The sequence below is a fragment of the Colobus angolensis genome, unplaced genomic scaffold, assembly GCF_000951035.1.
Source record: "Colobus angolensis palliatus isolate OR3802 unplaced genomic scaffold, Cang.pa_1.0 Scaffold10, whole genome shotgun sequence".
Taxonomy (NCBI): domain Eukaryota; kingdom Metazoa; phylum Chordata; class Mammalia; order Primates; family Cercopithecidae; genus Colobus; species Colobus angolensis.
In genome coordinates, this window is record NW_012110919.1 from 17,034,346 (window position 1) to 17,106,434 (window position 72,089).

Sequence of the window (72,089 nt, forward strand, 5' to 3'; positions counted from 1 at the left end):
GGAAGGGGTCCAGTTTCAATTTTCTGCATATGGCTGATCAGTTTTCCCAGCACCATTTGTTACATAGAGAATCTTTCCCCACTGTTCATTTTTATCAGGTTTGTCAAAGATCAGGTGGTTGTAGATGTGTGGTCTTATTCCTGAGATCTCTATTCTGTTCCATTGGTCTATGTATCTGTTTCTATATCAGTACCATGCTGTTTTGGTTACCATAGCCTTGTAGTATAGTTTGAACTCAAGTAGCGTGATGCCTCCAGCTTTTTTTTTTTTTAGTTTTGCATAGGATCATCTTGGCTATATGGGCTCTTTTTTGGTTCCGTGTGAATTTTAAAGTAGTTTTTTTCTAATTCATGTCATATGAGAATGCATGGACACAGGAAGGGGAACAACACACACTGTGGCCTGGCCAGAGGGACTGAGGGAGGGAGAGCATGAGGATAAATAGCTAATGCATGCTAGGCTTAATATCTAGGTGATGGGTTGATAGGTGCAGCAAAACACCATAGCACACATTTACCTATGTAACAAAACTGCACTTCCTGCACATGTATCCTGGAACTTAAAATTTAATTTAATTTAATAATAATAATAATAGCATCAGAATTCTTGATGTATGCTTAGCAAAGTACCCAGGTCATATTGGGTGCTGAGAAGGTATTCATTAAATGAATATTCATCAACAAGTTGACCTGTTTTTTACTGAACCCAGTGGAATCTGCTAAGCTAACCATCATAAGAAATAGTGCAGGAGGTATAGGGTTCATTTCAGATCTTTAGATTTTTATGGCTGATTCATTCATTCATTTGTGGAATGAAATTATTTAAAATGAAAAAAAAGAACTTGTAGAATGTTAGTCTCCTTACAAAAGATTTTTAAGGACATTATTCTCATTTCTTTCCCCCAGAGCCCTATGAAGCAAATAATATCTACCCCTCCCCCTGCCACCCCACTTCACGGATGAGAAAACTAAGGCCTGGAGAGATTGAAGCAACTCAGTTAGGTTCACATATCCAGTAAATGATAGAACAAGAACTTGAACATAAACCTACTAATGCCAAGTCTTCTACATGTTCTGCTCCATTATAGCTTCTCTGATTCAGAGGAAGAGGACTGTGACTTCTAAGTTTCCTTTGCAATGTAGATGTTTTAAAAATATGCTTTTTGTAAAAACATAAAATGTATTACTCAATATCAATGCAAGTCTTCAGCCTAGAATCCAGACTGTTAAGTGTGCAGCAGCACAGTGTACTTTGAAAGAGGCCTCATAAAAACACAAAGTTGAAATTGTCTCTAAGGATTTTAGCTAAGTAGACCGAATCTAGTGGGGAAAATAAAATCTTTTCCCAGAGCTTTGCAGAAGTGGAAAGTGAAAGATTGAGAGCTTGTGAGAAATAACAGATACTTTAAAAAATGTTGAATCGAAATAGAAGAATGGTAGAACTAGAAGGATTTTTTAAATGAATAAATAAAAATGGTACACCATTTAGAATATTTTTTAGAATCATATAATTTTAGGACTGAAAGGGACCAGTAAAAGCATCTAAGGCTCTCCTTTTGTAAAAAGAAACATTTTGAGTCACAACCAGGACCAACTATATAATTAGTGCAAAATGAAATTGTGGGGCCGCTTGTTTAAAAAAAAAAAATACTAAGATTTCAAGATGATGATAGTACATCATTCAACCAAGGGTGGAACCCTCGTAAGTGCAGGGCCCTATGTCACTACACAGTTCACACGCCAATGAAGCCAGCCTTGGTCACAATATTATTAACACCAGCATTTTATATTTGCATGTCACTTCAGCTTACCTAGCATTTTCACAGGTAATCTAATTTGAGTTTTATAATAGCTCAGTAGAGTAGAGCAAGAATTGTTTTCATTGTTAAACATGTCCACACAAGAATACATTTATCAACCATGACATTCTGGTTGACTAAAATGACCCCACGCCCCTTGCACCATTTATGTTTTGCATCGTGATATTAGCAGTTTCTATTAGAATAAAAGGGAAGCAGTTAAGTTAATTGGCTCATGGACAGTCATTCAACAAACTCTTTAGCATCTGCCATGTGCGGAGTACTTTGGTAAGCACTTCAGACATTGAATTGCAATTTTGCAATAACTTAGTGAAGAAGGTGAATTACCATGTCCAATGTTCTGATGAGCACACTAAAAATCAGAGACGCCAGTTAGAGTTAGACAGTCAAGGTCGCAGATTAGCTACTGAAATAATTAGGATTAGAATGTAGGTCCCCAGACTATTCTGTGATGCTCTTTTAAAAAGTATTAACATCTCTAAAATGAGATAAAATGTGAAATTAATTTGTCTGCCAAGGAAATTAAAGCCAAATCAAAGAATAAATGACTATTCTCCCTTTTATACCTCTCCTTCTGCTACAGTTTCTAGCTTAGAAAATAAGAAATATAAATATGAAAATTTCATACATTTTAGGAGACTGCCTTGTAATTGAATTAAAAGTAAATTAATTTACCTGAGCCTTGTCCTCGAGGCCAAGACACTGATTGCTCATTGAATATGCATGCACTCACCCACTTCACCACTGCCTTCCAAGTCAGTCGAAGCCATATGACTCTTTCTGGCCAGTGGACTATAAACAAAAGTAACGAGGTATCATTTCCAGGCTGAGGGAGTGAGAAGCTCCTTTATAATTCTTTGGCTGTATCTTTCCTAAACTCAATGATCTTAGGAGCCATGTGTTAAGCTACTGGAATCACAAGATAAAAGCATATTGGCTCCCTGAACCACCACCTGGAAAGGAGTTTCCTTGGAGAGTCATGAGACTTGGCAAAGAACTTTATGTAACCAAAATAAATCTTCATGTGAAAGTCACTGCAATCTGGGAGTGTGTTACTGCAGCGTAACTTAACATCACCCTGACTACTAGACTCATACCTACAATATTTTTCTCCTTCTGTTTTGGTTCTTCCCTGTCTTTTGACCTTCAGTGACTGTAAATAACATCCATAAAAGCTTTCAAAGCCCTGGCTTAAGCTGCTTTTTGTTTCTCCTGAAACCTCCAACAACCCTGCCAGACTGCTATTTTCAAAGGCTGAGGCCTCAAGTCTGATTTTACATCAAAGATATGCAAGCATGACTCAAAAGATGAAAAGACTTAAGAACATCCAAGAGTCAGGGGCTTCGCTAATCACTGAGCTTTGCTAATATAAACAAATTTAGGAAAACAGGTGATGAGCACTGAAATGATAAGCAGATGATTGTCCATCTTACTAACCCAGATAGTTGTTTTCAGGAGAATTTTAAATGGGAAAATGTTTCAGCTACTTGTATTTTGTTTTGTTTCGTTTTCTTTGTTTTTTAGCCAGAACAGCGAAGGAAAAACTGAGAACCACCCTGCATGACCATACATCTCACATTTAAATAGCAATTTAAACAGTTATTTTTGAAAACAAGATGACATGAGGTGTGATTATCACATAAGTAATGAAACTGACTTATCCCCAAAACATATAGACAGCATGGATTTTCATAAGGAAAGTGGTCCTTTTCAGAGGCTGAGAACTCTGGTCAAAGAAGTTCCTCCAAATAGTTAGCATCTATGATAAGTGCTGTCACTCCTGGATCTGTGTATTAATTGTAGCAAATTTGGGGTGGTGTCTTAGCTCAGGCTGCTGTAGCCAAATACCACAGACTGGGTGACTTAAACAACACTTATTTTTTCACAGTTCTGGAGGCTGGAAGTCCATGATCAGGGTGCTGGAAGTCCATGATCTGTGAGCCAGCATGATCAGGTTCTGGTGAGGGCTCCCTTCTTGGTTTGTAGATGGCTGCCATTGTGCTGTGTACTCACATGACCCGTTCTTTGTGTGTGCATGCAGACAGAGAACAAATAAGCTCTCTGGTGTCTCTTCTTGCAAAGGCACTAATCCCATCGTAAGGATTCCACCCTCATGACCTCATCTAAGCTTAATTACTTCCCAGAAGTCCCATCTCCAAATATCACATTGGGGGTTAGGGCTTCAACATAAAAATCATGAATTTGGGGTGGGGAGAGGGACACGGTTGAGTCCATCGCAGGTGGGAAACATGGACTTAAGGATCAGAATTGCCTCTTGCTAGCAAAACCTTCCCAAGAGCAAGTAAGCTCACTTCCGTGAGCAGACAGAGGCTCCTGAAATAACACAGGTGAAAGGTAAGTGGTCCTGAATTGGGATGATGACAGTAAAAGAGGAGATGGGTTTGAGATGGAATATTCATGGCTTGCGGACAAAGTGAAAAACGTTTAGCATGACCACCCAGGTTGGAAGCCTGGTGCCTGGGAGAAGGTTGGTGCCTGGCTGGAAAACCAGGAGAAAGAAGCAGTTTGGGCAGAAGGAGGAAAAGGACTTTGGCAACATGCCCACCTTGGGATCATCTTGAGTTTGTGTGGGAATGTTCCAATGTAAGAGAAATATAAAAATGCCACTTATAAGGAAGACTGCGGCCAGGTGTGATAATTTATGCTTGTAATCTCAACACTTTGGGAGGCCAAGGCAGGAAGATCACTTGAGCCTAGGAGTTTGAGACCAGCCTGGGCAACATAGAGAGACCTCATCTCTATCTAAAAAAAAAAAAAAAAATTCCAGCCTGGGCGACAGAGCGAGACTCCTTCTCAAAAAAAAAAAAGAATTAAAAAAAATTTAAAAAGAAAAATATAGAGAAAAAGAAGACTGTGTCAGCCAGGCTTGGGGAGGATGGGTAGAAATAGAGTCTGCACGTGACTAATTTCATGAGTGGTCGCTTCACCACTAAGCTAAAATTCCCTATGGGTGGACAAAATTCTTATATCAGCAATGATTTCTAGGCATTAAAGCTTTGTGATACTTACAACAACTAGATGCTTGCAGGCACAGTTGGCTAATTGCCCTTCCATGGCAAAGACAGCTGGAGCAGAACTTCTTTACAGCATCACTTGGACACACAATTACTAATGACCATAATTTTTCCACGTACATTGAGTACCCAGGCAAGAAAATGTACCTGTGGGAGGATTAGGGGAAATACACTGGAAACTTGGCCCAAAAAAGAAGGAAAATAGAAGGAAAGAAGTAAGAGGTACAAGCAAGAGGCTGTAACTAGATTTCTGAAAGAAGTGAGAAAGAGGGGAAAACAGAAGTGAATCAACAATGGTTGAACTCTTTCCTTGTTCCAGGGCAAGTGCTGAAAAGACAGTCCCTCAACTCTGTCTAGTGGAGAAAAAGTCTAGTCCAGAAATGAGTGCAAGAAGGCATGCTGGTTCTGCCAGGCCAGTGGCTGACGCCTGTAATCACAGCGGTTTGGGAGGCTGAGGCGGGTGAATCACCTGAGGTCAGGAGTTCAAGAGCAGCCTGGCTAACATGGTGAAACCTCGTCTCTACTAAAAATACAAAAATTAGCTGGGCATGGTGGTGCACACCTGTAATCCCTGCTACTAGGGTGGCTGAGGCAGCAGAATCATTTGACTCCAGTAGGTGGAGACTGCAGTGAGCTGAGATCATGCCATTGCACTACAGCCTGAGTGACAGAGTGAGACTCTGCAAAAAAAAAAAGAAAAAAAAAAAAAAAGGCAAAGACATGCTGGTTCTTACAGGAGAGGGAAGCATGTTTTGTTGGGGGCACACCCCATTTAGATGAGCATAAGATGAGTCCATTTTTAGGTGAAAACTGAGGCTCCAAACAGTTAAATGAGTTGCCTGAAGAAACACAATGTGATCACTAGGGCTTTATTGGTTGCATGTGACAGAAGCCAAGTTCAAACAAGTTCAAGAATGACAGAAACCAAAAAAAAAAAAAAAAAAGTGACTCATATGATAAAAAACTACAGCATGCAGAGGTTAATCCAGCTCCTTTCCTGGACCCAGGTGCCCCATCTGTGCCCTGTCTTTAATGTGGCTTTGTTCTGTGTTGCTGCACCTTCTAGAAGCCTTCCCTCCATTGGGAGGAAAGATGGCCCCACAAGCCACAGGCTGCCATGGTCCTTCCACCTTGCAGCTTAAGAAGAATCCTGATTGGCTCAGCTTGATTGCCTTGGGCCAATGAGCACAACAGGTGGAATCAGAATCGTGAACTCCAATCACATACCTGCTGCTGTGGCAAGGCAAGTGCAGCAGCCGCATGATTGATATCCCCGCCAGAATCACCCACAGTAGGCAGGAATATTTCTACAAAGAAGTATATGGGCACCATCCCCTTAAAAAGGGGACAAACACAATCCATGTCCTCTATTCACATTTTAGAAATTTGCAGAGTTGAGCTGCAAGCCCAGGCTGCATTCTGAAGTTTGTGTCTTTCTACCTTGCAAAGTGCCTCTCCCATGTACCTCTGACAAATGAGAACAGAAAGAAGATTTAATGGCAGTGCAAATGAAAGGAAAGGCAGAAATCATTCTGGGAGGCCAAAACACCAAAGAAGAAATAAGAAGAGGAAGCAAGAGAAGCAGGATGAGAGAGGCTGTGGAAAAAAAATAAAACCAGGGTTGGGAAAAAAGCACCAAGGCCTATCCTGCAGCCTTCAATCCCTCCTCTGGAATCCCTGCCAGAAGCTGTTGGTGTTTTTCAGAAAGCTTTTTCCCTTCCTCCTTGTTAAGAAGCTGAGAGCCAAATGCCCCATTAATCTTTCAAACGGCCACTTTGGCTTCTTGGGGCAGAGCCATGCACGTTTGGCTTGCCTCCCTCATGTTCATTTTCCTTCCCCAAAGCAGGGGGACTTGGCAGGCCAACCCAGCTACCCTTTTAGGATCATAGGGACCACAGGCTGTTACCACTGTGGCGTAGTCTTACCTGGGAAGATAGTGGTCATCCCTACACCTCAAGGATTCTCCTCCCATCTGTTTAGTTAGGCTCCACTTGACCACATTCCATTTCTCAGGCCCATTTGCCGTGTGAGAAACTCAGTAAACAAAAATAAACCCAGAGCTCCATGTGCCACCACCCCATTGGGCAGCTGCTGTACACCTGGTACAATGCAGGGTGTAGTTGGGGATACTAGGAAGTTCTTTCTCCTAGCAGAGCTACAGTTGGGGTGAGTAGGCGAAAAAGAGACAAACGGACTAAAGAGTAACATGGCACAACAGTGTTGTAACCAAAACAAACAAAATAATGTAAGACATGTCACTTAAGAGACCCTTTTGTCTTCCTGAGAGCCTTCCATGAGCCAAGTGCTGCACTTGGCCGTGAGGGCATAAGCTCGAATCAGATGTGGACTGTTGGTAGGGACACATGTCTTCCCCACATCACGGGGAACTTTCCCCATGATGTTTCCTCCATGTGGAAGGAGTTCCGCTGATGGGAAAAAGCTGGCATCTCTTCACCCCTTTACTCCCAGAGGTTGAGTGATAGGTGAATGGTCCATTTGGAATAAGTGATGTGTGAATAGTCCACTTGCAAAGACTGTAACGGGGCACGCTTATCTCAGCTCCACGTGTTTTGTTCTTTGCAGCTGCTTTGCCAGGGGAGAAGTCTACTGTTGTGAGCTGAATTATGTCTCCTCCTCCCTTGCAAATTTCTAAGCTCAGTATTAATCCCCCAAGTGACTTAATATGTAACTGTATTTGGAGAGAGGGCCTTTAAAGGAGTAAATAAGGTTAAATAAGGTCATTGGAATAGGCTTTAGTCTAATATAAGCGGTGTCCTTATAAGAAGAGGAGATTAGGATACAGACACATGCAGAGGGAAGACCACATAAAGATACAAATAGAAGAAGATGACCATCTACAAGCCAAGCAGAGAGGCTTCCGAAGAAACCACCTGTGGTGACACCTTGATGCTAGACTTTTAGCCTCCGGAATTGTAAGAACAGAAAACTTTGTTGTTTAAGCCACACAGTCTGCGGTATTTATGATGGCCACCCTAGAAAAATAATAATATACTACTGTAGCTGGAGTTGGAACCTATGCCCAGATAAACCTTTAAGACTTGGCTGAGCAGGTCTGCCTCCGACTCCATCCCTCACTACCCCTACACTCTTCACGGGGATCTCTGCTTCAGTCCAGTGTTGTCTGGATTAAGTTAATAATAAAGCTAAGAGTTTGGCCTCCATCTGTCTTTCTTTTTGTCTTATTTCTTATTTTGTTCAGTTGTTGGGTGAAGAAGTAGGGATACTTCTTACTGGTTTCCTTGAAAACTCCAGATTAGATTATAGCAGTCAGAAGAAAAGTTATGGCAGTAGCAAATAACTGCCAAATCTCAGTGGCTTAACAAGGCAGCACCTGATTCCTTGCTCACATTCTGTTATCAGTCCATCACGGTGGAACTTAGATCCTACCCATCCAACACAACTCGGCAGGAGACTCTGCTCTCCCCAGCCACTCAGGCACACAGAGGCAGTCTCATGACAAGGATCCATGACTGCTGTGGCGGCAGGAACAGGAGATGGTGAATTACACACTGGCTCTGAAGCCTCTCCCTAGAAATGACACGCATCACTTCCCATTGTATTTCATTGGCCAAGTAAGTTATATGATCACTGCTAGCATCAAAACGGTAGGAAACTGTCATCTTATTCTATGTCCAGAAGGAAGAGATCTGGGAATAGTTGTGAACAGCTCAAATGACCATCACATGCCTGAGAAAGTGACAGCTTAGAGAAGGAGAATGAGTAATTGCCCAAAGACTGTCATTCTTATGTGAGGAAATTGCTCTATTTGTGGGTGTGCATGACCCACCTGAAGGTGCTCAGATAAGCAAGTTGCTCCCCTAAGGAGTGAGGCCTCGGAAATGATGACCCCTGCTCCTGCTCACTCAGTAAACAAATATTTGTTAAGCACCTGTGAACATGTCAGGCACTGTTTGAATCCTGCAGGGCATGGGGTATCCCTGACCTCCCACCACCCTAATGCCAGCAGAATTCTCTAATCATTGTGACAACAAAAACTCTCCAAAGATTTTCAGCCTAAAGTAGGGTAGAATTATGGCAAAAATATCTGTTTTTGTTGTTGACATTTCACTTTTCATGATAGGAAAAAAACGCTATTTTGGGGTGGGGGGGCAGGAAGAAACATTCATTTTATAGCAAGTTAGATGAAAAAGCATTTGGGGACAAAGGAAAAGCAATAGGTTTCCACCTTGATGATCCAAAAGTGAGTCATGACAGGCTCAAGAATGATCATCATCAGAGTTCTTAGGAACCTCAGAAAAACAGGTACAAATCCCTGATTTTTTAGGCAAACAACAGGGACCTGATGATTGCAGATACTATTTTTTTTATTTTTATGGGCACAGAGTAGGTATATGTATTTATGGGATACATGAGATAGTTTAATACAGGCATACAATGCATAATAACCACATCAGGGTAAATAGGTATCCATCACCGAAAGCCTTTATCATTTCATTCCAATTATTCTTTTTGTTATTTTTAAAATGTACGATAAATTATTGTTGACTGTAGTCACCCTGTTGTACTATCAGATACAAAATCTTATTTATTTTATCTAACTATATTTTTGTACCCATTAATCATCGCTTTCGTTTCCCCACCACCACCCCGACTACCCTTCCCAGCCTCTGGTAACCATCATTCTACTCTTTACAGAGACTTTTTTTTTTTTTTTTTAAATTTAATCAGGACTTCAGATAGAGAAAGAGAAATCATCTTTCCTCTTCTTCACTGTGCAAATCACAACATCCTCTGTCTTAAGCAGCTCTGGCCACTATAGCAAAATACCATAGACTGAGTGGCTTATAAAAAAAACAGAAATTTATTTCTCACTGTCGTGGAGGCTGGAAGTCCAAGACCAAGGTGCTAGCATGGTTGAGTTCTGGTGAGAGCCCTCTTCTTGGTTGCAAAAGGGTACTTCTATGTTCTCACATGGTGGAAAGAAGGCAAGACAATTAGTTCTCTGGGACCTCTTTTGGAAGGGCACTAATCCCATTCATGAAGGATCCTCATGACCTAATCACTTCCCAAAGGCCCAGCTTAATACCATCACAATGGGGGTTTAGATTTAAACATATGAATTTCAGGAGAACACGAACATTCCTTCCATTGCATCCTTTCTCCAACACGGACTCCCACAACTCATACTGCACCTACTACTAAATCCACTACTTTGAATTTGGATAGGTGCTGGCAGGAGGGATTGACGGGGAGCGGAGTGCTAAAAGGGGGCATAAGGAAGAGGGAAACTGAGACAGTCAGTACTTGCAGAGCAGGCACTTCTCTTTTAGATGTGGAAATTCAAGCCACTGAAAAAACAATTAGAAGGGACCTGTAGAACAGTGGACTTCTGGGCTGAGCCAAGCACAGACTGTACACAACCAGACAATATGGAAAGCACCTGGCAGTCACTGTGGAGGAGGATCTCTGATGTAAATACCAAGCAGTAGCATTATTACTGTTAATATTTATAGTGTAGTTTCTAAAACCAGCAGCCAAAGAGTTGAGCGGAACTATTTGAGAACGAAGGCAGGAAATCAACTTGTAAGCATCATCAGAACTTTGTCGGTTTCCTCTTCCTCTTTTAGGCTGACAACATGGTTTTTGAAAGGATGAGAAAGCACTTAGTCGGAGTGGTTAGGTACTGCAGATGTTAGATCAGCTGCTCCAAGATTTCAGTTGAGACTTGCAAATTTGTTTCATCTAAATTTCTTAAGCTAGTTTCAAGCCTTGGTCCCTGAGGCAGAATCGAAAGCTATAAAAATAACTCCCGGTGCAACTCCCAGGCTGGAAGACAGATGCTGCAGGCAGAAGCGATTTCCATAGTTCGAACTGCTTCACTTTGGGGTGCCCCAGAATTTCCAGAAATGATTAAGGGGATCTGAGGGACCACAGAGATTCAGCAGGAGCAGTTTTTTCATTTCCCTGAAGTATGTTTTGGGTATGTTGGTGGATGATGGGAAGGGTTTGTGGGACAGTTGCCAATGGCAGCGGGAAGCAAGGCGCCAGCTCCCAAGTCAGTGCTGCCTAGTGTGAGAACACCCCATGGCTCCCTTCTGCACGGGCCGGGCTGGGGTTGAGTGGACAGGTGACTGGGAAACACCACAACTCCCTCTGCCCTGCCCTGCGAGCAGTCACACACCTGAAGCTTAGGAAAGAAGTCCAGTAAGTGTTTTCATGTTCCTTGGAGCGATGGGTGTTCATGTCCCATGTGCAGTTGTAATCTACAAGCATATCAAGTGGTATGTGTGTGTGTGTGAGAGAGTGTGTGTGTGTGTTGTGATGGGAGATATAGCTTCTATCATCTGAGAACATTTTGTTCCAACTTCGGCCTTACTTTGTCCTTGTGTCAAAATGTATTGTCTAAGATCCCAAAACACCACCTGGTGAAGATTTATCCCCTAACCTTAGGGACCTTCTGAAAAGTAGCATATCAGTAATTTGCAGAAAATATTGTGAGCCCTTGATCCAAAGAGAGCAGAAGTCCAACTCCTTCGTTGTCACCTAGCTCTCTCTCCTCCAGTAGCTTGCTGCCCATCCGCTGATGATGCTCACCTGCAGGACTCAGCCCACCCAATTTCTGCCTGGATCTTGTACCGGGGTGTGCGTACCCCCAGCAGGATTTCTTCCCCCAGGGGTCTGTGCTGAGGTACAAGATCACCAGACTTATCTAGGGCAAATGAAAGAAGTACAGCCAGGCAGGATCTGAACTGTATTGACCAGGGAAGTGAAAGTCAAAACTGTAGAAGTGGTTCCAAGCATCAAGTTTGGTGAAGGATGAGGTGAGATGCCAACAGCAAGATGCATCAGCAGAGCAGAAGGAAGACGGAAGCAGAACCCAAGGCAGCTTGAGGCAAGTTGACCAGAAGAGAGGACATGAAATGGATGGAGGTGTCAGAGGTCCATTTCTACTTGACAGAGACAAATCCTCAAGGAGGTAGGAGGGAGCAGGTGGCTGGTATACCAATTCCTTCCACAAGCAGCTGCATCAACAGCCTCCATCCTGCGGGGAGGTTTGAAGTTGTGGGGTTTGGAGTTGAATCAGGCTCGCAGTCCCAGAACTCAGGGGCATGACTGTGGACTGTTTCAGCTCCCATGAAGACCCTCCGACTCTCCTGGCTGCCAAGTAGATCGAGGACTTTTCTGCTGGAAGCATGCTCTGATATTCAAATCTTAGCTCTCCCAGTGCCTAAGTGGACCCAGGCCATAGGATGGTCTTCTGTCTAAACATTCCCTCTAATTGTGAGCCTTTGCACTTAGTGTCCAGAAACTCCAGCCAGCCTCAACAGGGCCCTCCTGTGATACTCAACTCCCCTATTCCCTGGGGACTGGATCCCCCATTCCCTGGGGACTGAATTATGCATTTGATGACCTGACTTCTGGGACATGTCTTTCTGTATAATTTCAGATTGAGAGTCTTTGGCTCTATCTCAATGACTCCTGAGTAAATGGCAAGAATTTCCTGCAACTGTTCCTCACTCTTCTGTTGGGCAGCTTCCAGAATGGGATAAAATCATTATATAGTCATCTGCAAGGCCTGAGTATCCTCTCAGGCTGGCTTTTAATTAGTAACCCCACCCATGCTGGATTTATTGAGTAGATTTTTTCCCCATTCTCCTCCATCCGCATGTTGCTGAAAGTTTTGGATGCTTTGGGTCCAAGCCCATCCAGGTGAAGTAATTTACAACCTACTTTCATCAACTTCGTTTTGTAAGCACAGGCTCCAAGCCTCCTGAGAGCTATATGTTTTTAATATTTCACAGATAGTAGAATGAGTAAAGTTCTAGCTGTCTGGGGTTTTTTCTGTGCGAAATCCAGCTATCCCCATTGTAGACTGTGGAGAGAGTATCAAGTTAGTTTAAATTTTAAGCAGTATCCACATGCTAGCACCTGGAGAGTGCCAGTAACTACAACTGAGAGAGTCCACACAAGGAGAACTTCCCAGCAGCTACTCTCTGCCTTAAAATGTACAGCCATCCTAGAAGGTTCATTATTCTACCTCCTTACTCAATGAGTCATTTCACAGGGCTCAGGAATCTATAGGAGGGTTAACACTCACTCCCTAAATCCAAAGAGCCCTATGGGAATCTCAAAAGGGGAAAATAGTCCATGGAATAAGGCAGGTATGTATCTGCTTCTGGCCTGTGTGTGTGGAGGATGGCAGTAGGCCCTGAATTTACCTTCCTGTGATGGACACCCCTTAGGTTCTTATGGTTCATAAATCCATACAATCTATTGTGGAAGAGTTTGAGGAATGGGTTGATGGAATAACTCCAACTGTAAACTTGCCTCTCTCTCTGCTCACTCAGTTATGTAGAAATAGACTATCAGCCAACCTCAACTGTTCAGAATATGACCCCAAACCAGGGACTACCACAAAGATAGATGTACAATCATTTTATAGGTATGGATTCCATTTCCTCAGTGAGTTTATTGTTTTTCTTTCCAGAATAGGTAAGAATCTTATTTTTATTTATTTCATCTAGAGACACATCTACCATGTTGCCCAATGCATGATTGGCAGGAAATAGAGATTTTTCTGCATGATAATAGCAGAGTTAAAACGCTTCTTTTGGTAATGTCCACCTATTAAAAAATGTCAGTAGTCCACTCACTGGAGCCAACCAGAAAAAGTTGTCCCCTTCTACAGAATAGCCTTTGCTTTTTAAAAGTAATGCTTTTTTTTTTTTTTTCTGCTTACAAACATTGTAATTTCCTTTGAAATATTTGAAAGCAGCAATCATGTGGACTTTAGAGTAAGATGGGCCAGGATGGAATCCCAGTCAGGCTTCTCTGTGACCTAGAGCTCCTGCAGCTCATTAGCCTTAATTTAATTTTCTTTAATGCTGGGATAACAATCAGAAAGCCATAGAGCTATTGAGAGGAGCTAACACAGGTAATCTGGCTCTAGGAAGACTCAAGGGTTACTTGTTGAATTTAAACAAAGTGAACCAGATCTTAATCCCAGTGTATTTTAATTCCAAGTTTGGTTTGTTTCCCCCTGAAGAGTTACCACCAACCCCAATCAGATTGACAGAAAGTGCTCTTTGATTACTTATTCTTCCAAATATCCTTTCCTTCTCTTTAAAAAATATAATAACACATCTGGGATCTATTATATGGTGGTATATATTTCAGCCTATGTGTCTGCTAATGCCTTAGTAAACAGAAACCGCATGAATGTTGACTGCTCAAATACAGTAGCCGCTAGTCAACCTCAAGTGGGGCTGAGTATGAAGTTAAACATTGCAAGACTAAAAATAAGTGGGTCAATCAAAAGTGGAACACTATCCCCAGTAGTATCTGAATCACTTTTTATAATTAAGATAATGCTCTTAAGCACCTCCTACTGCTTAGAATAAAGAAAGTTTTAAAAGTCTATAATGTTCTTATTTATATCAAAGGCGAGTATATTGGTTAGCAACACTTCTGGCTGTTAATATCAGTACATTTAACTGATAGTGGATTAAACAAGCAGAAGAATATTTTGTTGTTGTTTTCATATTTTCTTAAACAGAAACCTTGGTGGAGGGCCAGCATCTCTGTGATTTTCTTGGGCTTTCCCTCATGGTTGTAGAAAGCTGCCCTGGCACCATGCATCAAGTTCAAATCCAACTGAAGAGGCAGGAGTAAGGAGACAGGACCAGCCACGTGACACATGTTTTTTGTTTTTTGTCAGAAAAGCCAGACTCTTCCCAGAAACACCGAAAGGAGAGAAACACTAAACATCTCATGGCCAGAGCTATGTCACAGGGCCACCCCTATCTGCAAGGGAGACTCGAAAAGTAAGGTTTTATCTATTCCAGCCTCTGTAGTGGGAGAAGACAAGAGAGAAAGGGGTGGGCATGGGTGTTGGGTTAGCCAGTCTCTAGTATCTTCCATCGTGAGTCTTATAAAAGACTTTGAAGGATGAAGCCTATTGCAAATCTCCCTAAACTAACTCTGAAAAACAACAAAGGCATCCGGCTATGGAGGAAAGAAGAAGAACGTTGCAATAGACTCACAAAACTTTAAATCCTAGCTCAGTCATGTACTGAGTTGAATAGCCTTCTCTTTGAACCTCTGCTCCCTCACCTGTAATAATCTTGTCTCACAGGGTTATTGTGAAGATGGAAGAATACAAAAGCACCTCTTTTTTTATGCTGATTATCCCTCTGCCCATGTATACTATTATAGTAAAGATAATGGTGGAGGGTGGTGGTAGTGATGGCAAGGGGGTCATTCTGCTAGGTACCTAGGCTTTCAGACAATGTTCCAAGAAAATCACAAGAAATAAATAAGTCAAGGAGTAGTGTAAAAGCCAGTTCTGTCCTATTCAGAAAAACCAGGCCCAGCAGTCCATAATAACCTGGCCTTTTGTTCTTTGGTCCTTCTTTCATGTAGGTCATTATTTACAGCCAGCCACACACAACCTCACTGAGTCTCACTCACCTTTGAATCTCCAGCACGTGGTGCACAGTGGTAGATCCTCAGGGAATGTTTAATGAACGGGTGAATCCCCCAGAAGGGCAGATTAATTGGAAAAAAACAAAGGAAGTTGGAATTCAACCAAATATACTTAATAAAGACAAAGTTGTTTGGGGAATTATCCAGCAGCTATTTAGTAATAACTAGATAAAGAATTCTAAGAGGAATATTCTAAAAGGAATTTCAGAAGATCTAGAAAGTATGCAGTGGAAGCATACTTTCTAGATCTTCTGAAATTGTCACAGATCTACTAGGAATGAAAAACAAAACCCATGGACTGTATTTGCAAAAATCTAAGCAATAAGGCATACTTTCAAACTACAAAAATACAGTGGGTGAGAGGAAAATGCCAATAACCACAAGACCTGCATTGATTCTCTATCTGTGCTAAAGAAGCAAAGGAATCCACAGGATGACCAAGGACATGAGAACAGGAGAACCCCAGTCAGCCTATGGGTGTTCTCTGAGAAGCACAGAGGGGTAGTCTGGGAACAGCAGCTGACACCGACAGGGACTTGACCCATTGGAATAGGGGTGAATACAAGCGATCTACAGAAAGGACTGAAAATCCTGGGGTGGTCTACCCTCTATGAAATCTTGAAACTGGCAGCCAGTTCTCCCTTTCAGGACAGGGTCTCACACTGAGGAAAAAATGCTGGGAGTGAAATCAAATTTAGCAAGATCAAGACAAGAATGACAAGGTAAGGGAAATTTTAGATGAAAGTAGAGGAGAGGAAAAAAATCAAACAGAAAATTTCATAAATTTCATGTATCTTTATGTTTTCAATACCACATGAAAATTACAGAAGAGTGAGTTCTATAAAGTTAGGAATAGTATGTGAAGAGAACCACCTTCTAGAAATGAGCAGAACTCAATTTTGCTAATTTTCCACAGAAAATAATGGAGGTCAATTCAAAAAAAGTTATTTTAAGAGAAAAGGGAGTAAGACATATGCAACATCCCCATGGACAATGAAAATTTACCAGAAAGACATGCCACAGAGGAGATCAAAACTATGATCTATTATTTTAAAATTAGTAAAAGACATTAAGAAAAGTATATAAGACATGTAAGAATAAAATCAATCAGAATTAGAAAACCTCAAAACTCAAAAAATAATTCAAAATAAAATAAAATATTTTAGAAATGAGGACTAAACTATAAGAAACACACAACAAATAAACACCATATGATGCCTTCAGAGAAGGTAGGAAAAATGAGAAAGTTTTAAGAAATCAAAACCAAATGAAGAGCTGAAAAGTACTCCACAGAATGTAACAAACATTGAAGACAGGTAAAGAAGATCCAACAGCAGGAGTCCCCTATCAAGAAAACTAAAACCAGGGAACAGAACAAATTCCAAAAACTATAATTCAAGAAAACTTTTCTAAAATTAAATAACATTCAAAACTACATATTGAAAGAAAATCCTGTGTACCTGAGAATAACAACAGAGACTGAACTATAATGAGAAATATTCTAGTAAAATTGCTTCTTCCAGCAGCAGAGGACTTTTTCTTTGTATCAGAAATGAAACCTGGTCAAGGGAGAGTTTTCTGCTTGTCCCATGGTGTCAACTGATCATCACCATGCACTCCTGCAGGGTCCAGAGTGGATAAGCTGCTCCTAGCAATTCTGTGCTGCCTTTGATCGTTCATAAACCCTGCTCTTCTTCACCGTGGAGAAGCATGTTCTCAGGTCTCCTACCTTCTCCCATCTTTCTCATGAGTACTCTGTGGAGGCCCATGGAGAAGAGCTGTTGAGTACACACAGACTTCCCCTGTCTCTGGGACTCCCAGCACTTCTACACCATCACATTAGCCCACACTTACATTTAAGAAGTTGATACAATTTTGGTTGTTCTTATCTACTTTTATGCCTGCCTCCTCCTCCTCCCACATTCCGTCTAAGGTAAAACATTCTGGATGTCCCATTCCTTCTCAGAAGGAATAACCAGTCTTTGGAATCCAGTTTACCTTGTTGTGTTAAGACCTGAGATCTCTGTTGGACTAAAATAATAAGATTTGTAGATGCCATGACTTTGTTGTTGTTTTAAGGGTGGGAATGTATTCTTTTATGGCCTTCTCCATCTTAAATAAAAGTGAAACTCCAACTTTTTTTAGAAAAGCTATTTTTAGTAATTATAATTGGTAGTGGCAGTATGAGTGTTGTTATTCTGACTATAATGTGTAGTGTGGGATAAAGCAAGTGAGCAATAATGGGATATTTTCATTGTCTCCTTCACTGTGTCCTTGGGAACCAAGGTATTTGGCATGGAAAAAGCAGATACATATATGATATGGAAGGGATAATTAAAATCCTCCAGCTCTGAATTTCAATTGGAAAGACTACTACAAACTTATGATTGATACATTTAAATATGTTTATCAATTCTATTTACTAAAAACACCTAGAAACAATGACTAATCGAGTTACAATAAGCAACTGTAGTGTCCAAATTATGATCTTCAAATGTTATTTCCTACAATAAGAAACCACGGTTTTTTGGATAAATTGCTGATTCCAAGTCTGCAGCAAGAAATGTAATGACAACTGGCGATGTGTGTGTGTGTGTGTGTGTGTGTCTGCATGTGTGTAGCTGGGGGATGTGCACCTAGGACATTTTATCCTACCAAATAGAAAAGATGCTACTAAAGACTACTATGCTCAAGTCAAAACAGCTCAGCTGCCAACCTTAAGAGCTTTCCACTGGCCAAAGATGGGACACTTTGAGTTTAATAAAGATAAGAATGTACTGTATTTAAACTCTGTATGTTTAAAGTCATGGGTTCATAATGACACATTAAAAAAATCTAATTAGTCACTTTTAGAGGGTTATAGGGAAACAATCTGTTATCTTGAAAACAGGTAAGTAATGGGAAGGAATCAAGCATTTGTCCTAACTTTTATACATACACAACTGGGTAACAAAACAATAGATGAGGGAAGGATCTCTTTATACATTATTCCAGCTAAAAAGTAAAATGTGACATAGAATTAAATGTCACCATTTTTAAGCCTCAAGGGCTGTGATATCACAAAAAGAGAGACAGCCCGTCCTATGCCATCTAATGAAAGAACATGCTGCTTCCTGTGATCTTGTGACAATAACTGAGTCAATGTTTTGTTGGTCTCTGGATCCAGAGGCTGTGATCTGTAGGTAACACAGAGGACAGAGAAACATGTACTCATGGTGTACTCATGTGCGCCATGAATACACAATCCGCAAAATATAGATAGTGGGAAATTCTACAGATCAAACCATCAAGGATCTTGAACAAATAAATTACAAGCAAGAGCAAGAGACGGAGGGAAAATCAGTAGATTAAAAGGAAATTAAAAACAACCAATTTTTTAAAAGTGAATAAGAATACACAGTGCTAAGGATGTACACTTGAGTAAAAAAATATAAAGAAACATAAGGAAGTGATTATTATAATAGTCAGGATAGTGGTTATTTTTGGAGCGAGGGAGGTGACATGTTCTGGGATACTTCACAAACATCTATTTCTTTATCTGAATGGGTGTTAGTCTTATAATTCACTACCTGTTTGTTTTGTACAACTTTTTATGTCTGTTTTATTTTACAATAAAAGTTTTTAAAAACCTGTTTGACTTTAGCAAAACCTCTTGATCCCATCCCCAAAACGGTGAATTACACACATCCACGTGTAAAAATGAAATACAACATAAAATTGTTTTAAAAAAATAGGCAGGAAGTAAGAATATATTTTAGATTGAGTTATATTTCCCTAAGTGCCTTTATTAAAACCCATTTCATAAAATCTTTTCCTTCCTTTAAAAATCATTTCAGAAGATTCTACGTACCTTTATTCTAGACTTGGCAAGCTAAATAGCTAGAAAGTATTTCCTTTCCACAGTCCAAGGAACATGCAATCCTTTATATAATAAAAAAATATGTATTAAGGCTTCCAATTCTCCACTCTTTTCTTTCATTTGAGAGGGGAAAATATGTGTAGAAATGCACATATTCACATATTTATGAAAGCTCTGTGAACACTGTAATAGAAATGTGGAAGTGACATTAAAAGGGAAGCCTTCTTCATGCAACATGCAAAAGATAATGTCTTTTTCAGCAAGAGTTAGAGGGTAATAGAGTTCTACCAAAAGTTTAAACACATTAAAGGATTTCATTTGCCATCTGAGCTGAAATTTCAAAGCCAAAATGTGAACCCAATATAGGGATCTTTATCAGTGATTGAACTTGCTGACTTCTGAAAGGGGATCCCAGGCCTGCCTAAGTCTTTTGAAGTTCCATTTGGCTTTGTCTTCAAATGTCTTGACATAATCAGGCCATTGATGCCTTGTGCTGTCCTGTGAATGCAAGCATTTGCCCACAACTCCATTTCAGGACTGGAGACAAGAAGAGGTTCAGCTCCCTTTGACACTGGGTCAGCTGGTCAGGAAGTTCTCAAGTGTGCAGCAATGTGAACTTTTGGCAGAACAGTTGCCCAGTGGGATGCCAGTGCTTTCACTTCCCATCAGCTCAGGGCTTCAAAGGCTGGGGGCATCTGTACCCAGTGACCTGTGTGGCTGGCCTGGACACATCTCTTTCCCATGGGATTGGTGGGGGTAGAGAGGCCAGATTGACATGCCTCACATAACTTCATTTCTCAAACTTGAGAGCCAGAACATGTGCGAGACCCACCAAAATCAACAAGTTCACCCCTGGGTTGCACTGGTCACTGAAGGATCGCCTGCTTTTAGAAGCTTCACTTTCCATTCACACTGATGATGATGGTAATACTGGTACACACCATGTGTGCACATTGTTCCTTTAAATCATTTTAACAACTACATAGTAATCATTCTTTCCATATTACAGATGAGGACAATTCACCCAGGATCACACATATAATTCGTGCCAGCACTGGGATTTGAACTCAGACAGCTCAGGCAGCCTGGGTCTGTTTCTTTAACCACCAAGCTATAGCGCCCATGGCTGGAGAATATATACAGACATAGCCCTGTACAGGGTACTGCTGACTATAGCTACTACTTATTCAACTCCTCAATATATTGGGCACGAGACCAAGCTTTACAAACATTTCATTTAATATACAAAGTAGGTAGAGAGAGAGAGAGAGAGTTATGTGTAATACACTTGCAGATGCTGATAGAGATACAGATTCCAGTGTACATATATAGACAACAGCATAGATACATAAAGGCCTAATTATTACAGCCAGACGCTACTTAGACTCCCTAAATTTAATCCCAGCTCCACTCCAGCTGTTTGCCCTTGAGCAATTGATTTAGCAGCCCTGGTCCTCAGTCGACTCATCTAAAAACACCTCCCTTACAGGGATACAGTGAGGATTCAATGAAATAATACATGTAAAGCATATATAGTTCCTGACAAAGAATAGGCTTCCAATAAGTTAGACATTATTGTTATTATTATATACATATAATAATATAAAAGAGTATGTTATTCTTATTGATGTTAGATAGACAGATGATCTACTTTCTAAAACAATTCAGAAAGCTTGGTAAAGAAGAGAAGTGTTCTCCAAATTTATCAGGGTCAAAGGTTAAAAAAAATTGTGCTGAGCTGTTTAATCCCCCAAGCAGATCAATATTTTGGCAATAAAACACCAAAGTAAATTGATGAGGCTACAGCTGAAAATAAGCCTGAGACCCCTAGCCCCTCATGCTGCAAAAAGCACTGCTCTGAGCAGGACAGGTGCTAACACTCAGGGTAGTGAGCACTCAACTCACGGTACCGTAACAGGTGCTGTCTCTCTGAGGACACAAAAAAGCCTGGTGACCCACTCATCACAATGATCTTTCAGGCCCTGGATGCCAGTCCTTCTGCAGTCAAATCTATTTCTGTCCTTATGGGCCCTGCAAAAGGATTTAGTATCCAAATCCCATCTGGTGTTCAAATAATACATCCTCATGCAAGGTGGACTTGACGGAATGATAATACAAGCACCCGTAGATGGTTTTGAATCAGTGCTTTGGACAGGGTGCTGCATTAGACACCAGATGATCATAATGCACCAGCATTATGATTGCCTTGAGGTCCCATATCTACTGAGTAGCAGAGGAGTCCTCAAGCTCATCTGCTGCTAGGGCTCATGCTGTTACTTCCTGCATTCTACTCCATCCTTGTTCATTTCCAAAGTCTTGTACACTTTATTTCTCCCTTCACCACCAATCCTACTTAAGGAAAGTTATCAGTCTAAGCCAGTTGCTTCCATGGGAATTAATTACTAAAAAAATAACTTATGTATCAATTATTTCTCTCCTCTGTGTATCCATAGTTCTTGGTATACAGCTTCAGTATAGCAGGGAGCTGAACATGGTGTCTCTCCATCATTAGATAGTGACTCTTTGAAGGCAAGAGTCTTATTCATCTTTCTAACCCTAGCACTTAGCATGGTGCCTGGCATATAGGAGACCCTTAATACATATTTGCAGGCAGAATAAATGAATGAGTGGATAGTTGGATGCGTATGTGAATAAATTATTCAAGTGACCTCATTCTTTTTTGTTGAAAAGTCTGCACTGAGTCTCAGGTTCTTAAATACTGAGAAGCGATTGAGTTGCTGCAACAGTTAGCACAATATCTGATACACAGTTGGTGCCCAATATGTTTTATTGAATACAAAATATTTATACACAATTCAGTCATTAAGGCAGCACCAATCACCTGAAAGATCTATTCAAAAACAATTTGTTCTTCTAGTTCTGAAATCTCTCACTAATTAAACCAGGTTAGCAAGATGATGGGGGCCTGGGTTGCATCCAAAGAGGGCTCCACAGATTGGCTTTTATGGCAGGCTCTGCTGGGCTGGCGTCAGCCTATACTGAAGGAGGCTTCAGGCTGATGACATTTGCCATCATGTCCCCTGTCAGGCTGCTGTAGATGACCTCATTCATTACACATGGAGTTGAGGTCCTGTCTGATTTCAATATTAAAAATAGTTCTTCTGACAAACTGGTCAGTTTTTACGTCATATACTTGGTGAATTGTCTATACTTCCCTTATTCCCAGTTTGTAATGTAATATACTTGGTGAATTGTCTATATTTCCCTTTTTGTTTTGGCCACTAAAAAATGAAGTCGACTTTGTAGCCAGTCACAGCAAAGGAAAAGGCTTTTCGTTATATACTTTTCCAATGTCAGTCTTGGCTTTCTTTCATTTATGTACTCTAAATTCCTCTTTCCTTCCTTCCTTTTATCTTTTTCCTTCTTTCTCTCTTTCTTTTCTTTTCTTTTCCTTCTTCCTCTCTTTTCTTTCTTTCTTTCTTTCTTTCTTTTTCTTTCTTTCTTCTTTCCTTTTCTTTCTTTCTGCTACTAATAATTTTATGTCTCTTTATTATCTATGAATGATGGTAAGCCATCAGGGATCATCAATGAAACTAATGAAATTTAAAACAGTTTAGTTTATTGACTAACTACAGATGAAGCAAATGTATTCGGCAAATATATTGTTATTCAGATACACAGTGATTTTCACCTTCCCCTTGTGTATTTAATGTATTCAGGACTAGAACCCTCTCTGGAAGTCAACAGAGGATAAAGGCATAAAATATGATATTTTAACAAGTCTGCTAGTATCATTCCCTGTGTGTCCGGAGGTTGAATTATGGGATGATGATCTTAACTCTTTTTCTGGCTCATGGGAGGCAGTCACTAATTGTTCGTTGCAGGAGGAAAAGAAAAGGAGACAAGAAACACAAAGAAAGAGAAGAAAGGAGAGATGAGCAAAGGGCGGAATGGAGAGGGAGAGAAGGTCACTGGAGATGTAGGGATGGGGAAATAAAGGGAAATAAAGGTACAGAAAATGAACTAACAATTGAATTTACCTTATTAGCTAAGACCAATGTTTGGACCTCAGTTGTCTCTGAGAGGCTATCTGGCAGCCAGAAATAAGAGGGAAGGTCACAGTTGATATCACTGCACTTATGGTTTTTTGCTAAAGAAGATGATGTTTCTGTCCTACTCAATTTCAATACTGAGCTAAGTCCTAACCAAATTTTAGAACCACCAACTCATATCTCCTGCTTAGAATCAACCTTCTCATCCCATAATTTCCTGTCCTGAGAAATACAAGACAAAGCTTTTCTCTCCTATTTATACTTAAGTAAAAATCTGGCCAGGTTTTCCAAAAAGTAAACTTCAAATTAATAAAATAATTTTGAAAAACACTTTTGTTATATTTATTTTTTTCTTAGAATAATGGTAAACAAATTCATTGTAAAAATATGGAGGCAAAATTGTATTCAACTTATATAAAATTGTCTTTAATCATTGTTAGCATTGTCAGTTATTTTCATCCAGTCTCATTTATTTCCACATATATGGGGTAGACATATATAGTTATGTGTACACTCAGTCCTGCATCCTTTTTATGTTTTTAACTTTATATGGTCCTATTTCAAGAAAAGTTCTCAAAATTTGATTTTTTTTTTTTTTCCTGAGACAGAGTCTCACTCTGTTGCCCAGGCTGGAATGCAGTGGTGCGATCTTAGGTCACTGCAACCTGCACCTCCCAGATTCAAGTCATTCTCCTGCCTCAGCCTACCAAGTAACTGGAATTATAGGTGCCTGCCACCACACCTGGCTAATTTTGTATATTTTAGTAGAGACGGGGTTTCACCATGCTGGCCAGGCTGGTCTCAAACTCCTGACCTCAAGTGATCCGCCCTCCTCAGCCTCCCAAAGTGGTGAGATTGCAGGCATGTGCCACTGCACCTGACTCAAAATGTGACTTTTCTTAAATGTTTGCATCATATTACATTTATGGAAATTCCATTATGTACTTTATTTTGTTACTGAATCTTTAGATAGTTTCCAAAGGATGAATATTTTATACATTTTTTTCAGTTCCTCTAATTGCAAGGAACTCAAGTAATAAAGTTGTGGTATTAGTGTTAATCAAACATCAGGTGGGAATAAAAAAAAAAAAAAACAGGGACCACAGTATGGTTGGGATTTACATAGATCAGAATAGGATTCAGGACAGCTTTTGTGGTAGAGATTTTAGCTGTTCATATTATTTCTGGTTCTTTTCCTTCCAGGGACTTGGTGTAGCTTGTATTTCTGTACTTTTCCATCCTCTTGAGGTCAGACATGGCCATGTGACTTATTTTAGCCAATAGAATGTGAGAGGAAGTGAAATGAGCCACACCCATATGGAAATATTAATTTTTCCATGTTCACGATTCTCCCCCAGGAAGGATTGGCTGCTAGTAACTCACAGCTCTCCTCTTCTCCAGAGAATCACTTTAACCACCTCTCTCAGAGGAATTACATGATCTCCTCATTCTGAGGGACAGCCAGCTGTGAATGACTAACCCAGTAGTATAATTCATGTTCACAAGCTCCCTTTGGGAGCAGGCTGAAGCTAGTCTAAGAAGCATATCTTTGCTTAATTTGCCTTTACTGTACTAGCCCATCTGCCTCATTACCCTTCTCCAAAACGAATTCCCTCAATAAATCACTATCACAAGATTCCAGATCTCAGGCTCTGCTTCTAGGGACCCACCTAAATCTCCCTTTTGGGGGACGTGGTAATGTGATCCTGAAGTCTCAGTCAGAGGACAGCACTATGGAGTGTAGTCAGGACACTCTATGACAGTAAACCTTTGCATTATCAATACATGCAGACTTGGAGATCTATGAGTCTCTCATGACAAATAGAATATTGGAAGCAGGTCCCCCATAACAGGAGTTTCTAGATCTAGATTTGTATGTCTCACTTCACTCATGGCAAACCAGCTACCTCTTCCTTTTCTCTTCCCTTTACCTACTCTACACAATCAAATGCGTCTTAGATCCAGATTGGTTATGACTCCTTATGCTTTTTAGTCTACTTTCTGGATGCTATTTATTGCATCAGATTCAGTTTTATGGGCAACCCCATTTTCTCTGTGTTTTCCAGTTCAAATTCCCAAAAGTAAAAATCTGATTGGCTAATGTCATTTCTGGGCCTCAGGTGAGTCTATGTCCTGGCTACCTTTGGGTGGAGTTAGCCATAGCCTAAGTCATGAGGCACATGACACGGTTCCTTAGTGTTTTCCCAGATTTCCCTGAAGTGAAGATATTCTGACATGGGTCTATAACTTGAAATTGGGCCATGAATCCAATAGGAAGACTCAAATGGCTTTCAATCTTATGTGGAACACTTTTCTCTTTGGATTACTTCTTTGTCTTGGAAGTCATATTCAAATGGCAGATGTAGTCAGTGGGGTCTGGGGACTCCTCTTGTCACTGAAAGGGCTGCTTCCTACCACAAAAGGCCAAGTGGGAACCAGGCATATGAAAAGCCATAGCACACCCTGCTACAAACACGGGCATGTGTCTGTGTAAGCAAAAGAAGTCCTCGTAGCTTACATGATACAAAGAGCCCAGATAAAGGTTTAGCAATAATTCCCAAGCATCTAAAGTGTGCTTAGCTCATCTCTTCCTTGGGGACTGCATTGGCAATCGGTGTCTGAGAAAACACTCCATGGTTAGGGACCCTGCCCAGGTGCCTTTTACCAGAGATGTCAGTAACAATAGTTGTCATGTACATACATGTACCGGTCCATTTGTTCCATCATTCATTGCAAATATTTATTGAGCATCAACCACATGCCAGGTACCATTTGACTTCCTGGAGATATATCAATTAACAAAGTAGACGAAATCTCGGCTCTTGTGGCATTTACCTTCTATTTCAGGAGATGCTCAACAGGCAAACATGGAAGTCTTATGTCAGTTAATGATAATGACTACACAAGAATTCAGGCAGGGTGAAGGGACTGAGAATGATGGGGTTAGGGGTGATAGTCTAGATAGGATGGTCAGAGAAGGCCTCACTGGGAAAATGATATATGAGCAGGCTTCAATGAAGTGAGGGAGGGATTCAGTAAAAGATCTGGGAATGCAAGGATCCAGGCGGAGAAACAGGAGATACAAATGCTTGACTGGAAAATCTATGAAGTGGAAGCATAAGAGGCAGAACAAACAACCTGTGTGAAGGCCCTGAGGCAGGAAAGTACTTGGCACAGTCAACGATCCTAAGGCCAGCGCCTCTGAGTGCAGCCCAGAGAATCAAAGAAGCAATAAGTGAGAGGTGCTCATCAGTGACAGGCAGGGCCAGAAGACTCTGTAGGCCCTTTGTGGTTTCCATTACAGATTTTATATTTTATCCTACATGAAATGGAAACTGGTAAGATAAGCCAAAAGCTATGTTTTGTAGTTGAATTCAGAGCCAATGGCTTGGTCTGGGGGAGACGAGAGGAGAAACAACGGAAATGGGAAAATGTGTGTAGGACCAACAAACACTTCAGATGTAGGATGGACAGTACATGGTGATTGATTGGAAGTGAGACAGAGAGAGAGGTGACAAAAATAGCTTCCAGGGGTCGTGAACTGCTAGTTGGGTGGAGGTGTCATTACCAAGAAGGGGGCCTGTCAAGGGGGAAATAGATTTGAGAGAGGATAGAGACCTTAGCCAGGTGTGTAAGCCATTATAATAGTGTAATATTATTATCCATATTTGATAACAAGTGAACAGAATCAGAAAGGTTATTTCACTTGCTCAAGATCACACATCTAGTAAGCAGAGGAGCCTAGTTTCATACCCAAGTCTACCTCATTGATGCCAAAAACCGTTGTTTCCCACTTCAATTCTCATACAGTCCCTTGGAGGAAAGAAGAGACCAGAGCATCCCGTGGGGCATAATTAAAACAGTGACATAGGAAGGCCAATCACAGACGTGCCCTGAGTATCCCCTATATGGGCCAAGATGGCCATACTGAGGTCAAATGCCAACACCCAGATTTCCCAAGACCAGCTGTGCCTTCCAAGACCAGAAGTCAACTGCCTGTCCCAGTGATTCTGGTCAGAATGGCTTCTTTTCTCAAAACTTCACTGTAGACTGAAAACTGTTAACTTAGAGCTCTGGTCCCCGAATGTGGTACCTGGACCAGCAGCATCAACATCATCTGGGAACTTATTAGAATGCAAAATATCTGGCACAGCCCCAGACCTACTGATTAGAAACACTGTGGATGGGGCCCAGCAATCTGTATTTTTAAGAAGCTTTCTAGAAGATTCTGATGTACACTCAAGCTTGAGAATCACTGATTTAAAGCATCTGGTTTCAACTGATCTAAGTTTCTGCCTCTGTAAAGCCCTTGCCTGAAGTGATTGAGGTATAATTCCAATAACAGGCAGGGGTTGGGCTCATGGGGAAGCTATTGCTGAAGTTGGATAAAGGCTCAATTTTTCCCCTGTCCAATTCTCTTACATAAATTCCTGTCCAAAAAGGAGACTGCTCCCCCCTTTTTTGTAAAAAAAAATTGGGGGGGACTGTTGTTTTGTTGCAAGAGGAATGCTTTGCTAATTTTAGGAAGATGGCTTCAGTTATAGACAGGAAGTCTTGAGGGGAGAGAGACTTTGACTTGAATTTTTTAAAATTGCATTCATGTTTTTTCTTTAGGAAAAGAAAGGCAACATGATTAACAAACCTCAGCTGACTTTAGAGTTCAAAAAAATCTCCGACTTAGAAGATGAACCATGTGGGAGCCATTCATAGAGTCCCCTCAGCAACAATTGAATACACGTAGAAAACAATGGCCCTCAAGACTTTACTTTGAACGGAGAATCTTTGCAGTGTAAATTGGCTTTTGGAAGGAGCAGAGCATCTGGCTTCTTGGTAAGATGGATCCTGGAGAATGCTCCACATCCCTGCCTGCTCAGCTTCACTCACCATGGTGCACCTCAGATTGATCTCTCAGGGTATCATCCTAGTAACCATGTGCTCAGGAGTGCATCCAGGGTTATTGTTTACAGCAAACAGGGCAGATCCGCCCTTTCACAAGTGAGAAAACTGAGACTTACTTAGGAAGAACATGGGCCTCTCGGATGAATAAAAAACAGTGAGCCATAGGAGTCTTAGATATTTTATGTCATCAAATTCTTTAAGTGAGAAGTAGTCTTGTTTTCATTTCACAGCTGAGGAAACTGAAGCCTAGAAAGTAGCAGTAATTTACTCAAAGTCACTAAGTTAGGAAATGGGGGTACACCACTCAGAACCACAGCCTCTGAGACCAAGTCTTACTTGACAGGTCAGAGAGGAGTGCTTTAAAGTAGCCTGTCCAGGAGCTAACATGGACCTCATATTCATCTCCAGAAAAGTCAACATTTAAACATAATTGCTTGGTTAAAATTCAATTTATCAACGTACTAGTCAAGGTTCTCCAGAAAAACAGAACTTTTCAATGATGGAGCACACATACTATGATGGTTCCATAAGATTATAATGGGCCTAAAAAACTCCCATCACCTAGTGATGTTGTTGGCGGGGGGGGGGGGGGTCCTTGCTCCCAGAGCTCCCAAGATGGTGGCGGCTGCTTCCAAAATGGCAGCGGGCTGTTTCCAAGATGGTAGCAAGCCTTGTGTTCTCTGACCCAGGGTTCTTGGCCTCATGGAATCTTGGGCCATGTGGTGAGTGTTATAGCTCTATTAGAAGCCGTGGGTCACAGAAGAGAGCCATGGAACCCAGTGACTAGTGTTCAGCTCAATTAGGATGAACCCAGACACTTAACCATGCAGGAACAACCACAAGCCCTTTAGCCCGATCGGGAGCGGCAATGGGCGCCTGGCTGGATCAGAAGCACAGTGGACACCCTGCCCGATCTGGAGGGATAGAAGTCAGCGGCGGGTCTGCGATGGCGGCAAATAGCAGTGGTGGACGGCGAGCGAAAGCTCAGCTTGAGCTGTAACAAACACAGACCAGAAGAGAGTGCAGTTGCAAGATTTAATAGAGTGAAAACAGCGCTCCCATACAAAGGGAGGGGACCCAAAGAGGGTAGCCTTGCCGGCTGGAATTCCTGGGTTTATATCCCGATCATTGTCCCTCCCACTGTGCTCTCAGGCAATAGATGATTGGCTGTTTCTTTACCTCTTGTTTTTGCCTAATTAGCTTTTTAGTGAGCTCTCTTTACTGATTGGTCAGGTGTGAGCTAAGGTGCAAGCCCCATGTTTAAAGGTGGATGCGGTCACCTTGCCAGCTAGGCTTAGGAATTCTTAGCCTAGGAAATCCAGCTAGTCCTGTCTGTCAGTGTCATAGCCTTCATAATGTTGTAGTGCAATGCATCACTCATGTGTCTGTGGTGATGCTGGTGTAAACAAACCCCACTGCATTGCAGTTGTATAGAAGTCTAGCACATTCAATTATGCACAGTACATGATACTTAATAATGAAAAATGACGATGTTACTGGTTTGCATATTTACTGTATCATACTTTTAATTATTATTTTAGAGTGTACTCCTACTTATTTTTTTAAAAGTTAACTGGAAAGCAGCTGTGGTCAGGACCTTCAGGAAAGGTATTCTGGAAGAAGGCATTGTTATCTTAGGAGCTGACAGCTCCATGCATGTTATTGCCCCTGAAGACCTTCCAGTGGGACAAGGTGTGGGAGTGAAAGACAGTGATATTGATTATCCTGACCTTGTGTACGCATAAGCTAATGTGTGTGTCTGTGTCTTAGTTTTTAACAAAAAGATTTAAAAAGTAAAAAATTTTAAAAAGCTTATAGAATAAGGACACAAAGAAAGAAAATATTTTTGTACAGTTGTACAATGTGTTTGTGTTTTAAGCTAAGCGTTATTATAAAATAAAAAAATTAAGAGTCATAAAGTTAAAAAGTTACAGTAATTGAAGATTAATTTATTACTGCATTTATTATAAGGAATAATTTCTTTTGTAAGTTTAGTGTAGCCTAAATGTACAGTGTTTACAAAGCCTACAGTTGTGTACAGTAATGTCCTAGGCCTTCACATTCACTCACCACTCACTGACTCACCCAGGGCAACCTGCAGTCTGGCAAGCTTCATTCATGGTAAATGCCCTACACAGATGTATCAGTTACCTTTTATATTGTATTTTTACTGTGAATTTTTTATGTTTAGATACACAAATGCTTAACATTGTGTTACAATTGACTACAGTATTCAGTACAGTCACATGCTGCACAGGTTTGTAAACAATAGGATATATCACATAGCTTAGGTATGTAGTAGGCTATACCATCCAGGTACACTCTCTGATGTTCACACAATGATGAAATCACCTAACTACACATTTCTCAGAATGTACCCCTGTCACTAAGCGATGCTTGACTGTTTCAATACATAACAGGAGATTTTTTATGAAAATTGGCTCACAAGATTAGGGAGGCCATGAAATCCCATAATATGGCCTCTGCAAGGTGTAGAACCCCGGGGCTTCTGGTGTAAGTCCCTGGGATACAAAGACTGGGGAATTTGGAGTTCTAATGTCCAAAGGCAGGAAAAGATGGATGTCTAGCTCAAGCAGAAAGAGATAATTCCTCCTTCCTCTGCCTTTTTGTTCTATCTAGGCCCTGGATGGATTGGACGGTGCCCGCCCACACTGGGAAAGCCATTTGCTCTACTGAGTCCACTGATGCAGATGCTAATCTATTTCTGAGACAAGAATTGTCAAATTCTCCTTGGCTACTCAAAAACCCCAAACGTATCTCCTGAAAAGCGTAAAAGAAATGTGTCCCCTTTCTTTCTGGCACAGAGCCATGACCTTGGGCTTTCACTTCCACCCCACTGTGTGAGTCCCTGTGGTGAGAATCAGAGGCGACTTGGGGAGAAGGTTACTACCCACAAGTGTGGCACCTTCAGGCTCCCTTGGCAAGCCTGAATCAGACTACACATCCAGGGGGACCGGCCCGTTCAAAACAATCTGCTTTATGTGGATTTAAACTGCTGTCCCCTGAGGGCATCTTGATTGCTTTGACCTTCTGTCAGATTTGACTCACGCTGAATGACTGCGACCTAAATGACAGCCTATCACCTTCTGTGTAGAAATATTTGATGACATCCCATTGCCTGCGGGATGAATTCAAGCTGGAATAAAAATGAGAAATTTTGAAATTTAGAAGCAGCAAGAAATCTACCTCTCAATTGTTAAAGATTTGCCCATTCTCTCCTTCATGATTGATTTGCTTAATACATCCACCTTCCTAATGATGATGATGCTGATGATGATAATGATGATAAAAATAGAGAAAACAATCAATTTAATAAAACAACAGTGCTCTGGCAGAAATCTGAATACAAAATGGCTTTTACCGGGAAGTTCTGACTTTTTAGGTTGCAGGGAACAAAACATCTATTTTTAAAAAGAAATCAAGTCTGAGTCAATCATCTTTGCCATGTCCCCGTCCCTGGGATTGGCTCAGAAATAGGCACGTGTCTAAGTCAGGCCAATAAGACCTCAGAAGATACTTTGTTGGGCTTCTGGGGAAGGAAATGTTTTGCTCCTAAGGGAGAGCTCCTGAAAGAGATACTCTCTGGTCCCCTGGGGTTACTGTGTGTGGATTGAGGCAGTCATCTTTGTCCTAGCTGGACCCCAGAGGAAGACAAAGTCCATTGAATTGCAAAGAAATGACCCCAGATCGCACTAGGTCTTGTGATACGATCTCTTCCCCCACTCAAGTGTCACTCACAGCTGTCTGGCATAGTATGCCTGGCACAGAGTCTGGCACTGTGAAAGTGACTCGGCCCAGGAAGAAGAGGATGAGCAAATAGATGCCAGTTGAACCTGAGGATTTCTCAATGATTTTAGTTTGAACTGGTTTAACCTAGTGCAGGTAATATGCTTCCCAGATGGAAGGAAGTTCAGGGAAGTATAAACCACATTTTTGATGAAGAGACTTGGGTAGCATGTTAGAGCGAAGAGTGGCAAGACAGAATGGAGGGATTGAGTGCAACAGGCCCTGGTTTGGTACAGCGCCCAGCCAGAATCACGTGTGTGAGGCTGTCCAGGCCACGGACACAGCGTTCTCCTCCAGGTTTGCGCACACTGAGCCAGTGAGGCGCTTGCAGGGAGTCTGGAGGAAGCGTTAGACCTTTATTAGCTTAAGTACTTTACCAGAGCCTAGATTGCATCCAAACCTGGAAGTTTTCAACAGCAAGCTTGCAGTGGCTTTCCAAAAGCTTGAGGCTTGCCTTTCCTTCAGTCAGAAGGCAAACTGTGCCAGGTACAGCTGAGAACCAGAAAACAACCATGTAGATTTTGAAACTTGCTTTGGTTGAGAATTTTCATGCCTTTCTGCTATGTAGACATGCAGCCACACTGAAGAGATAGGTTCAATCCAACCTGCAGGAAGCCTGGCTCTATCTGAATTAGTGGCTGCCTTATCTTGAGGCAACTTCAAAGTCCAGTTGAAAAATGCTGGGCTAGATTGAGCTTGAGCACTAATTTAACTTGGACTAAGTTGCTTGGCCTTTCTGGGCCTAAAGCCCCCTCATCTACAAAGCGAAGGAAAGAACAAAATCAACACCGAGATTCTTTGTGTTGAGAAATATCATTACCTGAAATGAAAATCCCAATTGCATTTACAGAACAAAGAGCATGGGAACCAGGGACAGCCTGGGGTCTGAGTCCTAGCTCTGCCACTCACTAAATGTATGACCTCAGTTAACTCACTATCCAGCTCTGCATCTGTTTCATTATCTATAAAATAGAGATCATAAAACCTATGTTAAAATTTTGGAAGGATTAAAAAAGATGGTATAGGCACAGGCACAGAGTAGTTCATCAATAATAATTCTATAAATATTTATTGAGCATATCCTGTATGCCATGTACTATGATAACCTCCAGAAAGGGAGTGGTGAGTAAATGAGGCATCACCCCTACTCTCATGGGGGTAGACAGACAAAACCTTAGAGTTGCATTTATGAGTGTCTAACTGTCATATGAGATAAGATCTACCATGGACAGTCATCAGATGCTTCAATACAGGCATAACAAAGGCTAGTTCCTATCACAACTCCTCACTCAACAGTGTCACTAAAGTTACCACTCACCAAATGCCTCCCTCATTGTCCTTCTCATGACTCACAAGGAAGAATTCATTGCTCTAAACTATAGTTCCCATTAGGTTAATTTTCTAGCATCAGAAGTCTTTGGGAGATGAGCTGATTTCACTTGCAAACCATGCATAAAATAATTGAAGACTATTCCTGGGAGTGGGAGCTAAGTCTTTGAACGAATAGTGCAGCCTTGTGATTGCTCATCTCTGCTAAAGGTACATTTGATTAATCAACACATCCTGCTACAGTCATCTTCCCCAAAGCTAACTGCAAAGAATGAAGGCTTCCTGCCCAGTCTGACACCCACCTGGCGCCAGGTAGATGCGGGGCCCCCCAGAGAGTAAAGCCAACTGGTGTTGAATGTGTCAAAGAGCCAAAGAACGGGGGAAATCTCACTCTACTAGCATGGGAGGTAAGCTTTGTCAGGCAGGTAATGTTTGGCAGCTGAGGGAAACTTGAACATGCCACCTCTAATGTTTGTACGCTTATTTTCTCATTCACAAATGGAAACAACCACAGCTTGATCTGTACATGGTGCACAGTTTTCATTCAGATCATATGATATAAACATCCTATCACTTCTTTCAAATCTGTCACTTCATTTACACTTCTATAATCGTAGTCCTAGTTCAAATCTTGTCTTCTCATATTTGGATTATTGCAGTAACCTACTAATGAATCTCTCTTCTTTCAGTCTTATTTCCAAGTCCCTTCTAATTTAGTTATCATATTGCTTTCAAGTTTAAAACATCAGTAGAGTCTATCACCTTCTGCTTAAAAATATTTGAGGACAGCCCACTGCTTTCAGGATGAGGTCGAAAAGCTTTACCATGGCTTTTGTGGCACACACTGTGAGCTGTCCACATGCAAGTGATGCTTCTCCTCTTCCGTATCAGTGGAATCCAATATGACCAAACCAAGAGGATAAACTATGCTTGTTCTAAGCCAACTATAATGATCTCTTCCCTCTTTGGACTAAGGGTGGGCCTGTGACACAGTTCTGGTCAATGAGATATAAGAGAAAGTCTACTGGTACTTCAGGGAAAGACTTTTTTCTTCTCGATAAGACAGAAGTGTTTGAAAAGAAGAGCAGTTTTCTGTGTGATGTTTGGGGCTATAGCAGCCATCTTGTGATTGCAAGGGGAGACATTATGGTAGCTAACTTTTCCCAGTTTGCCTGGGACTTCCCCACTTTTAGCACTAAACAGCCCACATCCTAGGGAACAAACACTTCAGTCTCGGGATAACCAGGACAGTCGGTCATCCCAGGACACATCACTGGCACACTGAGCAGGATAAAGCAAAACGGCATGAAAAATCTTCATGACCGTCATTGAGCTGCTATATAAACTCTAAGGTTGCCTTTCTCAAGTTTTCTTGTGCAAGCTAACTATATGCCTTCATCATGTGTTTTGTAACCTACAGTTGACAGCATTCTTAATTAATATAGCATTTAAGGTTTTTCATCATATGACCCAATATGTCTGACTTTCCAATCTGAACTCCTACCATTCCTGCCCTTCTGCCATATACATGCAATGTGGATTACTCCCTATTCTCTGGGTTTACTGTGAATCTGCACACCCCTGTGCTTTTGTTAATGCCATCTCCATTATTCAAAATTTCTTTTCTTCCTTTCATCACTGAAAACTTCCAGTACATCCCTCAAGGCCAAATTTCCTCCATTCTTCAATGCTCCCATGGTTTTAGCAAGCAGAGAAGCTTCTGGTATATATTTCTCTCTCCTTATACTTTGAGTACTGTAAGGGGAAGGGATTATATCTTAGCCATTTTTTATCTAAAACCTTTACTCAGTCCCTGCCACCTTTACCATGCTCAATGAATATTTATGGAAGGAATAATAGCATTTATGAATGAATAATTCATAATTCATACGGAAAAAGTGTATGTGTTTTGAAAAAGCAGAGACTCATGAAAAGCACAAGGCATAGTCCTTCTCTTTTAAAGTCTCTGTTCAAGAAACCGTCTTGGACTCTTCTATTCTTATTGAGATTTTCCTTCCCTTGAATTCACTCAACATCCATATTGTTACTGAGTTCACCCTAGATGCCACATGCTTCTCAAAGTATTGCTGGCAATTATAGATGACTTGTTCTTGTATGCCTCTTTTCTCCCTAATAAAACAGTAAGGAAAGAATGGATAATACCTACTATTTGATAGCACAATGGGATGACTACAGTCACTAAGAACTTAATTATACATTTTAAAATAACTAAAAGAGGATAATTGGATTGTTTGTAAACACAAAGGGTAAATACTTGAGGAGATGGATAACCCATTCTCCTTGAGGTGATTATTTTACATTGCATGCCTGAATCAAAACATCTGATGGACCCCATAAATATATACACCTACTATATACCCACAAAAATTGAAAATTTAAAACAAAACAATAAGGAAAGTGGCTTCCACTTACTACAAAGGCCACCTGATTTCAAGTCCAGTATTCTGAATGAAATTTGGGCATCAGAAATATTGTCTGAGCATAGGCAATACATGCTGTGTTCTGCTTTTAAATCAAGAATGCCTTTGGCTACAAGTAATGGAAAAACTACTAAGAGTGACTATGGCAGAGGGAGCTAGCTAACCATTAGAGATTTGGGCTCCGCTTCCCTGGTATGGAGTTGTTTAGGGCTTCCTAGACAGTGATTTCACTTTTCAGCCTTCTTGCATTAAGGGGGAGCTATATGTCTAGTCATAAGCCACTGGAATATGAACTGAAGTGAACTATCACTTCCCAACTAAGAAGATTAAGGGGGCTTTTCCCACACTCTTATAGGTGTGACCTTGGAGGCCACAAATTAAAGATGGCAGCAATCTCAAGGTGGAAGGAGCATGAATCGCTGAGGAACCAGTTGGAGAACAGCCTCCTACGAGAGCACTCAACTCAGAAAAGCCTCACTGGATTTTGTTTGAGCAAGAAATTAACAATTATTATGTTAAAAGACTGAAATTTGGGTGTTTTGTTGTTGTTGTTGTTGTTTTACAGCAGTTAGTCTATCCTGATAAGTATAGTGGCCCAAACAAATAGGATATTGTTTTCTCACGCAATAGAATACCTAAAGGTGGATAGTGGCTGGCATTGTTATTTACTGGAGACTTTTAAGTCTCAAACACTTCTTATGCTTTCACTTGAACACCTTTAGTTCTTTGCTTTTCATCGTGTGGCTGTTGCCTCATGATCACAAGATGGCTACTGCTGCTCCAGGCTTTACATCATCACACCAGCAGTGGAAGGGTGAAAAGGCTAGACTGTATCATTTTAATTAAAGTGGGAACTCCTAGCCAAGTTCCCTTCCTGGATGGTTTACTAGGGCTATGTCATGTTGTCAACCCTAACTGCAATAGATGCTGGTAAAGGGACTATTCATCTCTTGCAGATTCTCTACATGAAGACAATGTCTTCTAGGGAAAATGGTGGTAGAGAAGGGTTTTTTGGACCAGCCGACCAACACTGTCTGCCACAGATTTTATTCCACTTTCCAACCATTTTATTTCTAAAGTGACCGAATCAGGTCAGAATTCCTCCTAACAAGATAGGTGACACTCATGCTCCCATTTCCCTCTTGCCTTTTCCTGGTCTTCTTTCTCCAGAATTCTTCAGAATTGTTCTCAATACACAACTCCCAGGAATCCTTGGCTATCCATTTAAGTTGGCTCTCCATGTGAAACTGATTTGTCACCATTGGGCTAATTAGATGACACCCAGGTTCTCTTTCAGTTATAACATTCTCTAATTTTCTCTCTCTCTTTTTTTTTTTTAAAATCAATTGTTTTATTGATGTTGTTGCAGTGCTGTAAATGACAAGTAAATCAGCAATATGTGCCTGGAGGTGCTCTCCTTACCAAAATATCCAGAATGAGTAATTTAAGGCTAATAAACGAACTAATCTTACAATCGGAATCTGATCTTTAGCAAGAGTCCCCTTTCATAAAGGTAATAGTTATCTCTTGCAAATATGGACATAAGTGTGACTCCTTTGCTTCTAATAAATAGTCTAGTTTCAAGGGTCTTGGGCCAAGAAGATAGTGACCTGGATGGAAGTTTTGACAAAGAGAGAAGTAAAAATTAGCTACTTATTTGTACCCTGTTGATGAAAATACCCAGAGAGGATGCAGAAATGTCTTCAAATTTCTGAAGGTTCTTCTTATAGAGAAGGGCATGGAATGTTTCCATTTGCCTCTGAGAGTAGAACTAAGACTGTGGCAGCACTATGACAGCAGAGATTGAAAATCTATGGTGTGGGGGCCATGTTCACCTCCCAGAGAATATTTAGAATATATTGTTTGGCCTGTACAGTCTTTAAGACACGTTTAAGATAGAGCTAACATCAAAACTTTAAAATTGTACATAAAAATAAAGATTTCCATTGTCTCTTAAAAAATTAAGCAGATTGGAAATCCCATCCTTCGGAAGGGCAACTGTGGCTGCCACCATTGGTTCTGCACTTGGGATTGGAAAGAGGCACTCCATCAAGGGAGGTGGTTGCACCTTACTCCTCTTTTCAGAATACCATTAAAATCCAGTTTTTAATTTTAGTATTTAACAATACCCCAAACAGCCTCCTTTGAAGTGTGATTCTTTTGTGTACTCCACACAAGTTAAACTTCCCTAGGTCCAAGCAAAGTGCTGGATCTGTTCACTCTGGGCCCATATTTCTGCAGGGCAATAATCTATTGGTGTGAATAGCAGATGCCTGCTTTGGAAAGGCATCTCTTTAGAAGTTAACTACCCTCCTCCATGATGCCTTGTCTTTACCAGGCCCAGGTCATTCACTTATGCTACCTCTCTTTGTATGTGCCTCAGTTTTTGAGCTCTGCTACAGGGAAATAGATTTGGACTTCACATAAGGGAACATGAGTTGTTCACTAGTTGAAATTTCAAACAATGCAAAAGCTTTAACATGAGATAGTGAGTTTTCCTAATATCAGAGGCATTCAAAGAGAAGTGGGATCACCACTCATAAAAGGAGAATCAATGTGGATTGGGTCCTGGCTTAGAAGATATTCTTTGGAGGCCCCCTTCCTTTCATGCCTAAATGGCACCATTCTATGAATAATTGGTAACAAAAGCAAAGCAGGACTTGTTCAAGGAGGCACATGCAGGAAGAGGTCTGAGAGCTCAAAGAAAGTAATTGGCATGTTATTCCAAGGTTGGGTCCAAAGCAATCTGGCAGCTTTATCCAAAGCAGGAAGAAAAATGTTAGTGCACACTAGACTTGAAAAATAATCAGCACTTATTCCAGGAAAAAATAGTTTCTTTCAGTTGCTCAGGGCTGTGTGGTTTGAAGTGCGCTTTTACATTATCTTGGTCCATCTTCATAACTCTATGATTGAAGAGCCACACGGGTAACAGTAATCCAATTATATAGATTGGAAAACTGAGGTCCAGGGAAATCATCACTTATACTCAGTAGCCAGGAACCCTATTGAAGCGTCATCTTTCCTTGGCTTTTACTCTTCGAGCTTTATCTCAAATCACAAATCCTAGTCATAAAATCAAAGAAGAGCCTTTAGGGAATCATGTGCCACAAGCTCCCTTCCTGACGCTGTCCCACCCGGGAGATCCACTGATAATCTGCCAAGAAGAGCAGCCAGTGCACACAGGCCATTCCATCTGTCTCACTCAGATCTTTCCGCAGCAAAAGCCTGATTCTTCTTCCGTTTCTTGGAGGAGAGACAGGTGGTTGCCATCTTCCCCATGAACGGCCCCTCATAGACCTGAAGCCTATTACTAAGCTGGCTCTTCATCTTTTTCAGCTCCAAACAAAATAATTGAATTAACCTTTCCTCCAGATGACAAATACCCTCTTGAATATCAAACACCCTTTTCATATAAATGGAGAATTCCAGAGTGGCCCACTTAGCAAATGCCTCTTTTTTAAAAGCTCCTCTTCCCAAAAGCAGGAAGGCTATTAGCAAGCTAGCTCTTCCAGTAGCCCATTAGTGGCCTGAAGGAATCTGCAAGAAATACAGTTAGACCTCTGACCCCAGATCCCAGCGAGTGCTTTGAAGAGAAGAGAACAATCAAGCCTTAAAGCTGATCAGTCTGTGCTGCTCACTCTGGACCTGGGCCTGGGCCCCAGCTGCTCCCCTAGAAGAGTGAAGAGTCAGGGTCCTGGATTCCCTTGGGAACCCCCTTCTGCTCTCTGGCCTCATCCCATTTCACATCCCAAAGTCTTTTGCTGGCAGCACCCTGAGGACATTACATTTGCTTGACTCCAATTCTCGTAGCACAAATACATTGCTTCTTTTTCTCCATGGGAGGGGCTTGAGAATTTAAACTATTGTGACCCAAACTATTTTTCAACTGGCCTATACTAGTTCAACAATTACCTTTCTGAGCTTCAATTTCCTTTAATATAAAAAAGAATGATCATTACTATATATTCAAATGGTATTGTGAGACTCACAGGAAACAAAGTCTGTGGAAAGCTTTTGTAAACTGTGATGTGTTTGTAAATATACAGGAATATTAACATTGCCATTTTAGTCAATCTTTTTTTTTTCTTTCCCCAAGATGGAGTTTTGCTCTTTTTTGCTCAGGCTGGAGTGAAATGGCACGATCTCGGCTCACTGTAATCTCTGCCTCCTGGGTTCAAGCAATTCTCCTGCCTCAGCCTCCCAAGTAGCTGGGATTGCAGGCATGCATCACCATGCCTGGCTAATGTTTGTATTTTTAGTAGAGACGGAGTTTCACCATGTTGGCCAGGCTGGTCTCAAACTCCAGACCTCAGGTGATCCACCCACCTTGGCCTCCCAAAGTGCTGGGGTTACAGGTGTGAGCCACCACACCCGGCCTAGCCACTCTTACTAAATGTCTCCTAGCTCAGCAGCTTCTCCAGGGGAAGAAAGAGATGTCTTGTTAAACTTGGCCCAAACTAGGCTGCTAGTGAAAAGGCCAGGCTGAGCGGCTCAGTCAGGGGCTTCTTGCATAGCTCTCTTTTGTTGTGGCACACCTGCCAGTCTGACGTCTGACATCAGTGTAAATAAGCCTCCCATAGGAATTGCTTTTATCATTGCACCTGCCTGTTCCAACTTACTTGCTGTGATCACAGCCCACAGCTCTTGACAGCTGTGCACATTCAGAAGGCACAAGAGAAAGCCATTCCCTCTGCCCCAGTGGCTGCTTATCTGTAAGTGGGCATTTTGACATTCCCAGCCTGCCTATCCATCTCATGCCTCCTCCGAATTACTCGGAGTCTGATGTCTGAACCAGAGGTTAATTTATTAATTTTTTATTTCATCTGCCTGGTCTGGAAGTGGGTGTTTCCCTCTATGAAATACTCAGGCAAGGTCCTATATCAATTTATAATAGACCTTTGTAATTAAAAAGACAATTTTGTATTGATTAGTCAAATCAGGCATAAATACATACCTCTTTCTAAATACAAGTAAACAGAGAAAAATCTATTGGTGCCTGTGATAAACTGATAGATTCCCATTCTTCACCTTAATTCTTTAGACTTCCTTCATGTGGCTTTGGGGTTTCCCCTATAAAGGCAGGGCATACTTCCCTACCCCATGCAACTTGCTTTGGCCAAAACATTGAGGCAAAAGTGAGGGTGTGCCTAGGCCTCAAGAGGCCTTGTGTGTTTAAGTTAGACCTCTTTGGGCTCCTACCATTGCCAGGTAAAGGACAGTCTGGGATAATTGGTGGGTTAGGAGGGGCATGAGCAATACCTAGAGCACAGCTGTTGGAGTCCAGCAGCCCCAAACAGACCCCACTCTGCCGAGTCCACTAGTCACCTGCAGACATCTGAGAGCTTGCCAAGATCAGCCAATCTCCAGATGACCCACAGACACATAATAATAAGTGACCGTCATTTTAAGCTATTGGGTTTTGGGGTTATTTGTCATATAGCAATTGCTCATTGAAACACTGCCAATGACATACCTGGAGGAGTCAAAGGATTCATCTCTCTCTGGAATAAACTTGACGTTAAAAGAAGAAATTTTTAAAAAATGAATTAAACTTTGTTCTTATTACAGAAAATTAATTAATAATAGAACACTTAGAAAATATAAATAAGAAAAAAGAGAAGAAAATAAAAATCAACCAACATCTTTTTCCCAAGAATACTGACATCCATGAATGTTTTGGTTTTTCACATTATCTTAAAAACAAATGGATTCATAATTTCCAAGTTTAAAAATAATATCAGTTAATCAAAAAGTAAAACATTAGTAAAGTTGAGCACACAAAAATGTAATATGTCTGCATGTTTGAAGGAAATACTAGAAAACAAAGAGCAAGAAAAGTACAGGCATATGTGTAACACATATGACAAAGTGTTACCGTCTTTGGAGCCTGAAGAGTTCCCATACATTGATAAGAAGAATGTCTGATCCTAAAGCTAGATAGCCAAGGACCCAGGCAAAACTGACTGAAAGAGAAGTACAACCAGGAAACATCATGTGAGAAAATGTTCAGCCTTATTGTCAAACAAGGAATGCAAATTAAAGTGACATTAAAACATTACTGTACTTCTGACATCACAAAACAAAATTTAAATCAAAATATTACTGTACTTCTGACATCACAAAACAAAATTTAAATCAAAATATTACTGTACTTCTGACATCACAAAACAAAATTTAAATCATGCTTAGGGTGAAAGGTGGTTGAGTACAATAAATACTTACAGACATGATTGGTGAAATGGTAAATATGCAACCCATTCAGGAAATAAATATGGCAACTTGGTTTTTACATTTAATATTAAGTAAAAAAAAAAAAAAAAAACCATGAAATTATCTACATAAAGTAGCTTATGTACAGTAAAAATCTTGAAATAAATGACGTCAAAATGCTTATAGAAGTTTGTTTTGTTTTGCATGATTGCAAATATGAACTGCTTTATATTTTGTTTTCATGTTTTTCTTAAGCCCAAATTTTCTTAAGAAAAACACTTAAGAAATGTTATCTTTAAGCCATGAAACCACTAAGCATATACTTACATATTGACCTTTTGAGCATGCACCTGGGTAGCATGGCTCTTAATGCTACAGTCGGTAAAAGTCAAGGGCAAGTGCTGGCAAATCCCTCCCTAGACAGTGCTTGCATCATGTCACACAATGGCACCTGGCAATTAAGTTACTTTCCTAAAATGTATTCTCCCACTCTGCCCCCTGGATTTGGTCCTCAGCTGTTTGGTCCTTGTCCTAGCAAGGGTTCAGCAGAGCCTAAGATGGGGATTCTTGTGAAAAACATTTATTGAGGAACTGCTCTTGTGAGGAAGGGATAAGGGAAGCAAGGCAAGGCAGGGGAAGGAAGTTAAGGGAAGATGGGGTCCTGACTGAAGATTGGCTTCAGCCTGGTTCCCTGGGAGCTTGGGAGCATGATCTCCAGCACCGCAACTCTGGGCCCAGCTTGCATTATTCTAGCAGTCCTTCAGTGGTAGGCATCCCCTATCTGGCCAAGGTCTAGTCTCTGGAGAAGGAGACAGCTGAGGTGTGCTAGCAGCCTCAGAAGGGAAGGAAAAGGGGACCTGGGGAACACCAACCTCAGCACTGCAGCACCTGCCTCCAATATTCCCCGTGGCCCAGGCATCACTGACCTTGGCCTTCTTGGATCTGGACCACATTCAAGGATGCACTTTTTTTCTTTCTTTCTTGGCTCTTCATCATCTTCTGCCACTTCCCTCTGACCCAAAGTATGATAGTGAGGACATCTTGTAAGAATGCAGGCATGGACAAAACCAGGACTACATGGTTCAGCAATTGAGCACATGCAATTCATTTGAAGATGTGGACTCTGTTCACCACAGAGAGGTCCAGACCAGAAGGAAGTAGTGGGATGGGTCATGAGCCTTAACCCAGTCTGAGTGTCCTCACTTACACTTGAGCTCAGTGCAAGAGTCTTCTAAAGGCTGCCATCCCCAAACCTGCCACCATCTCACCAGGAACGTGACAGCAGCTACACTGGCTAAACAGAGAGAATAGGGAAATGTTATTTGCAAAAGCATGCAAAGACTAGAAAAAAACTGGTGAGTCAGATATCTGAGCTCTCCAGCCATCTATCATCTCTCCCAAGAGCCACCATCTAACGATCTGTGAATATTTACTGAGGACAGAAAGGAGAGGGGAAAGGAGAATTTTCTAAGTCAATCAGTCATGAATGAAGATGAAGTCATGGATGCACTGTGTGTTCTATAAACTTTGCCTGGGGGCAAGGACTATCCAGTCATCAGGAGATATCATTTTTGGAGTCTCCTTAGAGTTTGGAATTTATCCTGCAATTAACTGGGAACTTCTGATGATGCGGACAGGACCATGTGAGACAGAGCACTAGAAGCCAAAGTACAGGTATGTTCCTGGGAATGTGTTTACCAAATTAAAAAAATCAAAGCATTTTAAACTTAAGCCTTAGCCTGTCAACAGAGGCCCTTCAATATCTGATGCCAGATTACCTTTCTAGCTCCTTCCCCATCATGTTCTGCCCCCTGACTCTCTAACTCCAGGTATACTGTTTCTTCTGCCCTGAAAGAGTTCCCCATTCATCATAAATTCCTTCTCATCTGAAGACCCTGATAAAAAGCACATATACAAATATCAAATGCCCTATTTCTTGATCCTTTAACTGCAATAGTATAACTCATTGTACATTGTGTTTGTTGATCTTGTTAGGAAAATATCTCCTCCGTTAGACCAGAAGCCATGAAAGTTGTCTTATTTATCTTTGGATTCTCATCAACTGGCAGTATATATTTATTAAACAAAGGAATGAATGTATGAAATGAAAAATGGTTTTCCTTCTATAACACCTCTTCCAGAAAATTCTGTCGTTCTGTTTTATACCTTGCCCCACCACACGCACACATCGTGTGCCCTTTCGCTGTTGTGTCTTCATTTCTCTGTGTTCCAATGTGCTGAATCTACCTGATATTTTTAGTCTTGAATTCTAAAAGTCTAGCTACTGCTTGACTTGCCAGGTGAGCCCAGTGGGAATGCTATTCACGAGGGTTTTTGCTGGGTTCTAGGGCACTAGACCTGCAGCTCTCCAGGCAGAGTTTCTGTAATCATGGCAATGATGCCATTACTGATATCATTAATAATATTCATAATGTTTGCTGAATCCTTTATGACTAGCATTGTGCTAGGTGCTCCACATGTATTTTCTTGTTTAGCAAATCTACATAACACTCTAGAAGTAGTGTTATCATTATCCCTATTTTCTAGATAAGGAAATGGAGGCTTTGATGGGTTTGGTAACTTGCCCAAGGTCAAAAGCCCAGGCCAAAAAAAGCAGAAGCTAGTCAAATAATAGAGCAAAAATTTGAATTCAAATCCAAGTGACTGTAGCACTCAAGTCTTTAACCACTTCTAGCCCCTATAACCATCACTGACATGTTCTAAAAGCATCCCAGATATCACCATGATGATGGTGCTTAATGTAAGTTATTGCATTTAACTCTTCAAGGAAGCACAATAGGAGAGAGAGGCTGAACTGTGGTGCAGGTGGCAACCAAAGGGGGAAGCTGGAGAAATGGAGTTGAGCATCAGGTACAGGGGGACACCTTGGACCATCAGAGGATGGTACAACTGCAGGACCAGAGGCTAAGAAGCTTGGAACAGGCTGGGATGTGAGACAGAGGATGAGTTGGGGTAAATAGTTTGGGATTAGGATCAAGACAACTCCAAGAGTGTTGGAACCCACCTTCTTGTATTATTGGGTGTGTGTGGAAGGAAGATGGATAAATTCAAAGAGCCAGGCTGCACCAGCACTACAGGAGCATCTCTTGCCAAATCCACTTGTCATTTTCTTTCCTTTCCAGGCTTGATGCATACTACATACCCTCACTGTAAATTCTTCACTTACACAAGAATGGAAGAGGCGTGGGGGTAGAGCAGATCCAACACTGACGTGGGGTTCAGAAGGCCCTAAGTTCCTTTCCTGGCTCAGTCCCCTGCCAGCTGTGGCCTCTTTGAAAATAAACTCTCTGAACCCTGATTCTTTCCGTTGTCAGTGGAGAAAATGATACCTACTGCATAGGTTGGTTAAGGGACTAAATGAGGTACCTTATAGGAAGACTTTAGCAAAATCTGCACACAGTAGGCATTAATAAGTGTCAACCCCCGTCTCCAACTATCCTTCTATAACTCCATTCTTAATTTTATCATCCAATTGTTTCAGGTACTGGGTTTTATGTCTCCAACTAAGTGGCGAATTCCTTCAGGGCAAGGGTTATGTCTTTTATTGTCTTGGTTTTTTCATTCAGTCATTCAACATGTACAGTTTCCTTGCAGTTGATATTATAACTTTGAGCACTTGGGAGAAAAACATAAATACAAATGGTTGTTTTTCTTAAAAAAAAAAAAAAATCTTGCACAGGCAATCTATGTGTGAGGCTATGTCAAATTCAGTTTATACATCAGAAAAATGTTGCCTGGTAAAGGCCAATAAGCATGTGACATTGTCAGACGTTGGATTAGCACACTGAATAGTTCAAAGGAGTCATTCCCAGAAGATTTCTCATTTCCTTCCCTCAGTTATTGAATACATTGCCTTAACCTCTACCCTTAGCATCAATCATCTTTGCCTTTTACACATTTTAGAGTAATAAATGGTTCAATCAGTTTCATGTATCGCCTTGTCGCGTTTTAAAATTTTAAAAATGTTTTCCAATTACAAAGGCAATTCATGTTCACTTACGAAAATATTTTAATAAAAATGAAAAAAAAAGATGTGTTGAAAATCATTTCTAATTTCACCATCTGGAGGCACCCATTGCTAACATTTTGATAGAAATCCTTCAGATTTTTGTAATATGTGTGGAGGTATATTATAAATAAATTACTATATGTAATGTCAGTCTTTCATCATTCTAATTTCCACTTTGGATTTCATCCATCTCTATATGTTTATTTGAAAACAAAGAGAAGAAGAATGTTTCTATTAAAGTGAAGCCCAGGATGGCAGTGTTTATGTGACTTGAGTTCTTGGCTAAAGCTTGTGTTAGCAAGTGTACATCCTGTGTACAGAGAGGAAGGTGTGTATGGACTTTAAACCATTCCCCAGGTATGGTTCTGTGGCTTTTCCAGCCTAGCTCATTCTTGTTTCTTTCTCCCTCTTGTCCTCACTCCTGGCAGTTTCTTCTCTTGTGGCCTGCTAAGAGTTACAAGTTCATTAGTGGCATCAACTCAAAGAGAAATCAAATCTATGGAGACCCTTGCTCTTTGAGCACCTTGCCTGCAGCCCTCAAGCTGACATGCACTGCAGATGGCCCAAGCTGGGTGGAGGGCACACTGTACAGAAGGAGGACACAAGCCAAGGACATTGTGTTCTGTCTCTAATCAAATCCCAGTAAGTGGCAAATTCCTCAATTCAAAAGTTTGCATAGGATGGTACTTTCAAAAGACCTCCAGCTGGTTAAATTTAGGGTCTGAAATAAATCCAGTCTAATAATCCGATCTGGCTCTGGGCCTGCCACCTCCTTTTGATGGAAGAACCGGATGCATTTTCATTCACTAGGGGCCTCCTCTCAGTGTTGACTCAGAGGTAGGCCACAAGCTTCTTTGCTTGTGTTGGCCTTGAGGGGACTGGGTCACTTAATGAAACAAGTAGCTTCCAGTGTGTTCCTGGCTGTTAATGCAACCTCCTCATGCTTGCTGGTGCATTTTCAGAGCTTGATTGTGCAAGAAATATTGCTATTTTTGTAAATGGTTTGGCCTCTGCAGTCATTAACCTGGCATTTCTCCCCATGGAGAGAAACATCATGTGTCCATTAATTACTTCTTTTGTTTGTAAGCTGTTTGCAAAAGAAAGCCCTCAAAAGAAGCACTTTCTCCCTGCATCTTGTCATTAGTACCAACACGGAATTTCTTCTAATTACGTTTATCAACTTACTAAGTAATACTTTTCAGAACATTTAGCAGTATTTTCCTAGTTCTTTCAAGTCTCTTGGCTGCCTGGAGAACATGGCTAATCCTTGATCTTTTTTTGCTTAGTTTCATTCACAAGTACAAGTCAGCAAATGTTTCAGAAATGCCTTCAGTGGGCAGAGAGACTCTGCCAGGTACCTGGGGTGAAGGGGGTAGGAAGAAATTTCCAGTTTCACAGATTAAAAAGTTGACCACACTAAGCCCTTCCTCACCCCTCCAGGCTGAATCCTTGGCCCCTTCCTATACTTGTACCTTGATTATGATTCTTAGTAATCTCCTTCTAGGAGCTGGGTGTGGCAGGCTTTCCATGTAGTAATCTCAAGTCTCCCAACTTAACAGCAAAATAGTACATTTTGATGCCATGATTACATACACAGGCCACAGACTAAAAATGCATAGGTTCAAATCCAAGCTCTACAACGTTGCCCAGTTACTTAAATTTGTTATGCTGCAGTTAACCCCTTTGGAAACTATAACAGCACCTTCCTCAGAGGGGCATTGTGAGGATTAAATGACATAAGGAATGTCAGGCCTCAGTGCACTTAGGACACCTAGAAGACTCAACATCAATTTTACTATTTGTTGTTGTTGTTAGTGATATGTTAAAACAGGAAAATGTAACTAATTTTTGGGATTTCAGAGCAGGAAGGTGGCTGGCCACTCCCCCAACCCCAGAAGGCCCTGGAAGCTGGCTGGGGATAGGATTAAGAACACAGCTGAAATTAAAACCAATGGTCCCTTTTCTGCCCTCAAGTCGCCCAGCTTTCTCTCAGTTTCTTGTCATTTTCCTGAAACCTTAGTGGCCTGGATAATGAGACCATGAAGGAGATCAGGGTGAGGAAGAGGGAGAGACCACAAGGACCCCAAGTTGAAGGGAGAATGTTAATAGAAATGGTCTCTGCAGGTTGAGTCTGTCAAGCTGGGTGTGTTTGTATTAGCTCCATGAATGCTTCTAAGTCAGCTTGCCATACAATTGCTAGGCTGCTCTGTTAGAAGGGGGCTTTCCTGATGTTGACTGAGTTCTCTAGGCCATAGAAGTCAGAAAAGCTAAAAATGGAAACTGGCCAATCATTCCTCCCCCAGGGCTGGGCCATCAGCGCTTTCTCATCAGCTCTTCCTCTTTCACGGGGAGCCACAAGGAGAAAAATCTAATCAGATTGCTGCATTCCAAAATTTGCTCAGGAGCGATAAAAATAAACTCCAAGCATCCACATATTTGATCAATTTACTTTTATCCTTTAATCGAATAAGCCTCAGCCCTGTAATCAGGAAGAAAAACATTTTGCTAAGCATTTCATTTCTCCAATGATTCATCTAGCAGTGGTCTCAAAGTTGACAAGATGAGAATAAGGTATTTAATGCTGAAATAATTTTTATGACCACATCACAAGGGGCTGGAATGGCTTTTAAGGTACATCATATTTTAATCACAAGCACACATAGAGCATACATTGCTCAAAAACTTTGGAAAAGATTGAATTGGAATACCAGAATCATAATATCATTATCAAGAAAAGGAGGGCTGGCTTTTTTTTTTTTTTTTTCAGTCCATAATTCCTTCTGTGTTTTTGGTTGGCCTGACAGACTTGGAAGAAAAGTGTTTTAGAAAGAAAGTAACAAAAAGTACATCCAAAAGGAGGTTTCAAATCAGCAGATGCCCACGCATGCTAAAATTGGCAATCTCACTATTTTGTGTACTCATGAGCTGAAGGGAAGACCTCCTTTGAAGCATCAGAAGGATACCCAGAAGGCAGAGACATCTGCAGAAGGCTGGGACATTTCAGGGACCAGACACAGAGCCACTGTCTCCCGCTAGTCTGTTCCAGGCTCCATACCCCTATTTTCAGTGGAAGGAGGGAAATAAAATGGTCACTATGGCATCTACTGCTAGGGCTCAGGTCATCCTCTTTTTAAAAGCTGCCACTTAGGTCCAGGGACCCAGGAAAAACAAGGCAGAAAGAAGTGGGTAAGAGAAGAAGGAAAGGTAGCAAGAGTGGGGAGGCTAATAAGAGTTGTTGGTATTTTATTGTTGGTAGTGGGTTTTTTTGTGTTTTTTTTGTTTGTTTGTTTGTTTTTTCTTTTTGGCTTTGTTTTGTTTTTTGAGACAGTCTTGGTCTGATCGTGCACCATGATCTCGCCTCATTGTAACCTCTGCCTCCTGGTTTCAAACAATTGTCATGCCTCAGCCTCCTGAGTAGCTGGGACTAGAGGCGCCCACCACCACACCCAGCTAATTTTTGTATTTTTAGTAGAGACAGAGTTTTACCATGTTCGCCAGGTGGATGGATTGCTTGAGGCTATTAAGAGTTTTAGAGACAGGATGATGTGGTGGGAAAACCAAACCACAAGAGCAAAAGAGAGAGAAAAGGGAGGTCCCAAGCTTTGGAACCAGAGAAACTTGGGCTCACATCCTAAATCTGCTATTTCTTTTGGTGTGATCTTGAATCAGTTACTTAACCTGTCTGAGTTTCTGCTTCACAATTGAATAACAAGGGAATCATATCTAATGTACTGGCTTATTGTGAGCATTAGTGAAAGCTCTTAGGACAGAGCTTGAAATATAATAAGTACATAATAGTTATATTTCCTCTTGCCCTTCAACCCCTTCAAAAGTAAGGAAACAGAATAGAGTGTGTCACTCAATTAAAATATTGTCCCTCATCTCTGAAACCCTTCCGTGGTTCATCACAGTCTACAAAAGGAAGCTCCAACTTCCTGGCAAAGCCTACCAGCTGCACAATCTGGCCCCAGGCTGGTATAATTAATTACCTCCCCTCCTGCACGTGTCTGGGTACCTTACACCACATCACCACCAGACCATTTTGTTCTCTCACTTCTTTGCTCTTTCTTGTGTTGGTCTCAGCATGGGATTCTGATCTCTACTTTTTTGCTCATGGAAATCCTACAGTTCTGTCTGCCTTCCCTTCTCCTTTATTGGGTAACCACAGTGTGCCAGCACTATGCTGGAAGGCAGAAATGAAGAGAAACACCACTGGGCTTGATCTGAGATACACTTTTCAAAGACTAGTTTTAATATGATCAAGGGAACAATGAAATCTGCTGGAAGAATGTGGAGGTATGGGGAACGGCCACAGAAAGGAGGTAGCAATTGAGCTGGACTATGAAGGTTTTGTAGAAGTCTTTCCAGAAGGGAGAAGGCAGAGGGGCAGTGATAGCAAAGGCAATGAAAATGACAATATTTTGAGGGAGTGAAATCCTAAATTATGCTCTGTAGCTAAAGGAAAATCGAGTGGGGAAGAACCAACAAGAGGGAATGGCCGGGAGGTGGTACAGGTGGTGTGTGTTAGTCCCTTTTGGCATTGCCGTAAAGGAATAGCTGAGGCTGGGTAATTTATAAAGAAAAGAGGCTTAATTGGCTCGGGGTTCTTCAAGCTTTTTAAAACGTGTGGTGCCAGCATCTGCTCGGCTTCTGGGGAGGCCTCAGTCAGGAAATTTCCAATCGTGGCAGAAGTCAAAGTGGGAGCAGGCAGGTCATATGGGGAGAGCTGGAGCAAGAGAAAAGGAGTAAGAGAGAAAAGGGGAAGGTTCCCAGACTCTTTTAAACAACCAGCTCTTGCATGAACTAATGGAGCAAGAACTAAATTGTGATCAAGGGAATGATGCTAGACCATTCATGAGAGATCTGCTTCCACGATCGAATCACCTACCCCCAGGCGCCACCTCCCAACATTGGGAAGCACATTGCAACAGGAAATTTGGAGAGGCCAGACATCCAAACAATATCGTGGTGTACACAGCCCCAAGCTGGCGACATGCACTGCCTTATGACATGCACCACGAGCTCTGCTCACCACTTTACAGCTGTTTATCCCTGGGCAGTTCCTTCGCCTCTTTACGCTTCAGTTTGTTCTTCTGTAAAGTGGAGGTAAAACTAGCTCCTAGCCATGAGAACGTGTGAGGATAAGATGAGGTGATCCCTGTAATATTCCTTCCCGCAGAAACTCTGGCAACATAGGAAGTGCTGAGCACGCGTTAGTGATTCATTTTTTAAAAGTCTAACTAAAATGCCAGCTCTTCTGTTCAACTTTTCCTGACATCCTGAGTCAACACTCACTCCTTTGTCCTTTGTGCTTCCATGGCACTTTTGTAAACCTCTGGTTAGCACTTGTTTTACAGCCTTTTGCATCACAGCATATTTGTTTTTCTACTTCTGTATCTGACAAATGAAACCCTGTGTCTTATTTATTCATCTGTGGCATCCCCTACGTTGAAAGCACAATACTTTGACTATGGTGGTTAATTACTCAACTATTGTTGAACAAATGAATAAACCCCTTATTAAACAGTTTACGATGATTTAATTTTAAGAAATATTAGAGCTAACAAAATATCCTCCAATCCAGTATCTTTCAAACTGTTTTATCAACTCCTAGTAAGAAATGCATTTTATATCAAGACCAAGTATGTGTATGTATACATTTATGTAAATACTTATATATATGTTTGTAGTTAAGTGAAACAAAACAAAAATTTCATGATACATTAAACTTACTACTACAATACATTCTGATATGTTCTAATCTAATCTTTTTAACAAACTTTTTATTTTAGAAGAGTTTTGCATTTAAAAAATTACTATGAAGATATTACAGAAATTTGCTATATGCCTCATACCAGTTTTTGCTACTATTAAAACCTTACATCAGTATGTTTTTTGCAACTAATGAACCAATATGTCTACACTGTGAACTAATAGCCATACTTCATTCAGATTTCCTCATTTTTTCCCCTAATGTACTCTTTCAATACAGTGAAAACCTGATATTGAAATAATTCAGAACTACAAATTTACCCTCTTTGAGATTGCTCCAGTAACTTCTTTTAAAATAATGGGCTATCAGAACTGAATGAGACTTTTGAGATAATCCCATCAGGTTTTTCATTTTATTTATTTTTTAAATAGTTATAAAATTTGTATTATTATTTTAAATCATGTGAGTTTTTCCCCATATGGATAGATTATTATTTTCAATAAGTATACGCATGCAATTTTAAAATAAACTATACCACTATCCATTTTATTAAAAAAAAAAGATTTAGGAGGTTCAAATGCCGTTTTGTACATGGATATAGTGCATAGTGGTTAAATCTGGGCTTTTAGTATAACCATCGCCCAAATAGTATACATTGTGCCCATTAGGTAATTTCTCATTTCTCACCCCCCTCCCACTCTCCCACATTTCTGAGTTTCCAATACCTATTATTCCACTCTCTATGTCCATGTGTACATATTATTTAGCTCCCACTTACAAGTGAGAACAAGCGGTGTTTGACTTTCCGTCTCTGAATTATTTTACTTAAGCAATGGTCTCCAGTTTCATCCATGTTGCTGCAAAATGACATGATTTCATTTCTTTTTATGGCTGAGCAATATTCCTTTATGGCTGAATAATAATATTATTATTATATAATCTACTTATTAAAAATAAAATGTTTTGAGAGTTTAAGACAATGTATGCATTTATTTAAAATGTAAGTATGGGAAAATAAATAATTTAGAAGACTAAGTTGAATGTCCCTGGAATTTCACACAATCAAAACTATGTTTTTTTTCAAAAGATGTGATAGGATACAAAGAGCAAGAATGAGTTCTAAACCCTCTCTAAGAAATATAATGTACATATATACATATCATGCCGTAGAGTAGCGCAAAGAGCATGGCATGGTAATATACCTATATATACACCACATTTTCTTTATTCATTCATCCGTTGATGGACACTTAGGTTGAGTGTATATGCTAGCTATTGTGAGTAGTGCTGCATTCAAGATATGAGTTCACGTATCTCTCATCTTAGACCTGGGGAAGATATGTCTCGGCAAGGTTAGGCAACTGGTGTCAGACCTAGTGAGTTTTCGAGCCAAGAGTCAAACTCAGGAACTTCTGAGAAACTGTCCTCATTTGTAGTTACTGAAAATACTAGTCAAGGAATTCCACTTCTACTTAGAATATTAGAAGCCCCAAGAGAACCTTGATTCCACCCTAACGAGATTAAAAAAAAAACCAGATTATTTATAAAATCATCACTTTTCTTGAGGCCATCAGACAGCTGAGGTTTCCAAGTTACCCAATAAACAGCAATCCAGAGACAGACAAGTCCCTCTGGAACAGCTGTCTCACCTTTAGCAGAACATGGGAGAAAGAGGCGGCCACTGACCCAGTGGGTGGGAAGAAATCAGCTTGAATGTTAACAATTCTGAAAGGCTGGTGGGGCTGGCATGTCAGCTTGGGATGGCTAGGAACCCAGGGGGCAAAGGCGATCGCTCACAAGCTTCATTCCAGACGCCTCCACTGTATGTCCACAGGAAAGATCAGAGGCAGGTAGGGGAATGGGGAGCCCCAGATGTGGCCCAGACGCACAACAGGGGACAGACATGAGGCCTCACTGCTTACCAGACCCTTCCCCTAGAAAGCAGACTCTTTCCTGCTGAAGAGGAGCAGTGAGCCCTCTGTCCAAAGGCCCAGAAAAATCCATCTGGATCAGGGGTAGAAACACAACCTTCTGCCTTTGGGAAGGGAACAGGAAGCCACCTTGGAGGCAGCATAGTGAACTGGCACTAAGCAGGAGCTGGCCATTGCTGGAGGAGGTTGTATTAGACTCCTACAGCCACTATAACAAAGTACCACAAATGGGGTGGCTTCTACAACAGAAATGCATGGAGGGTAGAAGTCCAAAATCAGGGTGTCATCAGTGCTGGCTCATTCTGGAGGCTCTGGAGGAGGATCTGTTTTATGCCTCTTGCCTTGTTTCTGGTGCGGCCAGCAATCTTGGCTTTCCTTGTCTTGCAGGTGTATCCCCTCCTATCTCTGCCTCTGTCATCACCTGGCCTTCTTCCCTGTGTGTGTCTCTGTGTCTCCCTCTCTGTTCTCTTATAAAGACATCAGTCAATGGATTTAGGGCCCATCCTAAGTCATGATGGCCTCATCTTAACTAATTATGTCTGCAAGGACCCTATAACCAAATAAGGTCGTATCCTGAGGTTCCAGGTAGACCTGAATTTCGGGAGGGACACTGTCCAACTCAGTACAGAGGGATAGGAAACTCTTCATGCCCAAGACCAACTAGCAACTCAAGGCAGAATTTGGCTGCCATGGGAAGGAGGGACAGGAGTGCCAAAAAGACCTATCTCCCAAGGCCGAGGTACATAGGACCCGAGAAAGGCTGAGGCTGGGCTATGGTGACAGACTAAGCCCTGCTTCCACCAGGAGCAAACAACCCTGGGAAGAGCAAGGGCATTGAGAAAGAGAATGTATCATGAACTGAATGTTTGCGTCCCTCCAAAATTCCTATTTTGGAGCCCTAACCCCCAGTGTGTCTGTATTTGGAGATGCAGTCTCTCAGGAACTAATTAAGGTTAAATGCAGTCATAAGAGTGGGGTCCTTATCAGAAAGGATTAGTGGCCTTACAAAAAGAGACACCAGAGCTTCTCTCTCTCTCTGTCTCTCCCTTTCTTTTTCTCTCTTTATCTGAGTGCATGCACTAAGGAAAGGCCGTGCAAAGATGCAGTAAGAAGGTGGCTGTCTGCAACCTAAAGAAAGCCCTCACGAGACACCACCAACTCCCTGATCTTGGGCTTCCAGCCTTCAGTACTATGAGAAGATAAATGCCTGTTGTTTAAGCCACCCAGCCTATGGTGTTTTGTTACAGTAGCCCAAGCAGACTAATACAGAACTACTCTTGACCCAGGGCCTATTGAAAGCTGAGATGGAGCAGAAACTAGGAAAGCCCTCCATCTGTCCTGGGCCCATGGGAAGCCCCAGGTAACAGAAGCCCCTGCAGGGGCAATCAGAAGCCTGCAGTATGTGGACAATAACTATAGTGACCACAAAACCCAAACCCAATTCAACTCCTTACTATACTCACTCAACTTTTCATGAGAAAATATGAGGTGTGCCCATTTCTGTATATTAATACTAAATACTAGCTTAATGCTTCTTGATGACTACCAGGTAAAGAAGAAACAGAGGGACTTTCTTGGATGAAATGGGGGCAAAAAGACTCTTCAGCAACTCCATCTGCCCCTCTGTAACCCTCTACTTATGGAGAATTTCTTTTTTTGACAGCAGTGTCAGCTTTGATGACTCCCTTCTTAGTTGCTCCTCAATGACACTTTATGAGTCGAGTGAAAACCAAGGATCATTGGACCCATGGTAATTGGGGAAAAACAAAACCAAGCACAAGGATTTCTTTTCCCTGTATTTTTCATGTATCTCCAATTTACTCAAATCTCTTTAGACTTACAGCTTTAGACATCCAGCTTAATGAGAACCATTCAACACAGCCCTACATGAATTACTGGTAATTTATTGAGATCGCTTTAGGAATCTCAAGTATAGAAGCTGCTGGGATTGCCATGGCCTAACGTCATGTGAAAGCTTTTTGATGAATCCAGATTGCAAAGGGCCTATTAATCCAATGATGTTCTCTGCTCCATTTTTTTTTTCTAGTGATTTTCCTAGAAAAGGCCTAAGGTGGATGGAGGTTTGCTGTTTGTGAACATGCACCTTCTGCCTTGCTCAGCAGGACTCTTGTCCTGCTCATTCCTAAGGAGGTGAGGAGTCCAGCAGAAACTCTGCACTATTTTTGGATGGTTGACACATTTTGATTCCTACCCCTACCTGGTTCCAAATGATGCATGTCCCCTAAGTTCTACCTCTCAAGAGTTTATACAACAGTGTGAGTTCTCTTGTTAGACTGCACCAGGTTCCAATCCCAGCCCTGTCACTTACTAACTTTGTGACTTTGGATAAGTTACTTAAGGTCTCTATACCTGATGGATTTATAGATAGACAGGCGTAGAAGCAGATCACTTAGAACAGTGCTTGGTCCTCAGTATGCCCTGTGAACTATTAACTACTATTACCACCTAAACTTGAATCTCCTTCAAGACCTGTTTCTTTCCACCATGGCTCTCTGAATCAGTCTCCTGATTGAGGTGCACCTTAACTCACAAGCAGCATCCTTACTGTCCTCTGTGCCTCCCACAGTGCCCATGGAATACCCTGTTGTGTTGCTTCGTCTGCCTCTTCCTCAAAACTGGGAGCTTCCTTAGTTTTGATCAATGACTTGACTTTGATCAATTCACATGTCTGGCACCTCCTCAGCACAGGGTCTGACTGATACACAGTAATCATAAATGTTCCAAAATAGATGAAAAAATAATCTCCCTAACCCATATAGGTGAGGGAAGTGGGGAACCAATATTCACCAGCTGCTTAACAAGTACTAGGCATTTAGTTGATTTTATTTATTAGTCATGGAATAATATTGTTAGCACCTTACTTATTAAAGGTTCACTTATTAGCAGGTCTTTATTAGTAGGTCAAATATAAGCATTTTTTTTTTTTCATTTTTGTGTATAACAAAACCCAATGAGAAAGCAGTAAAGAACATGGGTGGACTCTGCAGGCACACTGTCTTGGTTCAGAGCCAAGCTCTGCACGGGCTGTGTGACCTGGGGCAACTTACTCTCTGTGCCTCCATTTTCTCATCTATTTTATGGGGATGATAATAGGAGAGTGAGATTAAATTACATGTATAGTTAATACACATAAAACACTAATAACAGTGGCTGGTACATGGTAAAAGCTCCATAAATGTTAGCATTACTATTACATAGTGTTCAATATGTTAATGCAGTAAGGTATGTATTATGATCAAATTTTAATAAACAAAATGTTGGCTGGCTGTATTTTACAGGCCAGGAAGAGTATGTACTGGAAATCATCACCCCTTGAGGAGAGAAATAAGCAACAGAATAATCTGATGGTACATAGAACATTGAAGTTAAAGTAAGAAAACCTCGTTTCCAGTCCTCATCTCATCACCCACTGGCTATGCCACCCTGGCATGTTCTCAACCTCTCTAAGCCTTCCCCGTCCCCTTGCCCAGGAATTGGAAATGATCAGGACACCCTCTCAGGAGACCAGGAAAATTAACAGAGATCACATTGATGAAAGGACCCGCCACAGAACCTGAGACACTGGAGCACCCAAGAAACCTAAGATGATGGCATCTATCATGTTTTTATTGTACTCATTTATATTTTTCCAAAGATATATTCACTCTCTGACATGTAAATCATGGAAAGTGCTTAAAAATAAACACCTGTCATTTGGAGTTGGCAACGGCTCCCTGAAAAACTGGCTGTTTGACTTGTAAGAACAGCAGAAAGGGACTGAATGTGGAGGGTGGACTGAAGCCAACATCCTTCAATACTGAAGAAACAGCTTCTTGGTCAAGACGGTAGAAGGAACTCACTTTCTTAGCCTCCAGGGATTTTACTGAATTAGCCTATAGTAAAGAGAAGGACTCTCTGTGAACAAGAGTTTCCAATTGATTTGAAGAAGGAGATGTGTTGGTGGGTGAAGCCAAGAAAGAAGTAGTCACTGCCCAGAATATGCCATGAATGGAGTGGGGACAGTGTGGGCCATCTTCCAGTTGAAATGCATGAGAGACCTCAGAGTTGGAGACAGCAGGTATCATGGGTGGTGAGAGCAAGGAGTAGGGCTTGGGGATACATCAAAGATGTTGAACAGTTTTTCCAGTTGGTTTCACTGCCTTCCTTTCCCACTCCCAACTCACAGAAGCCTGGATTTTGCTGCAGACAGAAGTCTGGTGAGCACTGACACACCTAGTGTGGGAGCCAGCAGCTGAGAATAATGTCCTCCTCATGCTGATACTGGGCATTTCAGGCTGCCAGCTTGATCCTTCCCCAACCCTGCAAGTATTAAGTCCTACCAGTTCGAGGACAAGGAGTTCCCATTCCAGAAAAAGGCTCATTGAAAACAACTCCATGGCTGAGGGCACATATGCTAGGTTTCTAGAACACTCAATCCAGTCTTTCATGGAATATCTCAATGACTGTGGCTGTAACCCTTGGAAGACAGAGGGCTGCAGAGGACATCAGTACACTGCAAATAGTGTATGTTATTCAACTTTTTAAATTAACATTACAGGTAGCATCGGGCTAAGATAAAGTCAGAAAATCTCATTGCATTGTTTTTCAAATATTCTAGTTTGAAAATCTTAGGAGAAGTTCAAATTCAAACTTCATCCAAAGACATGCCAGACAAATGAGAGGCCTTTTGTTATAGAGCAAATCTTGTCCCCAAATTGACCAACAAGACATACGTTCTCTATTATACTTTAATAGTTTGTAGAATGTTTCCACTGAAAATGTATCCCCTCTTCTGCCTGTATCAAAGAGCCATCACCAAGTAATGCCATGTAACAATTCCCCATGAGACTCAGGGGCTTTATTATTCATGAGTCTCTGCATCAGCTGAACAGTTCTGGTCTTGGCTAAAGTTACTTCTGCATTTCTACTTCTCTATGGGTCACTTCTGCTGATCTTGGCAGGGCTCTGTCATGTTTGGATGTTGACTGGCCACAGGCTGGTCTAGGGTGGCCTTGGCTAAGATGAATGGAATCTCCATGTACCCCTCAATTTTCTCTGTTAGGCTAGCCCATACTTGTTCACATGGCAGTGGTATGGTTTCAAGAGAGTGAGCAAAGGTGCTCAGGCTCCCCTGAGACCTAGGCTTGGAACTGAATCACTGTCACTTCCACTCATTCTATTAGCTAAAACAAGTTCCACGGCTAGCTCCGATTCAAGGCTCCATCTCATGAAGGGAGAAGCTGTAAAGCCACATTGCAAAAGCATGGTTATGGGAAGGGTGGACAATTGGGACCATTCTTGCAATCAATTCGTGACATCCTCCACTCTTCTTATTCAGTTTTACCATTTCCTTCTCTCTTAAGGCAAATGTCATGCTTAAGACTGGTGCAATCTCATTACGCATCTGCCTTCCTTCTCCATGAAGTCATCCTGTGTGAGGATATGTCCCAAGTCTCTCTTAGTCTAGAGAGAGTTATGCTCTTTAGAGTGAAATAAAGAATAAATGCTTCTTTATTTGCAAAAGTAAAATATTTCTCTTCTTGTGAGTCCATCAATCATTGAAAGAAACAACAGCAGTCCACATGGTCCCCAGTAAACATTTGCTGGTGATATGGTCATATGCCCCATGGGGATAGAGGAAGGACTAGGGGAAAGAAGACCAGTCACACAAACAGCCCACCCACACCCCAGCCCTGTGAGGTGCTCCCCATCTGCCCAGCTTGTCACCACATTCATCACACTGCACTATGAGATCTGTTAACTTGTCTGTCTCCCCATGGGCTTGTCTGCTGTTGAAGACACTGCATGTTTCTTATTTGCTGTTGTACCTCCAAGACCTAGAAAAGTGCCTTATTCAAAGTAGACATTTGTGTAACTAAATGAATGAATGAATACAAGAATGAATCAATAAATGATGACTGAGTCTGATCTGGAAGAAGGACAAAGCATTGGCCAGGGGGAAAGAGGGAAGAGCACTCCAGAGAGAAGAAACAGCTTGTAAAAGGCCACAGGTTTCAAAGCACATGACATGTTAAGAGGGTGATAAGCTGGTAGGGTGTTGTATACAGCACAAGGAGTACAGGGAGCAGCAGGGTTTGAAGCCGGAAAGATGAATCGTGCTAAGGAACTGGACTTTATTTTGTAAAAAATGATGAATTAACAAAGATTTTATATAAAGAAAGTGGCATGTTCAACAGAATTTTCATTGAAAAAATAGCTTTCACAGAATAAGCTTGGGCAGAGTAGATTAATTTCTCTGAGCCTCTATTTTGACATGTTTAAAATAGGGATAATGACGGTTAAGCCAGGCTCCAGCCTAAGTGTCTGGACTTCATATGTAGTAATTATTTTAACCCTCCCAATAAAGTAGGAACTATTATTATTATTATCATTATCATCATCTTCATTTTATAGACAAGGAAACTGGTGCTCAGAAGGGTTAAGGAATTTGCCCGAGGTCACACAGAAACCAAGTGGCAGAATTTAGATTTGAACTCAGGTATCTGACTCCAGGGCTTGTGCGCTTAATGACTATGTTATTTTATTATTTATCATTAGGTGGTACCTGTCTCAAAGAGTTATTGTAAACAATTAGGCAAAAAAAGAATACAAAGTTCTTAGAACAGTGTCTGACATATAGTGAGAGCTTAAAACATGTTTGCTATTGTTACTGCTTGCCATTCTTGTTATTGGCTGCAAAATAGGTGTATTCATTAAGATATCTGTTTATATGAATTATACATTTAAGTATGCACATGAACAATAATTTTTACTTAGTATATTTATAATTACACATATCATTAATTTTCAGGATTATAATGAAACATAAATGAGTTAACATAATGCGGGATACCTAGCACCTTACATTCTAATGCCTGGAACTTTGAAACAATTCCAATCAAAGTTCCTTCTTCTCTATGTCCAGCATTTTTTCTAAATTAACTTCTGCTTTAGTTTGGTAAATTACCAACAGCCTCTTCAAGGCCAGCTAAGCTTTTGCTAATGTGTACCTTAAAACTCTTCCAGCCTGTACCCTTTCCCCAGATCCAAGATCAGGTCCACATTTTTAGGTATTTGTTCCAGCATATCCCCACTTCTCAATGCCAAAATCTGCCACAACAAAGTGCCACAGACTGAGTAGCTTAAAGAAATTTATTTTCTCACAGTTCTGGAGGCTGGAAGTCCCAGATCAAGGTGTTGGCAGGGTTGGTTTCTCCCAAGCCTGTCTCCTTGGCTTATGGAAGGCTGTCTTCTTCCTGCATCCTGGCATGGCCTTCCCTCTGTAACTGTCTGCAATCAAATCTCCTTGTCTTATAAGGGCCCTAGTCAGATTGGGTTAGGGCCCAGTCATGTGGCCTCTCTTTACCTTAATTACCTCTTCGAAGGCTCCATCTTCAAGTATAGGCACATTCTGAGGTACTGGGGCCTAAGACTTCAATACATGAATTTGGGGGAACAGGGAGGGACCCAATTCAATGCACAATAACCTCCGATCAAAATCCTCTAAGACAGAGATGATGAGGCCGGGTGCGGTGGCTCATGCCTGATCCCAGTACTTTGGGAGGCTGAAGTGGGTGGATCACCTAAGGTCAGGAGTTCAAGACCAGCCTGGGCAACATGGTGAAACCCTGTCTCTACTAAAAATATGAAAATTAGCTGGCCGTGGTGACGTGCACCTGTAGTCCCAGCTACTCAGGAGGCTAAGACAGGAGAATTGCTTGAACCCAGGAGGCAGAGGTTGCAGTGAGCCGAGATCGCACCACTGCACTCCAGCTTGAGCAACAGAACAAGGCACTGTCTCAAAAATAAATAAATAAATAAAAATAAAAAAGAGAGAGAGATGATGAGAGCCTAAAGTAAGAGAAAAGAGGAGAGAAATTTGTTAATATACACATCATCTTTTTCTAAACACTTCTAGTAGCCTTAGAACCTGCCTTTCCAAGGTATCTAAGTAACTTTTTTTAATTGGGGAGGGGAAAAAACTGAGTGCTGTCAGTTCTTTGGTTCTGTGTCTAGAAATGAACAACCCTGGGGTTTTCTGGGGGCGTTATTTATTTTTCTCTTGGCAGTGTTGGCATCATGAAGACAGAAGCTGAGAGAATCATCAGCTTGGAGCAAAGCAAAAAACAGAAGCAGAAAAGACAAAAGGAAAAATACCACATTTTTGCCCCAGAGAGCACCAGTGGAACCGAGAACTTCCAGTCTGGGCCTGATCCTCTTTGTCCCAATGAAGGACAATCCCAGGCTCTTGGCAGGATAGCAAATGACAGCAGAGAAGATTCTGGAGAAATGTGTCCATCTGTGTTCACGGTGGAAACTGATGGAGAAATCCTCTTCCAAAGGTACTTTTCATGTGAAAATCACGTATGGTCTTGGCAGAGCTGCCAGTCCCTCAGGAGGAACTCAAGTTGCTTTGCAGGTTGTAAATGGCCAGGAGGGGGATGATACTCATCTGGGGGTCCCATCAGAAATCAGGGGTGAAATAGGGGAGGCAGGGACAAGGCTGTGCCATATATCCCTCTAGAGCAGACCTCTCCTGCACCTGTCTGGGCTGGCTACTTCTGGCAGAAAACACAGGACGTTTTACCAGCATGAGTGTCACCTGAGTCAGGGGGGCCTGAAGATGAGAATTTAAGGAGTGAGGCGAGGAGACGGTGGTGAGGTATCTGCCACATGAACATCAGTTTGGGTGCAATTTCAGGGGCTTTTCAAAAGACCTCTGAGGTAGCTGGAAGAACATTGGAATGGGAGTCAGAAGGCCTGGGATAGGGTTTTGAATCTTCTCTCTACTACCTTAGTCACTTCGGATATACTATTTTTCTGAGTCTCACTGTCCTCATTTATAAAACGTACAGGATTCTAAAATCAAATGGTGTACATAAAAGCAGTTTGCTAGTTTCTGAAATGATGAGGAGGAAGCCATTTGGTTTTTGGAGTCAGACAGACCTGGGTTCAAATGCAGTTTTCGACATGGACAAGATAATCCTGAGCCAACTCATTCAGCCTCAGTTTCCCCAACCATTTATTCATTCATTCAATAAATATGTTATAGAGACCCAACTGTGAGTCAGGCACTAAAGACAGACTCATGCTTGTCCTCACAAAATGTTCTCATCTGTTAAAAGGAGAAAAATGGATTACCTATCTTACAGTGTTGCTAGAAGAATTAATAAGACTGGGTATTTGTAATGCTCGGCCTAGCAGTGGTCTAAAAGGAATGCTCAATAAACATTCATCCCACATTTTCCCCCAACAAAAGCATTATCATCTTTAATATGGGAAATGTTTTTTGATAAGGACTTTTAGGGAAAAAAATGAAAATGATTACAAAGAAAGGCCAGTTACTCTCACATATTAAAAGTTGATTTGGTCATAAACACATTCTGCTGTAGCATCGTATTTCATTTGATGGACTAGAAGATAAATGATTTGGATAGTTCTCTTAATTGAACTTAAAATTAGTCAGACAATTAGCCTGAGTCCACTTGATATAATGTAATTCTATTCGGGGATTGAGATGGTATCTTCATTAATAAACCTCTGGAAGCCACGTACATGAGCATCCAAGCCAAAGATTCACCCCCGTCCCTGTCTTGCTCCCTCTCCCTTTATCCTCTCTTAACGCACACACGTAGGCATATACACGTGTGTGCCTGCAGACACGTGTATATTTGCATACATGGGCACACATGTGTGCACACACATACAAACACAATTCCTGAGAGACTAGCATGGCGTCTTCATAAAGAGAGCATGTCATTTGAGAAATAGTCCTTATTTTTGCTATTCTAATAAATGTTTATTTAATAAAGAAATACATAAATGAATGAATTACCTCTTAAGGGCCAAGCACCTGTCCTGAAACATGTTTTTTTGGGGAAAAAATAATCCAGACTGTCCCACAGTCAAATAAATTTGGGAACACTGCATTCTATAATTCCTGGAATTCACAATGTTCAAGAGCTCATATACGTTTTGAGAAGCTTTCTAGTAAGTAAACCAGCTTGATGTTGTTAATCCATTGATCCATACTTACTTGATCAACACGTATGTATTTCTTAATTTTTCTTTTGTCTGTCTGTGTGGCAACACCCATTAATTCCACAAAACTCATGCTTCCAAGAAGCTCCACTTTGGAAAGACTGCACTAGCTAGTGAATAGGGGACAGAGCTGCTATCTTTGGACTCCAGCTGAGACTTTGCAAGACACAATGGTGATCTGAAGATAAAACTTGTCCTACTCATCTCTGCAGACAACTGAGGCCAGTTCCAGCTAGGCAAGCATTAAAAATTCTATTACAAGGACAATGGAGGTCTCAGTACACTCAGGGGCAGGGATGCAGTGGAACCTCAGAAAGTACTGAAACCAGAGACGGGAAGGTGGCAGGACCCTCTTAGTTTCCCATCCGTTCTCTTCTTACCTTGGCTTCCTTCCCTCTGTCTCTGCTTTTTTCATCACCCTTTACTACTCCAGATCACAGAGCAGGTCTTCTGCCCACCCATTCTGAAGCTGACATCTACATCTCAGCATCCGTGTTCAGACATATGTGGTCATAGGGCAGGGTCATCTCCTACAAAGTCGTTGCTGAGCCCCTTCTCTCTCAGGGGAAGGAGACAGCTGGAGAGTTCTGGGCAGCCACTCCACAATGGTCCACAGTGCTTTCTTCTATACTTTGTCCACATGGCTTCTAAGCCCCAGCCATGCCTAGAATTACCTGGAAGCATTTTCAAAATATTTGTCTTGGGTTCCCTAGCAGAGATGCTAATTCCAGAGATGCGGGGAGGGACACAGAAATTTATGCATTGTGAAAGTTCCTCTGATGTTGCCAGTGGACTGCTCTACAATTACCCATCTATTGTTGTGCCCTGGATATTTCATGACCTTGAAGGCTCTAAATCTTTTGTTTTCATTATTTTCTCATCTGGTTTCTCCTCTGCCATTTCTTAACCTGGAGAAAAGTATTTCTCATCTCTGAAGACCCAGTTTAAATGACATCTCCTCCAAGAAGATTCCCTGATTCCACCTGCCAGTTGCAATCAAAGGAGTAACTCTCAGAGGAATGAGTTATTCCTTTGTTCTTCCACGGACTTTTGCTGTAACCAGTTAGAAATTAACATTTCTCCCCTACTAGATTATAAGCTACAGAAAGCAAAAGACTAGTTTTGCAAAATAATGTTTTATTATAAAAGCGGTCTATGCGCCTGTAAAATTTGGAAAATACAAATAACTGAAAAAAGAAGAAGTAAATCCATAATCCCCCAAATCAGGATAGCCATAAAGTTTGGGCATGTGTCCTCCAGTCTCTTTTTCCAATGGGTCATGTGTGTATATTTTATTTTCATAATTGGAGTCATATATAATTGTCTCCTCTACTTTTCTTCAGTTGACATTTTATTGAAAACATGTTTCTGTGTTATTGTCTCTTCAAAAGCATGATTTTAAATGGCTGCATAACATCCTACTACAAAATGTACCATACTTTATTGGCTTATTTCCCAGTTGTTGGACATTTGTATTATCTTCCATTTTTATTTTTGCTCTTAAAAATAACAAAGTGTGCTGGATATTTTTCATTTGTCTCTCCAGAGCCACTGTCCACCCTCAGCCCATATGGACTCTGTCAAAGGGCTCCTTGGATCCTGGCTTTAGTTAGGCTTAGTGAGCGGGAGGTGCAGGCAAGAGACCAGGAGCTGGGAGGAGGGTGAGAATAGAGCATTTCTTCCCATGGGAGGGTCACATGGTAAGTCAGGGAGTTGGGAGTCCCTCTCCAAGTTTTGGAAACTACTCATTCCCTGCCCTTTCAAGCCTTGAGGTGGTACCAGCTCCTTCTGCTGCTGGCCCCAGAATCCTATACCATCTCTTGCTGTCTCCACATCTTATCCATACTTTGTACGTCATTGGGTTTTTTGTTTGTTTGTTTTGTTTTAATTAAACTCTCTTCAAATTACTCAGTTTGAGTGTGCTGTTTCCTGACCAGATCCTAACGGATAGAGGCACATGGCAGTTGACAGTTTGTACTTAAATTTTTGACTATTCTCAATTTGCCTCTAGAAGTTTCAGATAAATTCTTAAAAGTGGATCAACAGATAAACATATGTTAGCAGCACTTCATTCCTACTTGCTACATTATTTTCCAAAGATCAGTGATGCCAAATTATGCTCTGACTAGTATTCATTGAGAACATTAACAATTACCACTTTGAATCTTCAAAATGTTGTTAAGCAAGAAGTATTTCATGTTTTAATTTGCATTTCATTGATTACTAGTGAAGAAGAATGGTTTTTGCAAATTTTAATTCCTCTTTTATGAATGACCATGTCTTCTTTTACCCTCTATCTCTTATGATATCTACCTACCTATAATAATTATCATAAAAATTATAACTAGTATTATCATTATTACCGATTTGGGCAACCAGGTGGACGGTCAAACTCTTAAGCCAGAGGCTAAAGCCATGCTACAAAACAGACAACACTGACAGTGTCTTTTAAATGAGAATGCTAAGGTGCCACGTGTGTTTTCAGTCAATGGTGTAATAATTGTATTATAGAAGTAATAGCTAATAGTTATTGAATTTCTATTATTTGTCAAGTGCTGTGTTAAGTGAGCTCCATTTTTTTCTCATCAAATCCTCACCATATGTTCTGTTCATTCAATATATTTAATAACCATTGAACCATTTCTAGTTATCCTTTCTGAAGCCCAATGCCATCCCAGGTTCATAAGCAGAAGCCCAATCTTTCGCTCCAAATAGCTTTTATCCAATGAGGCATGAGCTCCAACAAGATCCTGCCTTATTGGTGCTGTAGCATCTCTGACATTTGGTTCCAAAATTAAGCAAATATGGAAAAGTTGAAATTCCACTAGACAGACAAACTGTTCTTGAATACTCCCAATTTACTTCTATAAACACTGGGGGATTGGAAGGTTACTGAATGTTATAAACAATCCAATAACATTTGAACCTTTTGCTGCTTTAGAGCAAAGTGAGATTAATCTGTTAGAGAAAAAAGATTTTTAGAAAACAACCACATAAAAGTTACTTCCAACTTCTTTTACAAGCTCTGTTTTAGAGTGAAGTGAAGAATTTCTGGGGCAAATTGTAGCCAGTTTGGAGGCCTGGAGGCAAGTGTCTCCTGAGATAAACCATATTGCCAAGCAAGCCTGGTGCCATGATTGTTTTGACAGTGTTCTCCCTCCTGAATTCCTCGCTTCTAAATACAACATTCCTCTTCAAATTTTTAACCTTTGCATTTTCCATTCTTAGAACATTATTCTCACTTTCCTAATTTTACTACCCCCTTCTTTTTCCATTTGCAAAGACAGTAGCAAGAATGTCATCAGTTCTCTCTGGGGTTTGATCTGGCAGAAGAAACAAACAAAAAAAAGCAGTAGTTTTGCAGAACCAAATGCTATTTCTGAGCTCTGTGGCTTTGCAGAGATTTTTATTTCTGCAAGAGGTTGTGTTTTAAGTATTATAGTCTTAGATTTCTGCTTGTTGCAGTGGACAGCCAAGCCTCAGTTTTAATTTCATATTACTTTGGCTGGTAATGATGAGTCTGGAAGATGAAACAGGAATCAGGAACAATTCTCCCGTTCCATCTCTGCTAAAATCGTCCCTTGTTCATTTTCAGAAAGAGCTAACATTTAACAAGTAAAATGAAAGGAGTAGGAAGAAAAGAAATGACCCAGCGCCCTAGTCCTAGCCAACGACAGCATCTCATTCTATGGGTGCGGTCGTCCAGATGTTAGCTCCTCCAGATGTGCAGCCCCATCAGTCCCAAGGCAGACCCACCTGTGCTGGGAGGCACTGATGTGTATCTGAGGTCACGCTGCTCACCTTCAAGTCACACAGTTAAATGAAAGATGCCCTATCTTTAGGCACTGGGTGTTCTAAGCCCCGCTCTCCTCTACTGGGTCTGCAGATCATTCAGCTTTGTGTTCCCAGAGGAAGGAGAAGAGACCATTTGTCCAAGGAAATATCTGTAATACATGTTAAGTGGCTTGTGAGAGAGCCCTCTCATTTATTGGCTGAAACATGAAACGGAAAACATGTGCAGTGAGCATAGGGCCCCCACCAGCTCTTGTTCCTTCCCAGGAAACAGAGTGATGAAGGATGGAACAAACACGTGAATTCAGGCAGCCCACATGCCTGGGTGTTTCACAATGCAAAAAGCATCTGTTGGGTGGAAGTCCTGGGCATTGGGTTCGGAATTTATAGAGACAGATTGACTTCTAGTCTGTAGTGGGGATTCCATTCCCGCTGCTATGGGAATAGGTTTTTCCATTTAGCAAGAAGAAAGCAATCCTTATTCAACTATGTGTTTATTTATGTATTTGATGCACATTTACTGAATGCCAATGTCTGCATTAGGGACTGAGGAATAAGGCATAGACCTTACATTCAAGGAACTCATTCTCTAATGAGGAAAGGAAGAAAGAGAAACAAACATTTACAATAGAGTGGAGCCAGTGAGACTAGAGAAATGTACAAAAAAAATTGGGAGGAAATCTGGGGAGTGTAGAGATCTGTAAATCTAGAGTACTAGCTATTTGCTGCTTTTGGCCATCAAAGATCCATTTTCCCTTCCTCTTGATAATATTACTTCAAATTTTATTTGAATAGTCATTTCACTCATACCCCGCTGGCTGCATCTCCAGCATCCCCTGATTGGTTGAAGCCAAGAAATACATCCCATGTCCCTCTGATCAGAATCATTGGTTCGGGGCATATAATCCAATTCAGTGTAATTCAGGAGGGAGCTTCTGGAGCGGAAACTCATTTGCTCTTTTAAGAGAACTACTGAGAAACTCAGCCCTCATCCCTGCTGGATGGCTATGGCCTCCTGGAACCCCATGTTGCATAAGAGGGGCCATTCTTGGAACGGAGAAGACACTGCAGAAGGTAGAGAGTAGGAATGAAAGGTAACGGAGGTTTGGTGCCTGTGCTGAACCACTGTAGCAAGCATTGTCTAAACCCATCGATCACCTGTGATTCATCTTCAGTGAGATGAATTCATAATCTCTTATTATTTAAACCACTTTGGGTGGAGCTTTCTAATTCAGTTGACCCTTGAGCAACATGGTTTTGAACTGTGTGGGTCCACTTATACATGACTTTCTTCTGCCTCTGCCACTCCTGAGACCACAAGACTAACCCCTCTTTCTTCTCCTTCACCTCAGCCTCATCCTCCTCCTCTTCCTCAGCCTACTCAACATGAAGATGACAAAAATGAAGATCTTTATGAGGATCCACTTCCACTTAACGAACAGTAAACATATTTTTTCTTATCATTTTCTTAACAACTTTTTTCTCTAGCTTACTTTTTTTGTAAGAATACAGTACATAATACAGAACACACAAAACATGTGTTAATCAACTCTTTATGTTATAGGTAAGGTAAACAGTAGAGTATTTGTAGTTAAGTTTTGGGAGAGCCAAAAGTTATACAAAGATGTTTTAACGGTGTGGGAGGTCAGCGCCCCTAATCCCCACATTGTTCAAGGTCAACTGAACTTACACCAAAGATAGAGAATGTTTCAAAAAGGGAGAAGGATATATACTAATAAGTGACAGTTCAGCATTCTGCTAAGCACTCTGTGTAACTTTCTTAAATCCTCACAATGCTCCTAGGAGGTAGATTATTTTTAACCCCATTTTGTGGATTAGAGAATCAAGGCTTAGAAAGATTGACTTGCTCAAGGGTACATAGAGCAAATGTTGAATATTCTTAGGAGGACTAATAAAATGGTGACTGAAAATTGTCCATTAGATTGAGCAATGCAAGGTGCACCAGAGAAATCTTAGAGAACTTAGAGAAACATTTTGGGTGGCTGCTGAGAGAAAAGAGCTGGATTGAGGTGGACTGAGGTATGAATATGCAACAAGGAAATAGAGACAACTGTGTGGACATTTTGAAGCAGTTTGACATTAATCATGGCATTTAGATCAGTTAGGATGCTTTTGGATGCAAGTAATAGAAAACTATAATTCAAATTTTCTTAACAATAAGAACATTTATTTTTTTCACATAACAGGAAGCCCAGAGGGATGGGAGGCTAAAATGTTGGTAGCTTAAGTAGTTCAACAATGTCATTAAGGACCTGGTTTCTCCAAGATCTTGTCTCAGAAAATACAGCAAGTGTCAAGAAAATAAAGATGAGGAGGCAACCAAGAGTCATGTCTTGAAGGATCTTATGGTGCATTTGGGCACTTGTGCAATCCATAATTCCCAAAACTTTGCATGTATCAAAATCATTAAAAGAGCACAGATTTCCAATTCCAAAGGCCTGGGGAGAAGCCTGAGAATTTTCATTTTTTAACAATCCCCAGGACGTGCTGAAGCTATTGGTCCCTGGGCCACACTTTAGGAAGCTCTAATGTAGAGGACAGAGCATTATTGAAGGATTTCAGACAGGAAGTGACATGGCAAATTTTGCTTTTTTGCTCAAGTTGCTAGGCCCAAGGAACTCTATCTCATATGGTTGCACCTTCTTAACCTTCAATGGAACAAGCCTTTTCTGTTGGATTGTTCCTGACCTCCTGTTGACTATGAAAATTATGTCTACCACTATATGGTCTATGTAAACTGACTAAAAGACCAGCAGAAATCAGAAAACCACCTTTATTGACTTTGCTTTCTACCCTGATCTTGTGTTATCCCTGATGACTTCTTTCTCCATTAGTGCTCAAGAGCATTTCCAAAGTGTTTGTGAGTCTGACAAAGGGACAGAGCTGTTCTTGAATGAGACACCTCATAGTCTGACACTGGTTTTGTTTGTAAAAGGGGCATGAACGTCATCTCAGCAGGCCTGTGGTGGTCGTCTAATGAGATGACAGATGTGAAAGCTCTCTGGGAATATCAAGCACATTATTTCTAGCTTTAGGGATACAATTTTGGAGGAGGTTGAAGGAGGTGAGCCTGCTGGGTGCTAAGTGTTCCTGATGACCTCTCCTGTTGTTTTGAGATAAGCCCTAGATGCTGGCTTTTGATGGGTATTAGTTGGTTTCTGAGCGTATACCCAAAAGATACCAAAGATAAAGAGAAATTTTCAAGGCATTCAGTTTAGAATCCTAAGACTCCACCAGTTGTTCATCCATGCTTCCTGCCTGATGTGGGGATCCTTTCTATGACATCCTCTTCAGGGTCACGTTCTTGCAGCACCTCTGGAGTGTGTTAAGTGTCACCTACCCATTACACGTTGTATTATGTTGCTCAGCATGTTGAGAATCAAATTTACAAAATTCTCCTTCAAACCTGTCCTTTATTCCACTGTGCTCTATCTCAGAAAATGGGCAGTAACATCCCAGTACTCCTTCATTCACTCACAAAATATTTATTATGCACTACATCCTTTTGCATGATCCCACATCCATTTTACTTGCTAACTATCTCTTCATTCACTTCTCTCTAAATTAACCGCCAATACCACCACATTTTAAGCTACCAGTCCCTGTCACCTGCAGGACTGCAGTAGTATCCCATGAGATTCCCCAGGTGTACTCTGCCTCTATTCATGATTTATAGCCAGAGTGACTTTTAAAATGCAAATCTAAGCATCACACATGATGAAATATTTCAGTATCTTGCCATTACTCTTAGAATAAAACCAAAATACGTCAGCATGGCCTACCAGGCCCAGATAACTTGACCCCTCTGTATCTCACCAACTTTGTATTGTACAGCTGGTACAAAAGTAGGCTTCCTTTTGCTTTTTGCATTCCAGCCATGTTAACTCTGACCAGAACCAGCCTCTTCCCCACTTCCCTACTCTTTGTTATCTCTTGCCCTTGAGATCATTCATTCATTCAATCATACGCCTCAGTTCATCATTCATACCTCATATACTTAGTGTCATCTAACTAATCATCTTGCCCATCTGATTGGTACAAAATAGGTATCGTTGTTGTTTCAATTTGCATAATTCAATATCTAGTCATCCTGAGCAACTCTTTGTATTATTATTCACCTTTTGGGTTTCCTCTTCTGATTCTTGTTTGTATCCTTTGCCCATTTTTAAAAACTTAAGTTTCCTGACCTTTTCTTTTTGATTGTTAAGACATCCTTATATATTCTGTATATTCATCTTTTGTCAGCTTTTTATATTGCAAAGACTCTCTCCCAATCTGTGTGATCTCCTTCACTCTCTCTTTGAAGAAGGCAAGCACTAGGAGATGAGGCTGGCTATCTAGGTAGGGGCAGCTACTAGGAAAATCAGATAGATATCAAGTGGCAGTGCCAAGTTTAGAACCTTAGAACTCTGATGATTCCTAACAGCTCTGTACTTTTTTTTATCAGTAACTCATGAGGTCTCTAATACAAGATGGGGTCTAGCTAGAAGAGCTTGATATAGCCTCAAATAGCTTCCTACTAAAATGTATACAAAGTTAAAAAAAGAAAAAAGATAAAAATTCATATACCACCAATGAGCAGAATTTACATTAACCATAAGATCAATGGAACTGGATTAAAACAACTAATCAGTAGCATCCCAAACACGCTGTCTATCTGAAAGTGTCCCACAATTTCATAT